A 72,089-nucleotide genomic window follows, 5' to 3' on the forward strand; every position below is an offset into this window, starting at 1 on the left:
GCTCAACATTTCATGCATGGTTTCACTGAAATGCTTATTACAGTACAATAAGCACTTTAGAATATCATAATCTCAACTTCAACAAACGACTCAACTTTTTGATGCTGGTTTCACTGAAATGCTTATTTGAGTGAGATAAGTACTTCAGAAGACTGACATCTCAAATTGTCAAAACGTGGCAACTTTTAATGTTGGTTTCACTGAAATGCTTATTTCAGTGAGATAAGCAATTCAGAAGACCAAAATCTCAACTTCTCCAAACGACTCAAATCTTGATTCTGCTTTCACTGAAAAGCTTATTTCAGTAAGATAAGCACTTCAGAAGACCAAAATCTCACCCTCTCCAAACGACTCAAATCTTGGTCCTGGTTTCACTGGAAAGCTTGTTTCACTCAGATAAGCACTTCAGAATATAAAAATCTCAACTTCACCAATCGACTAAACTTTTGATTTTGCTTTGACTGAACTGCTTATTTCAGTGAGATAAGCACTTCAGAAGACAAAAATCTCAACTTCTCCAAACGACTCAATTCTTGTTCCTGGTTTCACTGAAATGCTTATTTCAGTGAGATAAGCACTTCAGAATATCAAAATCTCAATGTCACCAACTGACTCAACATTTCATGCTGGTTACACTGAAATGCTTATTTCAGTGAGATAAGCACTTCAGAAGACCAAAATCTCAACCTCTCCAAACGACTCAAATCTTGTTCCTGGTTTCACTGGAAAGCTTGTTTCACTCAGATAAGCACTTCAGCATATCAAAATCTCAACTTCACCAACTGACTCAACATTTCATGCTGGTTTCACTGAAATGCTTATTGCAGTGAGATAAGCACTTCATAATATCACAATCTCACCTTCACCAAACGACTCAATTTTTAATGCTGGTTTCGCTGAAATGGTTATTTCAATTCTACCGGCACTTCAGAAGACAAAAATCTCGACTTCACCAAACGAGGCAACTTTTGACGCTGGTTTCACTGAAATGCTTATTTAGGTGAGATAAGCATTTCAGAAGACTGATATCTCAAATTGTCAAAACGTGGCAACTTTTAATGTTGGTTTCACTGAAATGCTTATTTCAGTGCGATGCACACTTCAGAAGAGCAAAATCTCAACTTCTCCAAACGACTCAACTCTTGATTCTGCTTTCACTGAAAAGCTTACTTCAGTGAGATAAGCACTTCAGAAGAGCAAAATCTCAACTTCACCAACTGACTCAACATTTCATGCTGGTTTCACTGAAATGCTTATTACAGTACAATAAGCACTTCAGAATATCATAATCTCAACTTCAACAAACGACTCAACTTTTTGTTGCTGGTTTCACTGAAATGCTTATTTGAGTGAGATAAGCACTACGGAAGACTGATATCTCAAATTGTCAAAACGTGGCAACTTTTAATGTTGGTTTCACTGAAATGCTTCTTTCAGTGAGATACACACTTCAGAAGAGCAAAATCTGAACTTCAGCAAACGACTGAACTCTTGATTCTGCATTCACTGAAATGCTATTTCAAGGAGATAAGCACTTCAGAGTATCAAAATCTCATCTTCACCAAACGACTCAACTTTTGATTCTGGTTTCACTGAAATGCTTATTTCAGTGAGATAAGCACTTCAGAAGAGCTAAGTCTCAACTTCATCAATCGACTCAACTTTTGATGGTGGTTTCATTGAACTGCTTATTTCAGTGCGATGCACACTTCAGAAGAGCAAAATCTCAACTTCACCAAACGACTCAACTCTTGATTCTGCTTTCACTGAAAAGCTTACTTCAGTGAGATAAGCACTTCAGAAGAGCAAAATGTGAACTTCAGCAACTGACTCAACATTTCATGCTGGTTTCACTGAAATGCTTATTACAGTACAATAAGCACTTCAGAATATCATAATCTCAACTTCAACAAACGACTCAACTTTTTGTTGCTGGTTTCACTGAAATGCTTATTTGAGTGAGATAAGCACTACGGAAGACTGATATCTCAAATTGTCAAAACGTGGCAACTTTTAATGTTGGTTTCACTGAAATGCTTCTTTCAGTGAGATACACACTTCAGAAGAGCAAAATCTCAACTTCACCAAACGACTCAACTCTTGATTCTGCATTCACTGAAATGCTATTTCAGTGAGATAAGCACTTCAGAGTATCAAAATCTCATCTTCACCAAACGACTCAACTTTTGATTCTGGTTTCACTGAAATGCTTATTTCAGTGAGATAAGCACTTCAGAAGAGCTAAATCTCAACTTCATCAATCGACTCAACTTTTGATGGTGGTTTCATTGAACTGCTTATTTCAGTGAGATAAGCACTTCAGAAGAGCAAAATCTCAACTTCACCAAACGACTCAACTCTTCATTCTGGTTACACTGAATAGCTTACTTCAGTGAGATAAGCACTTCAGAAGAGCAAAATGTGAACTTCAGCAACTGACTCAACATTTCATGCTGGTTTCACTGGAAAGCTTGTTTCACTCAGATAAGCACCTCAGAATATCAAAATCTCAACTTCACCAACTGACTCAACATTTCATGCTGGTTTCACTGAAATGCTTATTTCAGTGAGATAAGCACTTCATAATATCATAATCTCAACTTCACCAAACGGCTCAATTTTTAATGCTCGTTTCACTCAAATGCTTATTTCAATGAGACTAGCACATCAGAAGACAAAAATATCGACTTCACCAAACGAGGCAACTTTTGACGCTGGTTTCACTGAAATGCTTATTTGAGCTCACTCAAATAAGCACTACAGAAGACTGATATCTCAAATTGTCAAAACGTGGCAACTTTTAATGTTGGTTTCACTGAAATGCTTATTTCAGTGAGATACACACTTCAGAAGAGCAAAATCTCAACTTCACCAAACGAATCAACTCTTGATTCTGCTTTCACTGAAAAGCATACTTCAGTGAGATAAGCACTTGAGAATATCAAAATCTCAATTTCACCAACTGGCTCAACATTTCATGTATGGTTTCACTGAAATGCTTATTTAAGTGAGATAAGCACTTCAGAAGAACAAAATCTCAACTTCACCAAACGAATCAACTCTTGATTCTGCTTTCACTGAAGAGCTTACTTCAGTGAGATAAGCACTTGAGAATATCAAAATCTCAATTTCACCAACTGGCTCAACATTTCATGCATGGTTTCACTGAAATGCTTATTACAGTACAATAAGCACTTTAGAATATCATAATCTCAACTTCAACAAACGACTCAACTTTTTGATGCTGGTTTCACTGAAATGCTTATTTGAGTGAGATAAGCACTTCGGAAGACTGATATATCAAATTTTCAAAACGTGGCAACTTTTAATGTTGGTTTCACTGAAATCCTTATTTCAGTGAGATAAGCACTTGAGAGTATCATATTCTCATCTTCACCAAACGACTCAACTTTTGATTCTGGTTTCATGAAATGCTTATTTCAGTGAGATAAGCACTTCAGCAGTGCTAAATCTCATCTTCACCAATCGACTCAACTTTTGATGGTGGTTTCACCGATCTGCTTACTTCTTTGAGATAAGCACTTCAGAAGAGCAAAATCTCAACTTCACCAAACGACTCAACTCTTGATTCTGCTTTCACTGAAAAGCTTACTTCAGTGAGATAAGCACTTCAGAATATCAAAATCTCAATTTCACCAACTGACTCAACATTTCATGCTGGTTTCACTGAAAAGCTTATTTCAATGAGACTAGAACTTCAGAAGACAAAAATCTCGACTTCACCAAACGAGGCAACTTTTGACGCTGGTTTCACGGAAATGCTTATTTGAGTGAGATAAGTACTTCAGAAGACTGACATCTCAAATTGTCAAAACGTGGCAACTTTTAATGTTGGTTTCACTGAAATGCTCATTTCAGTGAGATAAGCAATTCAGAAGACCAAAATCTCAACTTCTCCAAACGACTCAAATCTTGATTCTGCTTTCACTGAAAAGCTTATTTCAGTAAGATAAGCACTTCAGAAGACCAAAATCTCACCCTCTCCAAACGACTCAAATCTTGGTCCTGGTTTCACTGGAAAGCTTGTTTCACTCAGATAAGCACTTCAGAATATAAAAATCTCAACTTCACCAATCGACTAAACTTTTGATTTTGCTTTGACTGAACTGCTTATTTCAGTGAGATAAGCACTTCAGAAGACAAAAATCTCAACTTCTCCAAACGACTCAATTCTTGTTCCTGGTTTCACTGAAATGCTTATTTCAGTGAGATAAGCACTTCAGAATATCAAAATCTCAATGTCACCAACTGACTCAACATTTCATGCTGGTTACACTGAAATGCTTATTTCAGTGAGATAAGCACTTCAGAAGACCAAAATCTCAACCTCTCCAAACGACTCAAATCTTGTTCCTGGTTTCACTGGAAAGCTTGTTTCACTCAGATAAGCACTTCAGCATATCAAAATCTCAACTTCACCAACTGACTCAACATTTCATGCTGGTTTCACTGAAATGCTTATTGCAGTGAGATAAGCACTTCATAATATCACAATCTCACCTTCACCAAACGACTCAATTTTTAATGCTGGTTTCGCTGAAATGGTTATTTCAATTCTACCGGCACTTCAGAAGACAAAAATCTCGACTTCACCAAACGAGGCAACTTTTGACGCTGGTTTCACTGAAATGCTTATTTAGGTGAGATAAGCATTTCAGAAGACTGATATCTCAAATTGTCAAAACGTGGCAACTTTTAATGTTGGTTTCACTGAAATGCTTATTTCAGTGCGATGCACACTTCAGAAGAGCAAAATCTCAACTTCACCAAACGACTCAACTCTTGATTCTGCTTTCACTGAAAAGCTTACTTCAGTGAGATAAGCACTTCAGAATATCAAAATCTCAATTTCACCAACTGACTCAACATTTCATGCATGGTTTCACTGAAATGCTTATTTCAGTGAGATAAGCACTTCAGAAGAGCAAAATCTCAACTTCACCAACTGACTCAACATTTCATGCTGGTTTCACTGGAAAGCTTGTTTCACTCAGATAAGCACCTCAGAATATCAAAATCTCAACTTCACCAACTGACTCAACATTTCATGCTGGTTTCACTGAAATGCTTATTACAGTACAATAAGCACTTCAGAATATCATAATCTCAACTTCAACAAACGACTCAACTTTTTGTTGCTGGTTTCACTGAAATGCTTATTTGAGTGAGATAAGCACTACGGAAGACTGATATCTCAAATTGTCAAAACGTGGCAACTTTTAATGTTGGTTTCACTGAAATGCTTATTTCAGTGAGATACACACTTCAGAAGAGCAAAATCTCAACTTCACCAAACGAATCAACTCTTGATTCTGCTTTCACTGAAGAGCTTACTTCAGTGAGATAAGCACTTGAGAATATCAAAATCTCAATTTCACCAACTGGCTCAACATTTCATGCATGGTTTCACTGAAATGCTTATTACAGTACAATAAGCACTTCAGAATATCATAATCTCAACTTCAACAAACGACTCAACTTTTTGATGCTGGTTTCACTGAAATGCTTATTTGAGTGAGATAAGCACTTCGGAAGACTGATATATCAAATTTTCAAAACGTGGCAACTTTTAATGTTGGTTTCACTGAAATCCTTATTTCAGTGAGATAAGCACTTGAGAGTATCATATTCTCATCTTCACCAAACGACTCAACTTTTGATTCTGGTTTCATGAAATGCTTATTTCAGTGAGATAAGCACTTCAGCAGTGCTTAATCTCATCTTCACCAATCGACTCAACTTTTGATGGTGGTTTCACTGAAATGCTTATTTCAGTGAGATAAGGACTTCAGTTGAGCAAAATCTCAACTTCACCAAACGACTCAACTCTTGATTCTGGTTTCACTGAAAAGCTTACTTCAGTGAGATAAGCACTTCAGAATATCAAAATCTGCATTTCAGTAACTGACTCAACATTTCATGCTGGTTTCACTGAAATGCTTATTACAGTGAGATAAGCACTTCAGAAGACCAAAATCTCAACCTCTCCAAACGACTCAAATCTTGTTCCTGGTATCACTGGAAAGCTTGTTTCACTCAGATAAGCACTTTAGAATATCAAAATCTCAACTTCACCAACTGACTCAACATTTCATGCTGGTTTCACTGAAATGCTTATTACAGTGAGATAAGCACTTCATAATATCATAATCTCACCTTCACCAAACGACTCAATTTTTAATGCTCGTTTCACTCAAATGGTTATTTCAATTCTACTGGCACTTCAGAAGACAAAAATCTCGACTTCACCAAACGAGGCAACTTTTGACGCTGGTTTCACTGAAATGCTTATTTGAGTGAGATAAGCACTTCAGAAGACTGATATCTCAAATTGTCAAAGCGTGGCAACTTTTAATGTTGGTTTCACTGAAATGCTTCTTTCAGTGAGATACACACTTCAGAAGAGCAAAATCTCAACTTCACCAAACGACTGAACTCTTGATTCTGCATTCACTGAAATGCTATTTCAAGGAGATAAGCACTTCAGAGTATCAAAATCTCATCTTCACCAAACGACTCAACTTTTGATTCTGGTTTCACTGAAATGCTTATTTCAGTGAGATAAGCACTTCAGAAGAGCTAAGTCTCAACTTCATCAATCGACTCAACTTTTGATGGTGGTTTCATTGAACTGCTTATTTCAGTGCGATGCACACTTCAGAAGAGCAAAATCTCAACTTCACCAAACGACTCAACTCTTGATTCTGCTTTCACTGAAAAGCTTACTTCAGTGAGATAAGCACTTCAGAAGAGCAAAATCTCAACTTCACCAACTGACTCAACATTTCATGCTGGTTTCACTGAAATGCTTATTACAGTACAATAAGCACTTCAGAATATCATAATCTCAACTTCAACAAACGACTCAACTTTTTGTTGCTGGTTTCACTGAAATGCTTATTTGAGTGAGATAAGCACTACGGAAGACTGATATCTCAAATTGTCAAAACGTGGCAACTTTTAATGTTGGTTTCACTGAAATGCTTCTTTCAGTGAGATACACACTTCAGAAGAGCAAAATCTCAACTTCACCAAACGACTCAACTCTTGATTCTGCATTCACTGAAATGCTATTTCAGTGAGATAAGCACTTCAGAGTATCAAAATCTCATCTTCACCAAACGACTCAACTTTTGATTCTGGTTTCACTGAAATGCTTATTTCAGTGAGATAAGCACTTCAGAAGAGCTAAATCTCAACTTCATCAATCGAATCAACTTTTGATGGTGGTTTCATTGAACTGCTTATTTCAGTGAGATAAGCACTTCAGAAGAGCAAAATCTCAACTTCACCAAACGACTCAACTCTTCATTCTGGTTACACTGAATAGCTTACTTCAGTGAGATAAGCACTTCAGAAGAGCAAAATGTGAACTTCAGCAACTGACTCAACATTTCATGCTGGTTTCACTGGAAAGCTTGTTTCACTCAGATAAGCACCTCAGAATATCAAAATCTCAACTTCACCAACTGACTCAACATTTCATGCTGGTTTCACTGAAATGCTTATTTCAGTGAGATAAGCACTTCATAATATCATAATCTCAACTTCACCAAACGGCTCAATTTTTAATGCTCGTTTCACTCAAATGCTTATTTCAATGAGACTAGCACATCAGAAGACAAAAATATCGACTTCACCAAACGAGGCAACTTTTGACGCTGGTTTCACTGAAATGCTTATTTGAGCTCACTCAAATAAGCACTACAGAAGACTGATATCTCAAATTGTCAAAACGTGGCAACTTTTAATGTTGGTTTCACTGAAATGCTTATTTCAGTGAGATACACACTTCAGAAGAGCAAAATCTCAACTTCACCAAACGAATCAACTCTTGATTCTGCTTTCACTGAAAAGCATACTTCAGTGAGATAAGCACTTGAGAATATCAAAATCTCAATTTCACCAACTGGCTCAACATTTCATGTATGGTTTCACTGAAATGCTTATTTAAGTGAGATAAGCACTTCAGAAGAACAAAATCTCAACTTCACCAAACGAATCAACTCTTGATTCTGCTTTCACTGAAGAGCTTACTTCAGTGAGATAAGCACTTGAGAATATCAAAATCTCAATTTCACCAACTGGCTCAACATTTCATGCATGGTTTCACTGAAATGCTTATTACAGTACAATAAGCACTTTAGAATATCATAATCTCAACTTCAACAAACGACTCAACTTTTTGATGCTGGTTTCACTGAAATGCTTATTTGAGTGAGATAAGCACTTCGGAAGACTGATATATCAAATTTTCAAAACGTGGCAACTTTTAATGTTGGTTTCACTGAAATCCTTATTTCAGTGAGATAAGCACTTGAGAGTATCATATTCTCATCTTCACCAAACGACTCAACTTTTGATGGTGGTTTCATTGAACTGCTTATTTCAGTGAGATAAGCACTTCAGAAGAGCAAAATCTCAACTTCACCAAACGACTCAACTCTTCATTCTGGTTACACTGAATAGCTTACTTCAGTGAGATAAGCACTTCAGAAGAGCAAAATGTGAACTTCAGCAACTGACTCAACATTTCATGCTGGTTTCACTGGAAAGCTTGTTTCACTCAGATAAGCACCTCAGAATATCAAAATCTCAACTTCACCAACTGACTCAACATTTCATGCTGGTTTCACTGAAATGCTTATTTCAGTGAGATAAGCACTTCATAATATCATAATCTCAACTTCACCAAACGGCTCAATTTTTAATGCTCGTTTCACTCAAATGCTTATTTCAATGAGACTAGCACATCAGAAGACAAAAATATCGACTTCACCAAACGAGGCAACTTTTGATGCTGGTTTCACTGAAATGCTTATTTGAGCTCACTCAAATAAGCACTACAGAAGACTGATATCTCAAATTGTCAAAACGTGGCAACTTTTAATGTTGGTTTCACTGAAATGCTTATTTCAGTGAGATACACACTTCAGAAGAGCAAAATCTCAACTTCACCAAACGAATCAACTCTTGATTCTGCTTTCACTGAAAAGCATACTTCAGTGAGATAAGCACTTGAGAATATCAAAATCTCAATTTCACCAACTGGCTCAACATTTCATGCATGGTTTCACTGAAATGCTTATTACAGTACAATAAGCACTTTAGAATATCATAATCTCAACTTCAACAAACGACTCAACTTTTTGATGCTGGTTTCACTGAAATGCTTATTTGAGTGAGATGAGCACTTCGGAAGACTGATATATCAAATTTTCAAAACGTGGCAACTTTTAATGTTGGTTTCACTGAAATCCTTATTTCAGTGAGATAAGCACTTGAGAGTATCATATTCTCATCTTCACCAAACGACTCAACTTTTGATTCTGGTTTCATGAAATGCTTATTTCAGTGAGATAAGCACTTCAGCAGTGCTAAATCTCATCTTCACCAATCGACTCAACTTTTGATGGTGGTTTCACTGATCTGCTTACTTCTTTGAGATAAGCACTTCAGAAGAGCAAAATCTCAACTTCACCAAACGACTCAACTCTTGATTCTGCTTTCACTGAAAAGCTTACTTCAGTGAGATAAGCACTTCAGAATATCAAAATCTCAATTTCACCAACTGACTCAACATTTCATGCTGGTTTCACTGAAAAGCTTATTTCAATGAGACTAGAACTTCAGAAGACAAAAATCTCGACTTCACCAAACGAGGCAACTTTTGACGCTGGTTTCACGGAAATGCTTATTTGAGTGAGATAAGTTTTTCAGAAGACTGACATCTCAAATTGTCAAAACGTGGCAACTTTTAATGTTGGTTTCACTGAAATGCTTATTTCAGTGAGATAAGCAATTCAGAAGACCAAAATCTCAACTTCTCCAAACGACTCAAATCTTGATTCTGCTTTCACTGAAAAGCTTATTTCAGCAAGATAAGCACTTCAGAAGACCAAAATCTCACCCTCTCCAAACGACTCAAATCTTGGTCCTGGTTTCACTGGAAAGCTTGTTTCACTCAGATAAGCACTTCAGAATATAAAAATCTCAACTTCACCAATCGACTAAACTTTTGATTTTGCTTTGACTGAACTGCTTATTTCAGTGAGATAAGCACTTCAGAAGACAAAATTCTCAACCTCTCCAAACGACTCAATTCTTGTTCCTGGTTTCACTGAAATGCTTATTTCAGTGAGATAAGCACTTCAGAATATCAAAATCTCAATGTCACCAACTGACTCAACATTTCATGCTGGTTACACTGAAATGCTTATTTCAGTGAGATAAGCACTTCAGAAGACCAAAATCTCAACCTCTCCAAACGACTCAAATCTTGTTCCTGGTTTCACTGGAAAGCTTGTTTCACTCAAATAAGCACTTCAGCATATCAAAATCTCAACTTCACCAACTGACTCAACATTTCATGCTGGTTTCACTGAAATGCTTATTGCAGTGAGATAAGCACTTCATAATATCACAATCTCACCTTCACCAAACGACTCAATTTTTAATGCTGGTTTCGCTGAAATGGTTATTTCAATTCTACCGGCACTTCAGAAGACAAAAATCTCGACTTCACCAAACGAGGCAACTTTTGACGCTGGTTTCACTGAAATGCTTATTTAGGTGAGATAAGCATTTCAGAAGACTGATATCTCAAATTGTCAAAACGTGGCAACTTTTAATGTTGGTTTCACTGAAATGCTTATTTCAGTGCGATGCACACTTCAGAAGAGCAAAATCTCAACTTCACCAAACGACTCAACTCTTGATTCTGCTTTCACTGAAAAGCTTACTTCAGTGAGATAAGCACTTCAGAATATCAAAATCTCAATTTCACCAACTGACTCAACATTTCATGCATGGTTTCACTGAAATGCTTATTTCAGTGAGATAAGCACTTCAGAAGAGCAAAATCTCAACTTCACCAACTGACTCAACATTTCATGCTGGTTTCACTGAAATGCTTATTACAGTACAATAAGCACTTCAGAATATCATAATCTCAACTTCAACAAACGACTCAACTTTTTGTTGCTGGTTTCACTGAAATGCTTATTTGAGTGAGATAAGCACTACGGAAGACCGATATCTCAAATTGTCAAAACGTGGCAACTTTTAATGTTGGTTTCACTGAAATGCTTCTTTCAGTGAGATACACACTTCAGAAGAGCAAAATCTCAACTTCACCAAACGACTCAACTCTTGATTCTGCATTCACTGAAATGCTATTTCAAGGAGATAAGCACTTCAGAGTATCAAAATCTCATCTTCACCAAACGACTCAACTTTTGATTCTGGTTTCACTGAAATGCTTATTTCAGTGAGATAAGCACTTCAGAAGAGCTAAATCTCAACTTCATCAATCGACTCAACTTTTGATGGTGGTTTCATTGAACTGCTTATTTCAGTGAGATAAGCACTTCAGAAGAGCAAAATCTCAACTTCACCAAACGACTCAACTCTTCATTCTGGTTACACTGAATAGCTTACTTCAGTGAGATAAGCACTTCAGAAGAGCAAAATGTGAACTTCAGCAACTGACTCAACATTTCATGCTGGTTTCACTGGAAAGCTTGTTTCACTCAGATAAGCACCTCAGAATATCAAAATCTCAACTTCACCAACTGACTCAACATTTCATGCTGGTTTCACTGAAATGCTTATTTCAGTGAGATAAGCACTTCATAATATCATAATCTCAACTTCACCAAACGACTCAACATTTCATGCTGGTTTCACTGAAATGCTTATTACAGTACAATAAGCACTTCAGAATATCATAATCTCAACTTCAACAAACGACTCAACTTTTTGTTGCTGGTTTCACTGAAATGCTTATTTGAGTGAGATAAGCACTACGGAAGACTGATATCTCAAATTGTCAAAACGTGGCAACTTTTAATGTTGGTTTCACTGAAATGCTTCTTTCAGTGAGATACACACTTCAGAAGAGCAAAATCTCAACTTCACCAAACGACTCAACTCTTGATTCTGCATTCACTGAAATGCTATTTCAGTGAGATAAGCACTTCAGAGTATCAAAATCTCATCTTCACCAAACGCCTCAACTTTTGATTCTGGTTTCACTGAAATGCTTATTTCAGTGAGATAAGCACTTCAGAAGAGCTAAATCTCAACTTCATCAATCGAATCAACTTTTGATGGTGGTTTCATTGAACTGCTTATTTCAGTGAGATAAGCACTTCAGAAGAGCAAAATCTCAACTTCACCAAACGACTCAACTCTTCATTCTGGTTACACTGAATAGCTTACTTCAGTGAGATAAGCACTTCAGAAGAGCAAAATGTGAACTTCAGCAACTGACTCAACATTTCATGCTGGTTTCACTGGAAAGCTTGTTTCACTCAGATAAGCACCTCAGAATATCAAAATCTCAACTTCACCAACTGACTCAACATTTCATGCTGGTTTCACTGAAATGCTTATTTCAGTGAGATAAGCACTTCATAATATCATAATCTCAACTTCACCAAACGGCTCAATTTTTAATGCTCGTTTCACTCAAATGCTTATTTCAATGAGACTAGCACATCAGAAGACAAAAATATCGACTTCACCAAACGAGGCAACTTTTGACGCTGGTTTCACTGAAATGCTTATTTGAGCTCACTCAAATAAGCACTACAGAAGACTGATATCTCAAATTGTCAAAACGTGGCAACTTTTAATGTTGGTTTCACTGAAATGCTTATTTCAGTGAGATACACACTTCAGAAGAGCAAAATCTCAACTTCACCAAACGAATCAACTCTTGATTCTGCTTTCACTGAAAAGCATACTTCAGTGAGATAAGCACTTGAGAATATCAAAATCTCAATTTCACCAACTGGCTCAACATTTCATGTATGGTTTCACTGAAATGCTTATTTAAGTGAGATAAGCACTTCAGAAGAACAAAATCTCAACTTCACCAAACGAATCAACTCTTGATTCTGCTTTCACTGAAAAGCTTACTTCAGTGAGATAAGCACTTCAGAATATCAAAATCTCAATTTCACCAACTGGCTCAACATTTCATGCATGGTTTCACTGAAATGCTTATTACAGTACAATAAGCACTTTAGAATATCATAATCTCAACTTCAACAAACGACTCAACTTTTTGATGCTGGTTTCACTGAAATGCTTATTTGAGTGAGATAAGTACTTCAGAAGACTGACATCTCAAATTGTCAAAACGTGGCAACTTTTAATGTTGGTTTCACTGAAATGCTTATTTCAGTGAGATAAGCAATTCAGAAGACCAAAATCTCAACTTCTCCAAACGACTCAAATCTTGATTCTGCTTTCACTGAAAAGCTTATTTCAGTAAGATAAGCACTTCAGAAGACCAAAATCTCACCCTCTCCAAACGACTCAAATCTTGGTCCTGGTTTCACTGGAAAGCTTGTTTCACTCAGATAAGCACTTCAGAATATAAAAATCTCAACTTCACCAATCGACTAAACTTTTGATTTTGCTTTGACTGAACTGCTTATTTCAGTGAGATAAGCACTTCAGAAGACAAAAATCTCAACTTCTCCAAACGACTCAATTCTTGTTCCTGGTTTCACTGAAATGCTTATTTCAGTGAGATAAGCACTTCAGAATATCAAAATCTCAATGTCACCAACTGACTCAACATTTCATGCTGGTTACACTGAAATGCTTATTTCAGTGAGATAAGCACTTCAGAAGACCAAAATCTCAACCTCTCCAAACGACTCAAATCTTGTTCCTGGTTTCACTGGAAAGCTTGTTTCACTCAGATAAGCACTTCAGCATATCAAAATCTCAACTTCACCAACTGACTCAACATTTCATGCTGGTTTCACTGAAATGCTTATTGCAGTGAGATAAGCACTTCATAATATCACAATCTCACCTTCACCAAACGACTCAATTTTTAATGCTGGTTTCGCTGAAATGGTTATTTCAATTCTACCGGCACTTCAGAAGACAAAAATCTCGACTTCACCAAACGAGGCAACTTTTGACGCTGGTTTCACTGAAATGCTTATTTAGGTGAGATAAGCATTTCAGAAGACTGATATCTCAAATTGTCAAAACGTGGCAACTTTTAATGTTGGTTTCACTGAAATGCTTATTTCAGTGCGATGCACACTTCAGAAGAGCAAAATCTCAACTTCTCCAAACGACTCAACTCTTGATTCTGCTTTCACTGAAAAGCTTACTTCAGTGAGATAAGCACTTCAGAATATCAAAATCTCAATTTCACCAACTGACTCAACATTTCATGCATGGTTTCACTGAAATGCTTATTTCAGTGAGATAAGCACTTCAGAAGAGCAAAATCTCAACTTCACCAACTGACTCAACATTTCATGCTGGTTTCACTGAAATGCTTATTACAGTACAATAAGCACTTCAGAATATCATAATCTCAACTTCAACAAACGACTCAACTTTTTGTTGCTGGTTTCACTGAAATGCTTATTTGAGTGAGATAAGCACTACGGAAGACTGATATCTCAAATTGTCAAAACGTGGCAACTTTTAATGTTGGTTTCACTGAAATGCTTCTTTCAGTGAGATACACACTTCAGAAGAGCAAAATCTGAACTTCAGCAAACGACTGAACTCTTGATTCTGCATTCACTGAAATGCTATTTCAAGGAGATAAGCACTTCAGAGTATCAAAATCTCATCTTCACCAAACGACTCAACTTTTGATTCTGGTTTCACTGAAATGCTTATTTCAGTGAGATAAGCACTTCAGAAGAGCTAAGTCTCAACTTCATCAATCGACTCAACTTTTGATGGTGGTTTCATTGAACTGCTTATTTCAGTGCGATGCACACTTCAGAAGAGCAAAATCTCAACTTCACCAAACGACTCAACTCTTGATTCTGCTTTCACTGAAAAGCTTACTTCAGTGAGATAAGCACTTCAGAAGAGCAAAATGTGAACTTCAGCAACTGACTCAACATTTCATGCTGGTTTCACTGAAATGCTTATTACAGTACAATAAGCACTTCAGAATATCATAATCTCAACTTCAACAAACGACTCAACTTTTTGTTGCTGGTTTCACTGAAATGCTTATTTGAGTGAGATAAGCACTACGGAAGACTGATATCTCAAATTGTCAAAACGTGGCAACTTTTAATGTTGGTTTCACTGAAATGCTTCTTTCAGTGAGATACACACTTCAGAAGAGCAAAATCTCAACTTCACCAAACGACTCAACTCTTGATTCTGCATTCACTGAAATGCTATTTCAGTGAGATAAGCACTTCAGAGTATCAAAATCTCATCTTCACCAAACGACTCAACTTTTGATTCTGGTTTCACTGAAATGCTTATTTCAGTGAGATAAGCACTTCAGAAGAGCTAAATCTCAACTTCATCAATCGACTCAACTTTTGATGGTGGTTTCATTGAACTGCTTATTTCAGTGAGATAAGCACTTCAGAAGAGCAAAATCTCAACTTCACCAAACGACTCAACTCTTCATTCTGGTTACACTGAATAGCTTACTTCAGTGAGATAAGCACTTCAGAAGAGCAAAATGTGAACTTCAGCAACTGACTCAACATTTCATGCTGGTTTCACTGGAAAGCTTGTTTCACTCAGATAAGCACCTCAGAATATCAAAATCTCAACTTCACCAACTGACTCAACATTTCATGCTGGTTTCACTGAAATGCTTATTTCAGTGAGATAAGCACTTCATAATATCATAATCTCAACTTCACCAAACGGCTCAATTTTTAATGCTCGTTTCACTCAAATGCTTATTTCAATGAGACTAGCACATCAGAAGACAAAAATATCGACTTCACCAAACGAGGCAACTTTTGACGCTGGTTTCACTGAAATGCTTATTTGAGCTCACTCAAATAAGCACTACAGAAGACTGATATCTCAAATTGTCAAAACGTGGCAACTTTTAATGTTGGTTTCACTGAAATGCTTATTTCAGTGAGATACACACTTCAGAAGAGCAAAATCTCAACTTCACCAAACGAATCAACTCTTGATTCTGCTTTCACTGAAAAGCATACTTCAGTGAGATAAGCACTTGAGAATATCAAAATCTCAATTTCACCAACTGGCTCAACATTTCATGTATGGTTTCACTGAAATGCTTATTTAAGTGAGATAAGCACTTCAGAAGAACAAAATCTCAACTTCACCAAACGAATCAACTCTTGATTCTGCTTTCACTGAAGAGCTTACTTCAGTGAGATAAGCACTTGAGAATATCAAAATCTCAATTTCACCAACTGGCTCAACATTTCATGCATGGTTTCACTGAAATGCTTATTACAGTACAATAAGCACTTTAGAATATCATAATCTCAACTTCAACAAACGACTCAACTTTTTGATGCTGGTTTCACTGAAATGCTTATTTGAGTGAGATAAGCACTTCGGAAGACTGATATATCAAATTTTCAAAACGTGGCAACTTTTAATGTTGGTTTCACTGAAATCCTTATTTCAGTGAGATAAGCACTTGAGAGTATCATATTCTCATCTTCACCAAACGACTCAACTTTTGATTCTGGTTTCATGAAATGCTTATTTCAGTGAGATAAGCACTTCAGCAGTGCTAAATCTCATCTTCACCAATCGACTCAACTTTTGATGGTGGTTTCACCGATCTGCTTACTTCTTTGAGATAAGCACTTCAGAAGAGCAAAATCTCAACTTCACCAAACGACTCAACTCTTGATTCTGCTTTCACTGAAAAGCTTACTTCAGTGAGATAAGCACTTCAGAATATCAAAATCTCAATTTCACCAACTGACTCAACATTTCATGCTGGTTTCACTGAAAAGCTTATTTCAATGAGACTAGAACTTCAGAAGACAAAAATCTCGACTTCACCAAACGAGGCAACTTTTGACGCTGGTTTCACGGAAATGCTTATTTGAGTGAGATAAGTACTTCAGAAGACTGACATCTCAAATTGTCAAAACGTGGCAACTTTTAATGTTGGTTTCACTGAAATGCTCATTTCAGTGAGATAAGCAATTCAGAAGACCAAAATCTCAACTTCTCCAAACGACTCAAATCTTGATTCTGCTTTCACTGAAAAGCTTATTTCAGTAAGATAAGCACTTCAGAAGACCAAAATCTCACCCTCTCCAAACGACTCAAATCTTGGTCCTGGTTTCACTGGAAAGCTTGTTTCACTCAGATAAGCACTTCAGAATATAAAAATCTCAACTTCACCAATCGACTAAACTTTTGATTTTGCTTTGACTGAACTGCTTATTTCAGTGAGATAAGCACTTCAGAAGACAAAAATCTCAACTTCTCCAAACGACTCAATTCTTGTTCCTGGTTTCACTGAAATGCTTATTTCAGTGAGATAAGCACTTCAGAATATCAAAATCTCAATGTCACCAACTGACTCAACATTTCATGCTGGTTACACTGAAATGCTTATTTCAGTGAGATAAGCACTTCAGAAGACCAAAATCTCAACCTCTCCAAACGACTCAAATCTTGTTCCTGGTTTCACTGGAAAGCTTGTTTCACTCAGATAAGCACTTCAGCATATCAAAATCTCAACTTCACCAACTGACTCAACATTTCATGCTGGTTTCACTGAAATGCTTATTGCAGTGAGATAAGCACTTCATAATATCACAATCTCACCTTCACCAAACGACTCAATTTTTAATGCTGGTTTCGCTGAAATGGTTATTTCAATTCTACCGGCACTTCAGAAGACAAAAATCTCGACTTCACCAAACGAGGCAACTTTTGACGCTGGTTTCACTGAAATGCTTATTTAGGTGAGATAAGCATTTCAGAAGACTGATATCTCAAATTGTCAAAACGTGGCAACTTTTAATGTTGGTTTCACTGAAATGCTTATTTCAGTGCGATGCACACTTCAGAAGAGCAAAATCTCAACTTCACCAAACGACTCAACTCTTGATTCTGCTTTCACTGAAAAGCTTACTTCAGTGAGATAAGCACTTCAGAATATCAAAATCTCAATTTCACCAACTGACTCAACATTTCATGCATGGTTTCACTGAAATGCTTATTTCAGTGAGATAAGCACTTCAGAAGAGCAAAATCTCAACTTCACCAACTGACTCAACATTTCATGCTGGTTTCACTGGAAAGCTTGTTTCACTCAGATAAGCACCTCAGAATATCAAAATCTCAACTTCACCAACTGACTCAACATTTCATGCTGGTTTCACTGAAATGCTTATTACAGTACAATAAGCACTTCAGAATATCATAATCTCAACTTCAACAAACGACTCAACTTTTTGTTGCTGGTTTCACTGAAATGCTTATTTGAGTGAGATAAGCACTACGGAAGACTGATATCTCAAATTGTCAAAACGTGGCAACTTTTAATGTTGGTTTCACTGAAATGCTTATTTCAGTGAGATACACACTTCAGAAGAGCAAAATCTCAACTTCACCAAACGAATCAACTCTTGATTCTGCTTTCACTGAAGAGCTTACTTCAGTGAGATAAGCACTTGAGAATATCAAAATCTCAATTTCACCAACTGGCTCAACATTTCATGCATGGTTTCACTGAAATGCTTATTACAGTACAATAAGCACTTCAGAATATCATAATCTCAACTTCAACAAACGACTCAACTTTTTGATGCTGGTTTCACTGAAATGCTTATTTGAGTGAGATAAGCACTTCGGAAGACTGATATATCAAATTTTCAAAACGTGGCAACTTTTAATGTTGGTTTCACTGAAATCCTTATTTCAGTGAGATAAGCACTTGAGAGTATCATATTCTCATCTTCACCAAACGACTCAACTTTTGATTCTGGTTTCATGAAATGCTTATTTCAGTGAGATAAGCACTTCAGCAGTGCTTAATCTCATCTTCACCAATCGACTCAACTTTTGATGGTGGTTTCACTGAAATGCTTATTTCAGTGAGATAAGGACTTCAGTTGAGCAAAATCTCAACTTCACCAAACGACTCAACTCTTGATTCTGGTTTCACTGAAAAGCTTACTTCAGTGAGATAAGCACTTCAGAATATCAAAATCTGCATTTCAGTAACTGACTCAACATTTCATGCTGGTTTCACTGAAATGCTTATTACAGTGAGATAAGCACTTCAGAAGACCAAAATCTCAACCTCTCCAAACGACTCAAATCTTGTTCCTGGTATCACTGGAAAGCTTGTTTCACTCAGATAAGCACTTTAGAATATCAAAATCTCAACTTCACCAACTGACTCAACATTTCATGCTGGTTTCACTGAAATGCTTATTACAGTGAGATAAGCACTTCATAATATCATAATCTCACCTTCACCAAACGACTCAATTTTTAATGCTCGTTTCACTCAAATGGTTATTTCAATTCTACTGGCACTTCAGAAGACAAAAATCTCGACTTCACCAAACGAGGCAACTTTTGACGCTGGTTTCACTGAAATGCTTATTTGAGTGAGATAAGCACTTCAGAAGACTGATATCTCAAATTGTCAAAGCGTGGCAACTTTTAATGTTGGTTTCACTGAAATGCTTCTTTCAGTGAGATACACACTTCAGAAGAGCAAAATCTCAACTTCACCAAACGACTGAACTCTTGATTCTGCATTCACTGAAATGCTATTTCAAGGAGATAAGCACTTCAGAGTATCAAAATCTCATCTTCACCAAACGACTCAACTTTTGATTCTGGTTTCACTGAAATGCTTATTTCAGTGAGATAAGCACTTCAGAAGAGCTAAGTCTCAACTTCATCAATCGACTCAACTTTTGATGGTGGTTTCATTGAACTGCTTATTTCAGTGCGATGCACACTTCAGAAGAGCAAAATCTCAACTTCACCAAACGACTCAACTCTTGATTCTGCTTTCACTGAAAAGCTTACTTCAGTGAGATAAGCACTTCAGAAGAGCAAAATCTCAACTTCACCAACTGACTCAACATTTCATGCTGGTTTCACTGAAATGCTTATTACAGTACAATAAGCACTTCAGAATATCATAATCTCAACTTCAACAAACGACTCAACTTTTTGTTGCTGGTTTCACTGAAATGCTTATTTGAGTGAGATAAGCACTACGGAAGACTGATATCTCAAATTGTCAAAACGTGGCAACTTTTAATGTTGGTTTCACTGAAATGCTTCTTTCAGTGAGATACACACTTCAGAAGAGCAAAATCTCAACTTCACCAAACGACTCAACTCTTGATTCTGCATTCACTGAAATGCTATTTCAGTGAGATAAGCACTTCAGAGTATCAAAATCTCATCTTCACCAAACGACTCAACTTTTGATTCTGGTTTCACTGAAATGCTTATTTCAGTGAGATAAGCACTTCAGAAGAGCTAAATCTCAACTTCATCAATCGACTCAACTTTTGATGGTGGTTTCATTGAACTGCTTATTTCAGTGAGATAAGCACTTCAGAAGAGCAAAATCTCAACTTCACCAAACGACTCAACTCTTCATTCTGGTTACACTGAATAGCTTACTTCAGTGAGATAAGCACTTCAGAAGAGCAAAATGTGAACTTCAGCAACTGACTCAACATTTCATGCTGGTTTCACTGGAAAGCTTGTTTCACTCAGATAAGCACCTCAGAATATCAAAATCTCAACTTCACCAACTGACTCAACATTTCATGCTGGTTTCACTGAAATGCTTATTTCAGTGAGATAAGCACTTCATAATATCATAATCTCAACTTCACCAAACGGCTCAATTTTTAATGCTCGTTTCACTCAAATGCTTATTTCAATGAGACTAGCACATCAGAAGACAAAAATATCGACTTCACCAAACGAGGCAACTTTTGACGCTGGTTTCACTGAAATGCTTATTTGAGCTCACTCAAATAAGCACTACAGAAGACTGATATCTCAAATTGTCAAAACGTGGCAACTTTTAATGTTGGTTTCACTGAAATGCTTATTTCAGTGAGATACACACTTCAGAAGAGCAAAATCTCAACTTCACCAAACGAATCAACTCTTGATTCTGCTTTCACTGAAAAGCATACTTCAGTGAGATAAGCACTTGAGAATATCAAAATCTCAATTTCACCAACTGGCTCAACATTTCATGCATGGTTTCACTGAAATGCTTATTACAGTACAATAAGCACTTTAGAATATCATAATCTCAACTTCAACAAACGACTCAACTTTTTGATGCTGGTTTCACTGAAATGCTTATTTGAGTGAGATGAGCACTTCGGAAGACTGATATATCAAATTTTCAAAACGTGGCAACTTTTAATGTTGGTTTCACTGAAATCCTTATTTCAGTGAGATAAGCACTTGAGAGTATCATATTCTCATCTTCACCAAACGACTCAACTTTTGATTCTGGTTTCATGAAATGCTTATTTCAGTGAGATAAGCACTTCAGCAGTGCTAAATCTCATCTTCACCAATCGACTCAACTTTTGATGGTGGTTTCACTGATCTGCTTACTTCTTTGAGATAAGCACTTCAGAAGAGCAAAATCTCAACTTCACCAAACGACTCAACTCTTGATTCTGCTTTCACTGAAAAGCTTACTTCAGTGAGATAAGCACTTCAGAATATCAAAATCTCAATTTCACCAACTGACTCAACATTTCATGCTGGTTTCACTGAAAAGCTTATTTCAATGAGACTAGAACTTCAGAAGACAAAAATCTCGACTTCACCAAACGAGGCAACTTTTGACGCTGGTTTCACGGAAATGCTTATTTGAGTGAGATAAGTACTTCAGAAGACTGACATCTCAAATTGTCAAAACGTGGCAACTTTTAATGTTGGTTTCACTGAAATGCTTATTTCAGTGAGATAAGCAATTCAGAAGACCAAAATCTCAACTTCTCCAAACGACTCAAATCTTGATTCTGCTTTCACTGAAAAGCTTATTTCAGTAAGATAAGCACTTCAGAAGACCAAAATCTCACCCTCTCCAAACGACTCAAATCTTGGTCCTGGTTTCACTGGAAAGCTTGTTTCACTCAGATAAGCACTTCAGAATATAAAAATCTCAACTTCACCAATCGACTAAACTTTTGATTTTGCTTTGACTGAACTGCTTATTTCAGTGAGATAAGCACTTCAGAAGACAAAAATCTCAACTTCTCCAAACGACTCAATTCTTGTTCCTGGTTTCACTGAAATGCTTATTTCAGTGAGATAAGCACTTCAGAATATCAAAATCTCAATGTCACCAACTGACTCAACATTTCATGCTGGTTACACTGAAATGCTTATTTCAGTGAGATAAGCACTTCAGAAGACCAAAATCTCAACCTCTCCAAACGACTCAAATCTTGTTCCTGGTTTCACTGGAAAGCTTGTTTCACTCAGATAAGCACTTCAGCATATCAAAATCTCAACTTCACCAACTGACTCAACATTTCATGCTGGTTTCACTGAAATGCTTATTGCAGTGAGATAAGCACTTCATAATATCACAATCTCACCTTCACCAAACGACTCAATTTTTAATGCTGGTTTCGCTGAAATGGTTATTTCAATTCTACCGGCACTTCAGAAGACAAAAATCTCGACTTCACCAAACGAGGCAACTTTTGACGCTGGTTTCACTGAAATGCTTATTTAGGTGAGATAAGCATTTCAGAAGACTGATATCTCAAATTGTCAAAACGTGGCAACTTTTAATGTTGGTTTCACTGAAATGCTTATTTCAGTGCGATGCACACTTCAGAAGAGCAAAATCTCAACTTCACCAAACGACTCAACTCTTGATTCTGCTTTCACTGAAAAGCTTACTTCAGTGAGATAAGCACTTCAGAATATCAAAATCTCAATTTCACCAACTGACTCAACATTTCATGCATGGTTTCACTGAAATGCTTATTTCAGTGAGATAAGCACTTCAGAAGAGCAAAATCTCAACTTCACCAACTGACTCAACATTTCATGCTGGTTTCACTGGAAAGCTTGTTTCACTCAGATAAGCACCTCAGAATATCAAAATCTCAACTTCACCAACTGACTCAACATTTCATGCTGGTTTCACTGAAATGCTTATTACAGTACAATAAGCACTTCAGAATATCATAATCTCAACTTCAACAAACGACTCAACTTTTTGTTGCTGGTTTCACTGAAATGCTTATTTGAGTGAGATAAGCACTACGGAAGACTGATATCTCAAATTGTCAAAACGTGGCAACTTTTAATGTTGGTTTCACTGAAATGCTTATTTCAGTGAGATACACACTTCAGAAGAGCAAAATCTCAACTTCACCAAACGAATCAACTCTTGATTCTGCTTTCACTGAAGAGCTTACTTCAGTGAGATAAGCACTTCAGAATATCAAAATCTGCATTTCAGTAACTGACTCAACATTTCATGCTGGTTTCACTGAAATGCTTATTACAGTGAGATAAGCACTTCAGAAGACCAAAATCTCAACCTCTCCAAACGACTCAAATCTTGTTCCTGGTATCACTGGAAAGCTTGTTTCACTCAGATAAGCACTTTAGAATATCAAAATCTCAACTTCACCAACTGACTCAACATTTCATGCTGGTTTCACTGAAATGCTTATTACAGTGAGATAAGCACTTCATAATATCATAATCTCACCTTCACCAAACGACTCAATTTTTAATGCTCGTTTCACTCAAATGGTTATTTCAATTCTACTGGCACTTCAGAAGACAAAAATCTCGACTTCACCAAACGAGGCAACTTTTGACGCTGGTTTCACTGAAATGCTTATTTGAGTGAGATAAGCACTTCAGAAGACTGATATCTCAAATTGTCAAAGCGTGGCAACTTTTAATGTTGGTTTCACTGAAATGCTTCTTTCAGTGAGATACACACTTCAGAAGAGCAAAATCTCAACTTCACCAAACGACTGAACTCTTGATTCTGCATTCACTGAAATGCTATTTCAAGGAGATAAGCACTTCAGAGTATCAAAATCTCATCTTCACCAAACGACTCAACTTTTGATTCTGGTTTCACTGAAATGCTTATTTCAGTGAGATAAGCACTTCAGAAGAGCTAAGTCTCAACTTCATCAATCGACTCAACGTTTGATGGTGGTTTCATTGAACTGCTTATTTCAGTGCGATGCACACTTCAGAAGAGCAAAATCTCAACTTCACCAAACGACTCAACTCTTGATTCTGCTTTCACTGAAAAGCTTACTTCAGTGAGATAAGCACTTCAGAAGAGCAAAATCTCAACTTCACCAACTGACTCAACATTTCATGCTTGTTTCACTGAAATGCTTATTACAGTACAATAAGCACTTCAGAATATCATAATCTCAACTTCAACAAACGACTCAACTTTTTGTTGCTGGTTTCACTGAAATGCTTATTTGAGTGAGATAAGCACTACGGAAGACTGATATCTCAAATTGTCAAAACGTGGCAACTTTTAATGTTGGTTTCACTGAAATGCTTCTTTCAGTGAGATACACACTTCAGAAGAGCAAAATCTCAACTTCACCAAACGACTCAACTCTTGATTCTGCATTCACTGAAATGCTATTTCAGTGAGATAAGCACTTCAGAGTATCAAAATCTCATCTTCACCAAACGACTCAACTTTTGATTCTGGTTTCACTGAAATGCTTATTTCAGTGAGATAAGCACTTCAGAAGAGCTAAATCTCAACTTCATCAATCGACTCAACTTTTGATGGTGGTTTCATTGAACTGCTTATTTCAGTGAGATAAGCACTTCAGAAGAGCAAAATCTCAACTTCACCAAACGACTCAACTCTTCATTCTGGTTACACTGAATAGCTTACTTCAGTGAGATAAGCACTTCAGAAGAGCAAAATGTGAACTTCAGCAACTGACTCAACATTTCATGCTGGTTTCACTGGAAAGCTTGTTTCACTCAGATAAGCACCTCAGAATATCAAAATCTCAACTTCACCAACTGACTCAACATTTCATGCTGGTTTCACTGAAATGCTTATTTCAGTGAGATAAGCACTTCATAATATCATAATCTCAACTTCACCAAACGGCTCAATTTTTAATGCTCGTTTCACTCAAATGCTTATTTCAATGAGACTAGCACATCAGAAGACAAAAATATCGACTTCACCAAACGAGGCAACTTTTGACGCTGGTTTCACTGAAATGCTTATTTGAGCTCACTCAAATAAGCACTACAGAAGACTGATATCTCAAATTGTCAAAACGTGGCAACTTTTAATGTTGGTTTCACTGAAATGCTTATTTCAGTGAGATACACACTTCAGAAGAGCAAAATCTCAACTTCACCAAACGAATCAACTCTTTATTCTGCTTTCTCTGAAAAGCATACTTCAGTGAGATAAGCACTTGAGAATATCAAAATCTCAATTTCACCAACTGGCTCAACATTTCATGTATGGTTTCACTGAAATGCTTATTTAAGTGAGATAAGCACTTCAGAAGAACAAAATCTCAACTTCACCAAACGAATCAACTCTTGATTCTGCTTTCACTGAAGAGCTTACTTCAGTGAGATAAGCACTTGAGAATATCAAAATCTCAATTTCACCAACTGGCTCAACATTTCATGCATGGTTTCACTGAAATGCTTATTACAGTACAATAAGCACTTTAGAATATCATAATCTCAACTTCAACAAACGACTCAACTTTTTGATGCTGGTTTCACTGAAATGCTTATTTGAGTGAGATGAGCACTTCGGAAGACTGATATATCAAATTTTCAAAACGTGGCAACTTTTAATGTTGGTTTCACTGAAATCCTTATTTCAGTGAGATAAGCACTTGAGAGTATCATATTCTCATCTTCACCAAACGACTCAACTTTTGATTCTGGTTTCATGAAATGCTTATTTCAGTGAGATAAGCACTTCAGCAGTGCTAAATCTCATCTTCACCAATCGACTCAACTTTTGATGGTGGTTTCACTGATCTGCTTACTTCTTTGAGATAAGCACTTCAGAAGAGCAAAATCTCAACTTCACCAAACGACTCAACTCTTGATTCTGCTTTCACTGAAAAGCTTACTTCAGTGAGATAAGCACTTCAGAATATCAAAATCTCAATTTCACCAACTGACTCAACATTTCATGCTGGTTTCACTGAAAAGCTTATTTCAATGAGACTAGAACTTCAGAAGACAAAAATCTCGACTTCACCAAACGAGGCAACTTTTGACGCTGGTTTCACGGAAATGCTTATTTGAGTGAGATAAGTACTTCAGAAGACTGACATCTCAAATTGTCAAAACGTGGCAACTTTTAATGTTGGTTTCACTGAAATGCTTATTTCAGTGAGATAAGCAATTCAGAAGACCAAAATCTCAACTTCTCCAAACGACTCAAATCTTGATTCTGCTTTCACTGAAAAGCTTATTTCAGTAAGATAAGCACTTCAGAAGACCAAAATCTCACCCTCTCCAAACGACTCAAATCTTGGTCCTGGTTTCACTGGAAAGCTTGTTTCACTCAGATAAGCACTTCAGAATATAAAAATCTCAACTTCACCAATCGACTAAACTTTTGATTTTGCTTTGACTGAACTGCTTATTTCAGTGAGATAAGCACTTCAGAAGACAAAAATCTCAACTTCTCCAAACGACTCAATTCTTGTTCCTGGTTTCACTGAAATGCTTATTTCAGTGAGATAAGCACTTCAGAATATCAAAATCTCAATGTCACCAACTGACTCAACATTTCATGCTGGTTACACTGAAATGCTTATTTCAGTGAGATAAGCACTTCAGAAGACCAAAATCTCAACCTCTCCAAACGACTCAAATCTTGTTCCTGGTTTCACTGGAAAGCTTGTTTCACTCAGATAAGCACTTCAGCATATCAAAATCTCAACTTCACCAACTGACTCAACATTTCATGCTGGTTTCACTGAAATGCTTATTGCAGTGAGATAAGCACTTCATAATATCACAATCTCACCTTCACCAAACGACTCAATTTTTAATGCTGGTTTCGCTGAAATGGTTATTTCAATTCTACCGGCACTTCAGAAGACAAAAATCTCGACTTCACCAAACGAGGCAACTTTTGACGCTGGTTTCACTGAAATGCTTATTTAGGTGAGATAAGCATTTCAGAAGACTGATATCTCAAATTGTCAAAACGTGGCAACTTTTAATGTTGGTTTCACTGAAATGCTTATTTCAGTGCGATGCACACTTCAGAAGAGCAAAATCTCAACTTCACCAAACGACTCAACTCTTGATTCTGCTTTCACTGAAAAGCTTACTTCAGTGAGATAAGCACTTCAGAATATCAAAATCTCAATTTCACCAACTGACTCAACATTTCATGCATGGTTTCACTGAAATGCTTATTTCAGTGAGATAAGCACTTCAGAAGAGCAAAATCTCAACTTCACCAACTGACTCAACATTTCATGCTGGTTTCACTGAAATGCTTATTACAGTACAATAAGCACTTCAGAATATCATAATCTCAACTTCAACAAACGACTCAACTTTTTGTTGCTGGTTTCACTGAAATGCTTATTTGAGTGAGATAAGCACTACGGAAGACTGATATCTCAAATTGTCAAAACGTGGCAACTTTTAATGTTGGTTTCACTGAAATGCTTCTTTCAGTGAGATACACACTTCAGAAGAGCAAAATCTGAACTTCAGCAAACGACTGAACTCTTGATTCTGCATTCACTGAAATGCTATTTCAAGGAGATAAGCACTTCAGAGTATCAAAATCTCATCTTCACCAAACGACTCAACTTTTGATTCTGGTTTCACTGAAATGCTTATTTCAGTGAGATAAGCACTTCAGAAGAGCTAAATCTCAACTTCATCAATCGACTCAACTTTTGATGGTGGTTTCATTGAACTGCTTATTTCAGTGAGATAAGCACTTCAGAAGAGCAAAATCTCAACTTCACCAAACGACTCAACTCTTCATTCTGGTTACACTGAATAGCTTACTTCAGTGAGATAAGCACTTCAGAAGAGCAAAATGTGAACTTCAGCAACTGACTCAACATTTCATGCTGGTTTCACTGGAAAGCTTGTTTCACTCAGATAAGCACCTCAGAATATCAAAATCTCAACTTCACCAACTGACTCAACATTTCATGCTGGTTTCACTGAAATGCTTATTTCAGTGAGATAAGCACTTCATAATATCATAATCTCAACTTCACCAAACGACTCAACATTTCATGCTGGTTTCACTGAAATGCTTATTACAGTACAATAAGCACTTCAGAATATCATAATCTCAACTTCAACAAACGACTCAACTTTTTGTTGCTGGTTTCACTGAAATGCTTATTTGAGTGAGATAAGCACTACGGAAGACTGATATCTCAAATTGTCAAAACGTGGCAACTTTTAATGTTGGTTTCACTGAAATGCTTCTTTCAGTGAGATACACACTTCAGAAGAGCAAAATCTCAACTTCACCAAACGACTCAACTCTTGATTCTGCATTCACTGAAATGCTATTTCAGTGAGATAAGCACTTCAGAGTATCAAAATCTCATCTTCACCAAACGACTCAACTTTTGATTCTGGTTTCACTGAAATGCTCATTTCAGTGAGATAAGCACTTCAGAAGAGCTAAATCTCAACTTCATCAATCGACTCAACTTTTGATGGTGGTTTCATTGAACTGCTTATTTCAGTGAGATAAGCACTTCAGAAGAGCAAAATCTCAACTTCACCAAACGACTCAACTCTTCATTCTGGTTACACTGAATAGCTTACTTCAGTGAGATAAGCACTTCAGAAGAGCAATATGTGAACTTCAGCAACTGACTCAACATTTCATGCTGGTTTCACTGGAAAGCTTGTTTCACTCAGATAAGCACCTCAGAATATCAAAATCTCAACTTCACCAACTGACTCAACATTTCATGCTGGTTTCACTGAAATGCTTATTTCAGTGAGATAAGCACTTCATAATATCATAATCTCAACTTCACCAAACGGCTCAATTTTTAATGCTCGTTTCACTCAAATGCTTATTTCAATGAGACTAGCACATCAGAAGACAAAAATATCGACTTCACCAAACGAGGCAACTTTTGACGCTGGTTTCACTGAAATGCTTATTTGAGCTCACTCAAATAAGCACTACAGAAGACTGATATCTCAAATTGTCAAACGTGGCAACTTCTAATGTTGGTTTCACTGAAATGCTTATTTCAGTGAGATACACACTTCAGAAGAGCAAAATCTCAACTTCACCAAACGAATCAACTCTTGATTCTGCTTTCACTGAAAAGCATACTTCAGTGAGATAAGCACTTGAGAATATCAAAATCTCAATTTCACCAACTGGCTCAACATTTCATGCATGGTTTCACTGAAATGCTTATTACAGTACAATAAGCACTTTAGAATATCATAATCTCAACTTCAACAAACGACTCAACTTTTTGATGCTGGTTTCACTGAAATGCTTATTTGAGTGAGATAAGCACTTCGGAAGACTGATATATCAAATTTTCAAAACGTGGCAACTTTTAATGTTGGTTTCACTGAAATCCTTATTTCAGTGAGATAAGCACTTGAGAGTATCATATTCTCATCTTCACCAAACGACTCAACTTTTGATTCTGGTTTCATGAAATGCTTATTTCAGTGAGATAAGCACTTCAGCAGTGCTAAATCTCATCTTCACCAATCGACTCAACTTTTGATGGTGGTTTCACTGATCTGCTTACTTCTTTGAGATAAGCACTTCAGAAGAGCAAAATCTCAACTTCACCAAACGACTCAACTCTTGATTCTGCTTTCACTGAAAAGCTTACTTCAGTGAGATAAGCACTTCAGAATATCAAAATCTCAATTTCACCAACTGACTCAACATTTCATGCTGGTTTCACTGAAAAGCTTATTTCAATGAGACTAGAACTTCAGAAGACAAAAATCTCGACTTCACCAAACGAGGCAACTTTTGACGCTGGTTTCACGGAAATGCTTATTTGAGTGAGATAAGTACTTCAGAAGACTGACATCTCAAATTGTCAAAACGTGGCAACTTTTAATGTTGGTTTCACTGAAATGCTTATTTCAGTGAGATAAGCAATTCAGAAGACCAAAATCTCAACTTCTCCAAACGACTCAAATCTTGATTCTGCTTTCACTGAAAAGCTTATTTCAGTAAGATAAGCACTTCAGAAGACCAAAATCTCACCCTCTCCAAACGACTCAAATCTTGGTCCTGGTTTCACTGGAAAGCTTGTTTCACTCAGATAAGCACTTCAGAATATAAAAATCTCAACTTCACCAATCGACTAAACTTTTGATTTTGCTTTGACTGAACTGCTTATTTCAGTGAGATAAGCACTTCAGAAGACAAAAATCTCAACCTCTCCAAACGACTCAATTCTTGTTCCTGGTTTCACTGAAATGCTTATTTCAGTGAGATAAGCACTTCAGAATATCAAAATCTCAATGTCACCAACTGACTCAACATTTCATGCTGGTTACACTGAAATGCTTATTTCAGTGAGATAAGCACTTCAGAAGACCAAAATCTCAACCTCTCCAAACGACTCAAATCTTGTTCCTGGTTTCACTGGAAAGCTTGTTTCACTCAGATAAGCACTTCAGCATATCAAAATCTCAACTTCACCAACTGACTCAACATTTCATGCTGGTTTCACTGAAATGCTTATTGCAGTGAGATAAGCACTTCATAATATCACAATCTCACCTTCACCAAACGACTCAATTTTTAATGCTGGTTTCGCTGAAATGGTTATTTCAATTCTACCGGCACTTCAGAAGACAAAAATCTCGACTTCACCAAACGAGGCAACTTTTGACGCTGGTTTCACTGAAATGCTTATTTAGGTGAGATAAGCATTTCAGAAGACTGATATCTCAAATTGTCAAAACGTGGCAACTTTTAATGTTGGTTTCACTGAAATGCTTATTTCAGTGCGATGCACACTTCAGAAGAGCAAAATCTCAACTTCACCAAACGACTCAACTCTTGATTCTGCTTTCACTGAAAAGCTTACTTCAGTGAGATAAGCACTTCAGAATATCAAAATCACAATTTCACCAACTGACTCAACATTTCATGCATGGTTTCACTGAAATGCTTATTTCAGTGAGATAAGCACTTCAGAAGAGCAAAATCTCAACTTCACCAACTGACTCAACATTTCATGCTGGTTTCACTGAAATGCTTATTACAGTACAATAAGCACTTCAGAATATCATAATCTCAACTTCAACAAACGACTCAACTTTTTGTTGCTGGTTTCACTGAAATGCTTATTTGAGTGAGATAAGCACTACGGAAGACTGATATCTCAAATTGTCAAAACGTGGCAACTTTTAATGTTGGTTTCACTGAAATGCTTCTTTCAGTGAGATACACACTTCAGAAGAGCAAAATCTGAACTTCAGCAAACGACTGAACTCTTGATTCTGCATTCACTGAAATGCTATTTCAAGGAGATAAGCACTTCAGAGTATCAAAATCTCATCTTCACCAAACGACTCAACTTTTGATTCTGGTTTCACTGAAATGCTTATTTCAGTGAGATAAGCACTTCAGAAGAGCTAAATCTCAACTTCATCAATCGACTCAACTTTTGATGGTGGTTTCATTGAACTGCTTATTTCAGTGAGATAAGCACTTCAGAAGAGCAAAATCTCAACTTCACCAAACGACTCAACTCTTCATTCTGGTTACACTGAATAGCTTACTTCAGTGAGATAAGCACTTCAGAAGAGCAAAATGTGAACTTCAGCAACTGACTCAACATTTCATGCTGGTTTCACTGGAAAGCTTGTTTCACTCAGATAAGCACCTCAGAATATCAAAATCTCAACTTCACCAACTGACTCAACATTTCATGCTGGTTTCACTGAAATGCTTATTTCAGTGAGATAAGCACTTCATAATATCATAATCTCAACTTCACCAAACGACTCAATTTTTAATGCTCGTTTCACTCAAATGCTTATTTCAATGAGACTAGCACATCAGAAGACAAAAATATCGACTTCACCAAACGAGGCAACTTTTGACGCTGGTTTCACTGAAATGCTTATTTGAGTGAGATAAGCACTATAGAAGACTGATATCTCAAATTGTCAAAACGTGGCAACTTTTAATGTTGGTTTCACTGAAATGCTTATTTCAGTGAGATACACACTTCAGAAGAGCAAAATCTCAACTTCACCAAACGACTCAACTCTTGATTCTGCATTCACTGAAATGCTATTTCAGTGAGATAAGCACTTCAGAGTATCAAAATCTCATCTTCACCAAACGACTCAACTTTTGATTCTGGTTTCACTGAAATGCTTATTTCAGTGAGATAAGCACTTCAGAAGAGCTAAATCTCAACTTCATCAATCGACTCAACTTTTGATGGTGGTTTCATTGAACTGCTTATTTCAGTGAGATAAGCACTTCAGAAGAGCAAAATCTCAACTTCACCAAACGACTCAACTCTTCATTCTGGTTACACTGAATAGCTTACTTCAGTGAGATAAGCACTTCAGAAGAGCAAAATGTGAACTTCAGCAACTGACTCAACATTTCATGCTGGTTTCACTGGAAAGCTTGTTTCACTCAGATAAGCACCTCAGAATATCAAAATCTCAACTTCACCAACTGACTCAACATTTCATGCTGGTTTCACTGAAATGCTTATTTCAGTGAGATAAGCACTTCATAATATCATAATCTCAACTTCACCAAACGACTCAACATTTCATGCTGGTTTCACTGAAATGCTTATTACAGTACAATAAGCACTTCAGAATATCATAATCTCAACTTCAACAAACGACTCAACTTTTTGTTGCTGGTTTCACTGAAATGCTTATTTGAGTGAGATAAGCACTACGGAAGACTGATATCTCAAATTGTCAAAACGTGGCAACTTTTAATGTTGGTTTCACTGAAATGCTTCTTTCAGTGAGATACACACTTCAGAAGAGCAAAATCTCAACTTCACCAAACGACTCAACTCTTGATTCTGCATTCACTGAAATGCTATTTCAGTGAGATAAGCACTTCAGAGTATCAAAATCTCATCTTCACCAAACGACTCAACTTTTGATTCTGGTTTCACTGAAATGCTCATTTCAGTGAGATAAGCACTTCAGAAGAGCTAAATCTCAACTTCATCAATCGACTCAACTTTTGATGGTGGTTTCATTGAACTGCTTATTTCAGTGAGATAAGCACTTCAGAAGAGCAAAATCTCAACTTCACCAAACGACTCAACTCTTCATTCTGGTTACACTGAATAGCTTACTTCAGTGAGATAAGCACTTCAGAAGAGCAATATGTGAACTTCAGCAACTGACTCAACATTTCATGCTGGTTTCACTGGAAAGCTTGTTTCACTCAGATAAGCACCTCAGAATATCAAAATCTCAACTTCACCAACTGACTCAACATTTCATGCTGGTTTCACTGAAATGCTTATTTCAGTGAGATAAGCACTTCATAATATCATAATCTCAACTTCACCAAACGGCTCAATTTTTAATGCTCGTTTCACTCAAATGCTTATTTCAATGAGACTAGCACATCAGAAGACAAAAATATCGACTTCACCAAACGAGGCAACTTTTGACGCTGGTTTCACTGAAATGCTTATTTGAGCTCACTCAAATAAGCACTACAGAAGACTGATATCTCAAATTGTCAAACGTGGCAACTTCTAATGTTGGTTTCACTGAAATGCTTATTTCAGTGAGATACACACTTCAGAAGAGCAAAATCTCAACTTCACCAAACGAATCAACTCTTGATTCTGCTTTCACTGAAAAGCATACTTCAGTGAGATAAGCACTTGAGAATATCAAAATCTCAATTTCACCAACTGGCTCAACATTTCATGCATGGTTTCACTGAAATGCTTATTACAGTACAATAAGCACTTTAGAATATCATAATCTCAACTTCAACAAACGACTCAACTTTTTGATGCTGGTTTCACTGAAATGCTTATTTGAGTGAGATAAGCACTTCGGAAGACTGATATATCAAATTTTCAAAACGTGGCAACTTTTAATGTTGGTTTCACTGAAATCCTTATTTCAGTGAGATAAGCACTTGAGAGTATCATATTCTCATCTTCACCAAACGACTCAACTTTTGATTCTGGTTTCATGAAATGCTTATTTCAGTGAGATAAGCACTTCAGCAGTGCTAAATCTCATCTTCACCAATCGACTCAACTTTTGATGGTGGTTTCACTGATCTGCTTACTTCTTTGAGATAAGCACTTCAGAAGAGCAAAATCTCAACTTCACCAAACGACTCAACTCTTGATTCTGCTTTCACTGAAAAGCTTACTTCAGTGAGATAAGCACTTCAGAATATCAAAATCTCAATTTCACCAACTGACTCAACATTTCATGCTGGTTTCACTGAAAAGCTTATTTCAATGAGACTAGAACTTCAGAAGACAAAAATCTCGACTTCACCAAACGAGGCAACTTTTGACGCTGGTTTCACGGAAATGCTTATTTGAGTGAGATAAGTACTTCAGAAGACTGACATCTCAAATTGTCAAAACGTGGCAACTTTTAATGTTGGTTTCACTGAAATGCTTATTTCAGTGAGATAAGCAATTCAGAAGACCAAAATCTCAACTTCTCCAAACGACTCAAATCTTGATTCTGCTTTCACTGAAAAGCTTATTTCAGTAAGATAAGCACTTCAGAAGACCAAAATCTCACCCTCTCCAAACGACTCAAATCTTGGTCCTGGTTTCACTGGAAAGCTTGTTTCACTCAGATAAGCACTTCAGAATATAAAAATCTCAACTTCACCAATCGACTAAACTTTTGATTTTGCTTTGACTGAACTGCTTATTTCAGTGAGATAAGCACTTCAGAAGACAAAAATCTCAACCTCTCCAAACGACTCAATTCTTGTTCCTGGTTTCACTGAAATGCTTATTTCAGTGAGATAAGCACTTCAGAATATCAAAATCTCAATGTCACCAACTGACTCAACATTTCATGCTGGTTACACTGAAATGCTTATTTCAGTGAGATAAGCACTTCAGAAGACCAAAATCTCAACCTCTCCAAACGACTCAAATCTTGTTCCTGGTTTCACTGGAAAGCTTGTTTCACTCAGATAAGCACTTCAGCATATCAAAATCTCAACTTCACCAACTGACTCAACATTTCATGCTGGTTTCACTGAAATGCTTATTGCAGTGAGATAAGCACTTCATAATATCACAATCTCACCTTCACCAAACGACTCAATTTTTAATGCTGGTTTCGCTGAAATGGTTATTTCAATTCTACCGGCACTTCAGAAGACAAAAATCTCGACTTCACCAAACGAGGCAACTTTTGACGCTGGTTTCACTGAAATGCTTATTTAGGTGAGATAAGCATTTCAGAAGACTGATATCTCAAATTGTCAAAACGTGGCAACTTTTAATGTTGGTTTCACTGAAATGCTTATTTCAGTGCGATGCACACTTCAGAAGAGCAAAATCTCAACTTCACCAAACGACTCAACTCTTGATTCTGCTTTCACTGAAAAGCTTACTTCAGTGAGATAAGCACTTCAGAATATCAAAATCACAATTTCACCAACTGACTCAACATTTCATGCATGGTTTCACTGAAATGCTTATTTCAGTGAGATAAGCACTTCAGAAGAGCAAAATCTCAACTTCACCAACTGACTCAACATTTCATGCTGGTTTCACTGAAATGCTTATTACAGTACAATAAGCACTTCAGAATATCATAATCTCAACTTCAACAAACGACTCAACTTTTTGTTGCTGGTTTCACTGAAATGCTTATTTGAGTGAGATAAGCACTACGGAAGACTGATATCTCAAATTGTCAAAACGTGGCAACTTTTAATGTTGGTTTCACTGAAATGCTTCTTTCAGTGAGATACACACTTCAGAAGAGCAAAATCTGAACTTCAGCAAACGACTGAACTCTTGATTCTGCATTCACTGAAATGCTATTTCAAGGAGATAAGCACTTCAGAGTATCAAAATCTCATCTTCACCAAACGACTCAACTTTTGATTCTGGTTTCACTGAAATGCTTATTTCAGTGAGATAAGCACTTCAGAAGAGCTAAATCTCAACTTCATCAATCGACTCAACTTTTGATGGTGGTTTCATTGAACTGCTTATTTCAGTGAGATAAGCACTTCAGAAGAGCAAAATCTCAACTTCACCAAACGACTCAACTCTTCATTCTGGTTACACTGAATAGCTTACTTCAGTGAGATAAGCACTTCAGAAGAGCAAAATGTGAACTTCAGCAACTGACTCAACATTTCATGCTGGTTTCACTGGAAAGCTTGTTTCACTCAGATAAGCACCTCAGAATATCAAAATCTCAACTTCACCAACTGACTCAACATTTCATGCTGGTTTCACTGAAATGCTTATTTCAGTGAGATAAGCACTTCATAATATCATAATCTCAACTTCACCAAACGACTCAATTTTTAATGCTCGTTTCACTCAAATGCTTATTTCAATGAGACTAGCACATCAGAAGACAAAAATATCGACTTCACCAAACGAGGCAACTTTTGACGCTGGTTTCACTGAAATGCTTATTTGAGTGAGATAAGCACTATAGAAGACTGATATCTCAAATTGTCAAAACGTGGCAACTTTTAATGTTGGTTTCACTGAAATGCTTATTTCAGTGAGATACACACTTCAGAAGAGCAAAATCTCAACTTCACCAAACGACTCAACTCTTGATTCTGCATTCACTGAAATGCTATTTCAGTGAGATAAGCACTTCAGAGTATCAAAATCTCATCTTCACCAAACGACTCAACTTTTGATTCTGGTTTCACTGAAATGCTTATTTCAGTGAGATAAGCACTTCAGAAGAGCAAAATGTGAACTTCAGCAACTGACTCAACATTTCATGCTGGTTTCACTGGAAAGCTTGTTTCACTCAGATAAGCACCTCAGAATATCAAAATCTCAACTTCACCAACTGACTCAACATTTCATGCTGGTTTCACTGAAATGGTTATTTCAGTGAGATAAGCACTTCATAATATCATAATCTCAACTTCACCAAACGACTCAATTTTTAATGCTCGTTTCACTCAAATGCTTATTTCAATGAGACTAGCACTTCAGAAGACAAAAATATCGACTTCACCAAACGAGGCAACTTTTGACGCTGGTTTCACTGAAATGCTTATTTGAGTGAGATAAGCACTATAGAAGACTGATATCTCAAATTGTCAAAACGTGGCAACTTTTAATGTTGGTTTCACTGAAATGCTTATTTCAGTGAGATACACACTTCAGAAGAGCAAAATCTCAACTTCACCAAACGAATCAACTCTTGATTCTGCTTTCACTGAAGAGCTTACTTCAGTGAGATAAGCACTTGAGAATATCAAAATCTCAATTTCACCAACTGGCTCAACATTTCATGCATGGTTTCACTGAAATGCTTATTACAGTACAATAAGCACTTCAGAATATCATAATCTCAACTTCAACAAACGACTCAACTTTTTGATGCTGGTTTCACTGAAATGCTTATTTGAGTGAGATAAGCACTTCGGAAGACTGATATATCAAATTTTCAAAACGTGGCAACTTTTAATGTTGGTTTCACTGAAATGCTTATTTCAGTGAGATAAGCACTTGAGAGTATCATATTCTCATCTTCACCAATCGACTCAACTTTTGATGGTGGTTTCACTGAAATGCTTATTTCAGTGAGATAAGGACTTCAGTTGAGCAAAATCTCAACTTCACCAAACGACTCAACTCTTGATTCTGGTTTCACTGAAAAGCTTACTTCAGTGAGATAAGCACTTCAGAATATCAAAATCTCAATTTCACCAACTGACGCAACATTTCATGCATGGTTTCACTGAAATGCTTCTTTCAGTGAGATAAGCACTTCAGAAGAGCAAAATCTCAACTTCACCAACTGACTCAACATTTCATGCTGGTTTCACTGAAATGCTTATTACAGTACAATAAGCACTTCAGAATATCATCATCTCAACTTCAACAAACGACTCAACTTTTTGTTGCTGGTTTCACTGAAATGCTTATTTGAGTGAGATAAGCACTACGGAAGACTGATATCTCAAATTGTCAAAACGTGGCAACTTTTAATGTTGGTTTCACTGAAATGCTTCTTTCAGTGAGATACACACTTCAGAAGAGCAAAATCTCAACTTCACCAAACGACTCAACTCTTGATTCTGCATTCACTGAAATGCTATTTCAAGGAGATAAGCACTTCAGAGTATCAAAATCTCATCTTCACCAAACGACTCAACTTTTGATTCTGGTTTCACTGAAATGCTTATTTCAGTGAGATAAGCACTTCAGAAGAGCTAAGTCTCAACTTCATCAATCGACTCAACTTTTGATGGTGGTTTCATTGAACTGCTTATTTCAGTGCGATGCACACTTCAGAAGAGCAAAATCTCAACTTCACCAAACAACTCAACTCTTGATTCTGCTTTCACTGAAAAGCTTACTTCAGTGAGATAAGCACTTCAGAAGAGCAAAATCTCAACTTCACCAACTGACTCAACATTTCATGCTGGTTTCACTGAAATGCTTATTACAGTACAATAAGCACTTCAGAATATCATAATCTCAACTTCAACAAACGAATCAACTTTTTGTTGCTGGTTTCACTGAAATGCTTATTTGAGTGAGATAAGCACTACGGAAGACTGATATCTCAAATTGTCAAAACGTGGCAACTTTTAATGTTGGTTTCACTGAAATGCTTCTTTCAGTGAGATACACACTTCAGAAGAGCAAAATCTCAACTTCACCAAACGACTCAACTCTTGATTCTGCATTCACTGAAATGCTATTTCAGTGAGATAAGCACTTCAGAGTATCAAAATCTCATCTTCACCAAACGACTCAACTTTTGATTCTGGTTTCACTGAAATGCTTATTTCAGTGAGATAAGCACTTCAGAAGAACTAAATCTCAACTTCATCAATCGACTCAACTTTTGATGGTGGTTTCATTGAACTGCTTATTTCAGTGAGATAAGCACTTCAGAAGAGCAAAATCTCAACTTCAGCAAACGACTCAACTCTTCATTCTGGTTACACTGAATAGCTTACTTCAGTGAGATAAGCACTTCAGAAGAGCAAAATGTGAACTTCAGCAACTGACTCAACATTTCATGCTGGTTTCACTGGAAAGCTTGTTTCACTCAGATAAGCACCTCAGAATATCAAAATCTCAACTTCACCAACTGACTCAACATTTCATGCTGGTTTCACTGAAATGCTTATTTCAGTGAGATAAGCACTTCATAATATCATAATCTCAACTTCACCAAACGACTCAACATTTCATGCTGGTTACACTGAAATGCTTATTTGAACTCACTCAAATAAGCACTACAGAAGACTGATATCTCAAATTGTCAAAACGTGGCAACTTTTAATGTTGGTTTCACTGAAATGCTTATTTCAGTGAGATACACACTTCAGAAGAGCAAAATCTCAACTTCACCAAACGAATCAACTCTTGATTCTGCTTTCACTGAAAAGCATACTTCAGTGAGATAAGCACTTGAGAATATCAAAATCTCAATTTCACCAACTGGCTCAACATTTCATGTATGGTTTCACTGAAATGCTTATTTAAGTGAGATAAGCACTTCAGAAGAACAAAATCTCAACTTCACCAAACGAATCAACTCTTGATTCTGCTTTCACTGAAGAGCTTACTTCAGTGAGATAAGCACTTGAGAATATCAAAATCTCAATTTCACCAACTGGCTCAACATTTCATGCATGGTTTCACTGAGATGCTTATTACAGTACAATAAGCACTTTAGAATATCATAATCTCAACTTCAACAAACGACTCAACTTTTTGATGCTGGTTTCACTGAAATGCTTATTTGAGTGAGATAAGCACTTCGGAAGACTGATATATCAAATTTTCAAAACGTGGCAACTTTTAATGTTGGTTTCACTGAAATCCTTATTTCAGTGAGATAAGCACTTGAGAGTATCATATTCTCATCTTCACCAAACGACTCAACTTTTGATTCTGGTTTCATGAAATGCTTATTTCAGTGAGATAAGCACTTCAGCAGTGCTAAATCTCATCTTCACCAATCGACTCAACTTTTGATGGTGGTTTCACTGATCTGCTTACTTCTTTGAGATAAGCACTTCAGAAGAGCAAAATCTCAACTTCACCAAACGACTCAACTCTTGATTCTGCTTTCACTGAAAAGCTTACTTCAGTGAGATAAGCACTTCAGAATATCAAAATCTCAATTTCACCAACTGACTCAACATTTCATGCTGGTTTCACTGAAAAGCTTATTTCAATGAGACTAGAACTTCAGAAGACAAAAATCTCGACTTCACCAAACGAGGCAACTTTTGACGCTGGTTTCACGGAAATGCTTATTTGAGTGAGATAAGTACTTCAGAAGACTGACATCTCAAATTGTCAAAACGTGGCAACTTTTAATGTTGGTTTCACTGAAATGCTTATTTCAGTGAGATAAGCAATTCAGAAGACCAAAATCTCAACTTCTCCAAACGACTCAAATCTTGATTCTGCTTTCACTGAAAAGCTTATTTCAGTAAGATAAGCACTTCAGAAGACCAAAATCTCACCCTCTCCAAACGACTCAAATCTTGGTCCTGGTTTCACTGGAAAGCTTGTTTCACTCAGATAAGCACTTCAGAATATAAAAATCTCAACTTCACCAATCGACTAAACTTTTGATTTTGCTTTGACTGAACTGCTTATTTCAGTGAGATAAGCACTTCAGAAGACAAAAATCTCAACTTCTCCAAACGACTCAATTCTTGTTCCTGGTTTCACTGAAATGCTTATTTCAGTGAGATAAGCACTTCAGAATATCAAAATCTCAATGTCACCAACTGACTCAACATTTCATGCTGGTTACACTGAAATGCTTATTTCAGTGAGATAAGCACTTCAGAAGACCAAAATCTCAACCTCTCCAAACGACTCAAATCTTGTTCCTGGTTTCACTGGAAAGCTTGTTTCACTCAGATAAGCACTTCAGCATATCAAAATCTCAACTTCACCAACTGACTCAACATTTCATGCTGGTTTCACTGAAATGCTTATTGCAGTGAGATAAGCACTTCATAATATCACAATCTCACCTCCACCAAACGACTCAATTTTTGTTGCTGGTTTCGCTGAAATGGTTATTTCAATTCTACCGGCACTTCAGAAGACAAAAATCTCGACTTCACCAAACGAGGCAACTTTTGACGCTGGTTTCACTGAAATGCTTATTTAGGTGAGATAAGCATTTCAGAAGACTGATATCTCAAATTGTCAAAACGTGGCAACTTTTAATGTTGGTTTCACTGAAATGCTTATTTCAGTGCGATGCACACTTCAGAAGAGCAAATTCTCAACTTCACCAAACGACTCAACTCTTGATTCTGCTTTCACTGAAAAGCTTACTTCAGTGAGACAAGCACTTCAGAATATGAAAATCTCAATTTCACCAACTGACTCAACATTTCATGCATGGTTTCACTGAAATGCTTATTTCAGTGAGATAAGCACTTCAGAAGAGCAAAATCTCAACTTCACCAACTGACTCAACATTTCATGCTGGTTTCACTGAAATGCTTATTACAGTACAATAAGCACTTCAGAATATCATAATCTCAACTTCAACAAACGACTCAACATTTTGTTGCTGGTTTCACTGAAATGCTTATTTGAGTGAGATAAGCACTACGGAAGACCGATATCTCAAATTGTCAAAACGTGGCAACTTTTAATGTTGGTTTCACTGAAATGCTTCTTTCAGTGAGATACACACTTCAGAAGAGCAAAATCTCAACCTCAGCAAACGACTGAACTCTTGATTCTGCATTCACTGAAATGCTATTTCAAGGAGATAAGCACTTCAGAGTATCAAAATCTCATCTTCACCAAACGACTCAACTTTTGATTCTGGTTTCACTGAAATGCTTATTTCAGTGAGATAAGCACTTCAGAAGAGCTAAATCTCAACTTCATCAATCGACTCAACTTTTGATGGTGGTTTCATTGAACTGCTTATTTCAGTGAGATAAGCACTTCAGAAGAGCAAAATCTCAACTTCACCAAACGACTCAACTCTTCATTCTGGTTACACTGAATAGCTTACTTCAGTGAGATAAGCACTTCAGAAGAGCAAAATGTGAACTTCAGCAACTGACTCAACATTTCATGCTGGTTTCACTGGAAAGCTTGTTTCACTCAGATAAGCACCTCAGAATATCAAAATCTCAACTTCACCAACTGACTCAACATTTCATGCTGGTTTCACTGAAATGCTTATTTCAGTGAGATAAGCACTTCATAATATCATAATCTCAACTTCACCAAACGACTCAATTTTTAATGCTCGTTTCACTCAAATGCTTATTTCAATGAGACTAGCACATCAGAAGACAAAAATATCGACTTCACCAAACGAGGCAACTTTTGACGCTGGTTTCACTGAAATGCTTATTTGAGTGAGATAAGCACTATAGAAGACTGATATCTCAAATTGTCAAAACGTGGCAACTTTTAATGTTGGTTTCACTGAAATGCTTCTTTCAGTGAGATACACACTTCAGAAGAGCAAAATCTCAACTTCACCAAACGACTCAACTCTTGAATCTGCATTCACTGAAATGCTATTTCAGTGAGATAAGCACTTCAGAGTATCAAAATCTCATCTTCACCAAACGACTCAACTTTTGATTCTGGTTTCACTGAAATGCTTATTTCAGTGAGATAAGCACTTCAGAAGAGCAAAATGTGAACTTCAGCAACTGACTCAACATTTCATGCTGGTTTCACTGGAAAGCTTGTTTCACTCAGATAAGCACCTCAGAATATCAAAATCTCAACTTTACCAACTGACTCAACATTTCATGCTGGTTTCACTGAAATGCTTATTTCAGTGAGATAAGCACTTCATAATATCATAATCTCAACTTCACCAAACGACTCAATTTTTAATGCTCGTTTCACTCAAATGCTTATTTCAATGAGACTAGCACTTCAGAAGACAAAAATATCGACTTCACCAAACGAGGCAACTTTTGACGCTGGTTTCACTGAAATGCTTATTTGAGTGAGATCAGCACTATAGAAGACTGATATCTCAAATTGTCAAAACGTGGCAACTTTTAATGTTGGTTTCACTGAAATGCTTATTTCAGTGAGATACACACTTCAGAAGAGCAAAATCTCAACTTCACCAAACGAATCAACTCTTGATTCTGCTTTCACTGAAGAGCTTACTTCAGTGAGATAAGCACTTGAGAATATCAAAATCTCAATTTCACCAACTGGCTCAACATTTCATGCATGGTTTCACTGAAATGCTTATTACAGTACAATAAGCACTTCAGAATATCATAATCTCAACTTCAACAAACGACTCAACTTTTTGATGCTGGTTTCACTGAAATGCTTATTTGAGTGAGATAAGCACTTCGGAAGACTGATATATCAAATTTTCAAAACGTGGCAACTTTTAATGTTGGTTTCACTGAAATCCTTATTTCAGTGAGATAAGCACTTGAGAGTATCATATTCTCATCTTCACCAATCGACTCAACTTTTGATGGTGGTTTCACTGAAATGCTTATTTCAGTGAGATAAGGACTTCAGTTGAGCAAAATCTCAACTTCACCAAACGACTCAACTCTTGATTCTGGTTTCACTGAAAAGCTTACTTCAGTGAGATAAGCACTTCAGAATATCAAAATCTGCATTTCAGCAACTGACTCAACATTTCATGCTGGTTTCACTGAAATGCTTCTTTCAGTGAGATACACACTTCAGAAGAGCAAAATCTCAACTTCAGCAAACGACTGAACTCTTGATTCTGCATTCACTGAAATGCTATTTCAAGGAGATAAGCACTTCAGAGTATCAAAATCTCATCTTCACCAAACGACTCAACTTTTGATTCTGGTTTCACTGAAATGCTTATTTCAGTGAGATAAGCACTTCAGAAGAGCTAAATCTCAACTTCATCAATCGACTCAACTTTTGATGGTGGTTTCATTGAACTGCTTATTTCAGTGCGATGCACACTTCAGAAGAGCAAAATCTCAACTTCACCAAACGACTCAACTCTTGATTCTGCTTTCACTGAAAAGCTTACTTCAGTGAGATAAGCACTTCAGAAGAGCAAAATCTCAACTTCACCAACTGACTCAACATTTCATGCTGGTTTCACTGAAATGCTTATTACAGTACAATAAGCACTTCAGAATATCATAATCTCAACTTCAACAAACGACTCAACTTTTTGTTGCTGGTTTCACTGAAATGCTTATTTGAGTGAGATAAGCACTACGGAAGACTGATATCTCAAATTGTCAAAACGTGGCAACTTTTAATGTTGGTTTCACTGAAATGCTTCTTTCAGTGAGATACACACTTCAGAAGAGCAAAATCTCAACTTCACCAAACGACTCAACTCTTGATTCTGCATTCACTGAAATGCTATTTCAGTGAGATAAGCACTTCAGAGTATCAAAATCTCATCTTCACCAAACGACTCAACTTTTGATGGTGGTTTCACTGAAATGCTTCTTTCAGTGAGATACACACTTCAGAAGAGCAAAATCTCAACTTCACCAAACGACTCAACTCTTGATTCTGCATTCACTGAAATGCTATTTCAGTGAGATAAGCACTTCAGAGTATCAAAATCTCATCTTCACCAAACGACTCAACTTTTGATTCTGGTTTCACTGAAATGCTTATTTCAGTGAGATAAGCACTTCAGAAGAGCTAAATCTCAACTTCATCAATCGACTCAACTTTTGATGGTGGTTTCATTGAACTGCTTATTTCAGTGAGATAAGCACTTCAGAAGAGCAAAATCTCAACTTCACCAAACGACTCAACTCTTCATTCTGGTTACACTGAATAGCTTACTTCAGTGAGATAAGCACTTCAGAAGACCAAAATGTGAACTTCAGCAACTGACTCAACATTTCATGCTGGTTTCACTGGAAAGCTTGTTTCACTCAGATAAGCACCTCAGAATATCAAAATCTCAACTTCACCAACTGACTCAACATTTCATGCTGGTTTCACTGAAATGCTTATTTCAGTGAGATAAGCACTTCATAATATCATAATCTCAACTTCACCAAACGGCTCAATTTTTAATGCTCGTTTCACTCAAATGCTTATTTCAATGAGACTAGCACATCAGAAGACAAAAATATCGACTTCACCAAACGAGGCAACTTTTGACGCTGGTTTCACTGAAATGCTTATTTGAGCTCACTCAAATAAGCACTACAGAAGACTGATATCTCAAATTGTCAAAACGTGGCAACTTTTAATGTTGGTTTCACTGAAATGCTTATTTCAGTGAGATACACACTTCAGAAGAGCAAAATCTCAACTTCACCAAACGAATCAACTCTTTATTCTGCTTTCTCTGAAAAGCATACTTCAGTGAGATAAGCACTTGAGAATATCAAAATCTCAATTTCACCAACTGGCTCAACATTTCATGTATGGTTTCACTGAAATGCTTATTTAAGTGAGATAAGCACTTCAGAAGAACAAAATCTCAACTTCACCAAACGAATCAACTCTTGATTCTGCTTTCACTGAAGAGCTTACTTCAGTGAGATAAGCACTTGAGAATATCAAAATCTCAATTTCACCAACTGGCTCAACATTTCATGCATGGTTTCACTGAAATGCTTATTACAGTACAATAAGCACTTTAGAATATCATAATCTCAACTTCAACAAACGACTCAACTTTTTGATGCTGGTTTCACTGAAATGCTTATTTGAGTGAGATAAGCACTTCGGAAGACTGATATATCAAATTTTCAAAACGTGGCAACTTTTAATGTTGGTTTCACTGAAATCCTTATTTCAGTGAGATAAGCACTTGAGAGTATCATATTCTCATCTTCACCAAACGACTCAACTTTTGATTCTGGTTTCATGAAATGCTTATTTCAGTGAGATAAGCACTTCAGCAGTGCTAAATCTCATCTTCACCAATCGACTCAACTTTTGATGGTGGTTTCACTGATCTGCTTACTTCTTTGAGATAAGCACTTCAGAAGAGCAAAATCTCAACTTCACCAAACGACTCAACTCTTGATTCTGCTTTCACTGAAAAGCTTACTTCAGTGAGATAAGCACTTCAGAATATCAAAATCTCAATTTCACCAACTGACTCAACATTTCATGCTGGTTTCACTGAAAAGCTTATTTCAATGAGACTAGAACTTCAGAAGACAAAAATCTCGACTTCACCAAACGAGGCAACTTTTGACGCTGGTTTCACTGAAATGCTTATTTAGGTGAGATAAGCATTTCAGAAGACTGATATCTCAAATTGTCAAAACGTGGCAACTTTTAATGTTGGTTTCACTGAAATGCTTATTTCAGTGCGATGCACACTTCAGAAGAGCAAAATCTCAACTTCACCAAACGACTCAACTCTTGATTCTGCTTTCACTGAAAAGCTTACTTCAGTGAGACAAGCACTTCAGAATATCAAAATCTCAATTTCACCAACTGACTCAACATTTCATGCATGGTTTCACTGAAATGCTTATTTCAGTGAGATAAGCACTTCAGAAGAGCAAAATCTCAACTTCACCAACTGACTCAACATTTCATGCTGGTTTCACTGAAATGCTTATTACAGTACAATAAGCACTTCAGAATATCATAATCTCAACTTCAACAAACGACTCAACATTTTGTTGCTGGTTTCACTGAAATGCTTATTTGAGTGAGATAAGCACTACGGAAGACCGATATCTCAAATTGTCAAAACGTGGCAACTTTTAATGTTGGTTTAACTGAAATGCTTCTTTCAGTGAGATACACACTTCAGAAGAGCAAAATCTCAACTTCAGCAAACGACTGAACTCTTGATTCTGCATTCACTGAAATGCTATTTCAAGGAGATAAGCACTTCAGAGTATCAAAATCTCATCTTCACCAAACGACTCAACTTTTGATTCTGGTTTCACTGAAATGCTTATTTCAGTGAGATAAGCACTTCAGAAGAGCTAAATCTCAACTTCATCAATCGACTCAACTTTTGATGGTGGTTTCATTGAACTGCTTATTTCAGTGAGATAAGCACTTCAGAAGAGCAAAATCTCAACTTCACCAAACGACTCAACTCTTCATTCTGGTTACACTGAATAGCTTACTTCAGTGAGATAAGCACTTCAGAAGAGCAAAATGTGAACTTCAGCAACTGACTCAACATTTCATGCTGGTTTCACTGGAAAGCTTGTTTCACTCAGATAAGCACCTCAGAATATCAAAATCTCAACTTCACCAACTGACTCAACATTTCATGCTGGTTTCACTGAAATGCTTATTTCAGTGAGATAAGCACTTCATAATATCATAATCTCAACTTCACCAAACGACTCAATTTTTAATGCTCGTTTCACTCAAATGCTTATTTCAATGAGACTAGCACATCAGAAGACAAAAATATCGACTTCACCAAACGAGGCAACTTTTGACGCTGGTTTCACTGAAATGCTTATTTGAGTGAGGTAAGCACTATAGAAGACTGATATCTCAAATTGTCAAAACGTGGCAACTTTTAATGTTGGTTTCACTGAAATGCTTATTTCAGTGAGATACACACTTCAGAAGAGCAAAATCTCAACTTCACCAAACGACTCAACACTTGATTCTGCATTCACTGAAATGCTATTTCAGTGAGATAAGCACTTCAGAGTATCAAAATCTCATCTTCACCAAACGACTCAACTTTTGATTCTGGTTTCACTGAAATGCTTATTTCAGTGAGATAAGCACTTCAGAAGAGCAAAATGTGAACTTCAGCAACTGACTCAACATTTCATGCTGGTTTCACTGGAAAGCTTGTTTCACTCAGATAAGCACCTCAGAATATCAAAATCTCAACTTCACCAACTGACTCAACATTTCATGCTGGTTTCACTGAAATGCTTATTTCAGTGAGATAAGCACTTCATAATATCATAATCTCAACTTCACCAAACGACTCAATTTTTAATGCTCGTTTCACTCAAATGCTTATTTCAATGAGACTAGCACTTCAGAAGACAAAAATATCGACTTCACCAAACGAGGCAACTTTTGACGCTGGTTTCACTGAAATGCTTATTTGAGTGAGATAAGCACTATAGAAGACTGATATCTCAAATTGTCAAAACGTGGCAACTTTTAATGTTGGTTTCACTGAAATGCTTATTTCAGTGAGATACACACTTCAGAATAGCAAAATCTCAACTTCACCAAACGAATCAACTCTTGATTCTGCTTTCACTGAAGAGCTTACTTCAGTGAGATAAGCACTTGAGAATATCAAAATCTCAATTTCACCAACTGGCTCAACATTTCATGCATGGTTTCACTGAAATGCTTATTACAGTACAATAAGCACTTCAGAATATCATAATCTCAACTTCAACAAACGACTCAACTTTTTGATGCTGGTTTCACTGAAATGCTTATTTGAGTGAGATAAGCACTTCGGAAGACTGATATATCAAATTTTCAAAACGTGGCAACTTTTAATGTTGGTTTCACTGAAATGCTTATTTCAGTGAGATAAGCACTTGAGAGTATCATATTCTCATCTTCACCAATCGACTCAACTTTTGATGGTGGTTTCACTGAAATGCTTATTTCAGTGAGATAAGGACTTCAGTTGAGCAAAATCTCAACTTCACCAAACGACTCAACTCTTGATTCTGGTTTCACTGAAAAGCTTACTTCAGTGAGATAAGCACTTCAGAATATCAAAATCTGCATTTCAGCAACTGACTCAACATTTCATGCTGGTTTCACTGAAATGCTTCTTTCAGTGAGATACACACTTCAGAAGAGCAAAATCTCAACTTCAGCAAACGACTGAACTCTTGATTCTGCATTCACTGAAATGCTATTTCAAGGAGATAAGCACTTCAGAGTATCAAAATCTCATCTTCACCAAACGACTCAACTTTTGATTCTGGTTTCACTGAAATGCTTATTTCAGTGAGATAAGCACTTCAGAAGAGCTAAGTCTCAACTTCATCAATCGACTCAACTTTTGATGGTGGTTTCATTGAACTGCTTATTTCAGTGCGATGCACACTTCAGAAGAGCAAAATCTCAACTTCACAAAACGACTCAACTCTTGATTCTGCTTTCACTGAAAAGCTTACTTCAGTGAGATAAGCACTTCAGAAGAGCAAAATCTCAACTTCACCAACTGACTCAACATTTCATGCTGGTTTCACTGAAATGCTTATTACAGTACAATAAGCACTTCAGAATATCATAATCTCAACTTCAACAAACGACTCAACTTTTTGTTGCTGGTTTCACTGAAATGCTTATTTGAGTGAGATAAGCACTACGGAAGACTGATATCTCAAATTGTCAAAACGTGGCAACTTTTAATGTTGGTTTCACTGAAATGCTTCTTTCAGTGAGATACACACTTCAGAAGAGCAAAATCTCAACTTCACCAAACGACTCAACTCTTGATTCTGCATTCACTGAAATGCTATTTCAGTGAGATAAGCACTTCAGAGTATCAAAATCTCATCTTCACCAAACGACTCAACTTTTGATTCTGGTTTCACTGAAATGCTTATTTCAGTGAGATAAGCACTTCAGAAGAGCTAAATCTCAACTTCATCAATCGACTCAACTTTTGATGGTGGTTTCATTGAACTGCTTATTTCAGTGAGATAAGCACTTCAGAAGAGCAAAATCTCAACTTCACCAAACGACTCAACTCTTCATTCTGGTTACACTGAATAGCTTACTTCAGTGAGATAAGCACTTCAGAAGAGCAAAATGTGAACTTCAGCAACTGACTCAACATTTCATGCTGGTTTCACTGGAAAGCTTGTTTCACTCAGATAAGCACCTCAGAATATCAAAATCTCAACTTCACCAACTGACTCAACATTTCATGCTGGTTTCACTGAAATGCTTATTTCAGTGAGATAAGCACTTCATAATATCATAATCTCAACTTCACCAAACGGCTCAATTTTTAATGCTCGTTTCACTCAAATGCTTATTTCAATGAGACTAGCACATCAGAAGACAAAAATATCGACTTCACCAAACGAGGCAACTTTTGACGCTGGTTTCACTGAAATGCTTATTTGAGCTCACTCAAATAAGCACTACAGAAGACTGATATCTCAAATTGTCAAAACGTGGCAACTTTTAATGTTGGTTTCACTGAAATGCTTATTTCAGTGAGATACACACTTCAGAAGAGCAAAATCTCAACTTCACCAAACGAATCAACTCTTTATTCTGCTTTCTCTGAAAAGCATACTTCAGTGAGATAAGCACTTGAGAATATCAAAATCTCAATTTCACCAACTGGCTCAACATTTCATGTATGGTTTCACTGAAATGCTTATTTAAGTGAGATAAGCACTTCAGAAGAACAAAATCTCAACTTCACCAAACGAATCAACTCTTGATTCTGCTTTCACTGAAGAGCTTACTTCAGTGAGATAAGCACTTGAGAATATCAAAATCTCAATTTCACCAACTGGCTCAACATTTCATGCATGGTTTCACTGAAATGCTTATTACAGTACAATAAGCACTTTAGAATATCATAATCTCAACTTCAACAAACGACTCAACTTTTTGATGCTGGTTTCACTGAAATGCTTATTTGAGTGAGATAAGCACTTCGGAAGACTGATATATCAAATTTTCAAAACGTGGCAACTTTTAATGTTGGTTTCACTGAAATCCTTATTTCAGTGAGATAAGCACTTGAGAGTATCATATTCTCATCTTCACCAAACGACTCAACTTTTGATTCTGGTTTCATGAAATGCTTACTTCTTTGAGATAAGCACTTCAGAAGAGCAAAATCTCAACTTCACCAAACGACTCAACTCTTGATTCTGCTTTCACTGAAAAGCTTACTTCAGTGAGATAAGCACTTCAGAATATCAAAATCTCAATTTCACCAACTGACTCAACATTTCATGCTGGTTTCACTGAAAAGCTTATTTCAATGAGACTAGAACTTCAGAAGACAAAAATCTCGACTTCACCAAACGAGGCAACTTTTGACGCTGGTTTCACGGAAATGCTTATTTGAGTGAGATAAGTACTTCAGAAGACTGACATCTCAAATTGTCAAAACGTGGCAACTTTTAATGTTGGTTTCACTGAAATGCTTATTTCAGTGAGATAAGCAATTCAGAAGACCAAAATCTCAACTTCTCCAAACGACTCAAATCTTGATTCTGATTTCACTGAAAAGCTTATTTCAGTAAGATAAGCACTTCAGAAGACCAAAATCTCACCCTCTCCAAACGACTCAAATCTTGGTCCTGGTTTCACTGGAAAGCTTGTTTCACTCAGATAAGCACTTCAGAATATAAAAATCTCAACTTCACCAATCGACTAAACTTTTGATTTTGCTTTGACTGAACTGCTTATTTCAGTGAGATAAGCACTTCAGAAGACAAAAATCTCAACTTCTCCAAACGACTCAATTCTTGTTCCTGGTTTCACTGAAATGCTTATTTCAGTGAGATAAGCACTTCAGAATATCAAAATCTCAATGTCACCAACTGACTCAACATTTCATGCTGGTTACACTGAAATGCTTATTTCAGTGAGATAAGCACTTCAGAAGACCAAAATCTCAACCTCTCCAAACGACTCAAATCTTGTTCCTGGTTTCACTGGAAAGCTTGTTTCACTCAGATAAGCACTTCAGCATATCAAAATCTCAACTTCACCAACTGACTCAACATTTCATGCTGGTTTCACTGAAATGCTTATTGCAGTGAGATAAGCACTTCATAATATCACAATCTCACCTTCACCAAACGACTCAATTTTTAATGCTGGTTTCGCTGAAATGGTTATTTCAATTCTACCGGCACTTCAGAAGACAAAAATCTCGACTTCACCAAACGAGGCAACTTTTGACGCTGGTTTCACTGAAATGCTTATTTAGGTGAGATAAGCATTTCAGAAGACTGATATCTCAAATTGTCAAAACGTGGCAACTTTTAATGTTGGTTTCACTGAAATGCTTCTTTCAGTGAGATACACACTTCAGAAGAGCAAAATCTCAACTTCACCAAACGACTCAACTCTTGATTCTGCATTCACTGAAATGCTATTTCAGTGAGATAAGCACTTCAGAGTATCAAAATCTCATCTTCACCAAACGACTCAACTTTTGATGGTGGTTTCACTGAAATGCTTCTTTCAGTGAGATACACACTTCAGAAGAGCAAAATCTCAACTTCACCAAACGACTCAACTCTTGATTCTGCATTCACTGAAATGCTATTTCAGTGAGATAAGCACTTCAGAGTATCAAAATCTCATCTTCACCAAACGACTCAACTTTTGATTCTGGTTTCACTGAAATGCTTATTTCAGTGAGATAAGCACTTCAGAAGAGCTAAATCTCAACTTCATCAATCGACTCAACTTTTGATGGTGGTTTCATTGAACTGCTTATTTCAGTGAGATAAGCACTTCAGAAGAGCAAAATCTCAACTTCACCAAACGACTCAACTCTTCATTCTGGTTACACTGAATAGCTTACTTCAGTGAGATAAGCACTTCAGAAGACCAAAATGTGAACTTCAGCAACTGACTCAACATTTCATGCTGGTTTCACTGGAAAGCTTGTTTCACTCAGATAAGCACCTCAGAATATCAAAATCTCAACTTCACCAACTGACTCAACATTTCATGCTGGTTTCACTGAAATGCTTATTTCAGTGAGATAAGCACTTCATAATATCATAATCTCAACTTCACCAAACGGCTCAATTTTTAATGCTCGTTTCACTCAAATGCTTATTTCAATGAGACTAGCACATCAGAAGACAAAAATATCGACTTCACCAAACGAGGCAACTTTTGACGCTGGTTTCACTGAAATGCTTATTTGAGCTCACTCAAATAAGCACTACAGAAGACTGATATCTCAAATTGTCAAAACGTGGCAACTTTTAATGTTGGTTTCACTGAAATGCTTATTTCAGTGAGATACACACTTCAGAAGAGCAAAATCTCAACTTCACCAAACGAATCAACTCTTTATTCTGCTTTCTCTGAAAAGCATACTTCAGTGAGATAAGCACTTGAGAATATCAAAATCTCAATTTCACCAACTGGCTCAACATTTCATGTATGGTTTCACTGAAATGCTTATTTAAGTGAGATAAGCACTTCAGAAGAACAAAATCTCAACTTCACCAAACGAATCAACTCTTGATTCTGCTTTCACTGAAGAGCTTACTTCAGTGAGATAAGCACTTGAGAATATCAAAATCTCAATTTCACCAACTGGCTCAACATTTCATGCATGGTTTCACTGAAATGCTTATTACAGTACAATAAGCACTTTAGAATATCATAATCTCAACTTCAACAAACGACTCAACTTTTTGATGCTGGTTTCACTGAAATGCTTATTTGAGTGAGATAAGCACTTCGGAAGACTGATATATCAAATTTTCAAAACGTGGCAACTTTTAATGTTGGTTTCACTGAAATCCTTATTTCAGTGAGATAAGCACTTGAGAGTATCATATTCTCATCTTCACCAAACGACTCAACTTTTGATTCTGGTTTCATGAAATGCTTATTTCAGTGAGATAAGCACTTCAGCAGTGCTAAATCTCATCTTCACCAATCGACTCAACTTTTGATGGTGGTTTCACTGATCTGCTTACTTCTTTGAGATAAGCACTTCAGAAGAGCAAAATCTCAACTTCACCAAACGACTCAACTCTTGATTCTGCTTTCACTGAAAAGCTTACTTCAGTGAGATAAGCACTTCAGAATATCAAAATCTCAATTTCACCAACTGACTCAACATTTCATGCTGGTTTCACTGAAAAGCTTATTTCAATGAGACTAGAACTTCAGAAGACAAAAATCTCGACTTCACCAAACGAGGCAACTTTTGACGCTGGTTTCACTGAAATGCTTATTTAGGTGAGATAAGCATTTCAGAAGACTGATATCTCAAATTGTCAAAACGTGGCAACTTTTAATGTTGGTTTCACTGAAATGCTTATTTCAGTGCGATGCACACTTCAGAAGAGCAAAATCTCAACTTCACCAAACGACTCAACTCTTGATTCTGCTTTCACTGAAAAGCTTACTTCAGTGAGACAAGCACTTCAGAATATCAAAATCTCAATTTCACCAACTGACTCAACATTTCATGCATGGTTTCACTGAAATGCTTATTTCAGTGAGATAAGCACTTCAGAAGAGCAAAATCTCAACTTCACCAACTGACTCAACATTTCATGCTGGTTTCACTGAAATGCTTATTACAGTACAATAAGCACTTCAGAATATCATAATCTCAACTTCAACAAACGACTCAACATTTTGTTGCTGGTTTCACTGAAATGCTTATTTGAGTGAGATAAGCACTACGGAAGACCGATATCTCAAATTGTCAAAACGTGGCAACTTTTAATGTTGGTTTAACTGAAATGCTTCTTTCAGTGAGATACACACTTCAGAAGAGCAAAATCTCAACTTCAGCAAACGACTGAACTCTTGATTCTGCATTCACTGAAATGCTATTTCAAGGAGATAAGCACTTCAGAGTATCAAAATCTCATCTTCACCAAACGACTCAACTTTTGATTCTGGTTTCACTGAAATGCTTATTTCAGTGAGATAAGCACTTCAGAAGAGCTAAATCTCAACTTCATCAATCGACTCAACTTTTGATGGTGGTTTCATTGAACTGCTTATTTCAGTGAGATAAGCACTTCAGAAGAGCAAAATCTCAACTTCACCAAACGACTCAACTCTTCATTCTGGTTACACTGAATAGCTTACTTCAGTGAGATAAGCACTTCAGAAGAGCAAAATGTGAACTTCAGCAACTGACTCAACATTTCATGCTGGTTTCACTGGAAAGCTTGTTTCACTCAGATAAGCACCTCAGAATATCAAAATCTCAACTTCACCAACTGACTCAACATTTCATGCTGGTTTCACTGAAATGCTTATTTCAGTGAGATAAGCACTTCATAATATCATAATCTCAACTTCACCAAACGACTCAATTTTTAATGCTCGTTTCACTCAAATGCTTATTTCAATGAGACTAGCACATCAGAAGACAAAAATATCGACTTCACCAAACGAGGCAACTTTTGACGCTGGTTTCACTGAAATGCTTATTTGAGTGAGGTAAGCACTATAGAAGACTGATATCTCAAATTGTCAAAACGTGGCAACTTTTAATGTTGGTTTCACTGAAATGCTTATTTCAGTGAGATACACACTTCAGAAGAGCAAAATCTCAACTTCACCAAACGACTCAACACTTGATTCTGCATTCACTGAAATGCTATTTCAGTGAGATAAGCACTTCAGAGTATCAAAATCTCATCTTCACCAAACGACTCAACTTTTGATTCTGGTTTCACTGAAATGCTTATTTCAGTGAGATAAGCACTTCAGAAGAGCAAAATGTGAACTTCAGCAACTGACTCAACATTTCATGCTGGTTTCACTGGAAAGCTTGTTTCACTCAGATAAGCACCTCAGAATATCAAAATCTCAACTTCACCAACTGACTCAACATTTCATGCTGGTTTCACTGAAATGCTTATTTCAGTGAGATAAGCACTTCATAATATCATAATCTCAACTTCACCAAACGACTCAATTTTTAATGCTCGTTTCACTCAAATGCTTATTTCAATGAGACTAGCACTTCAGAAGACAAAAATATCGACTTCACCAAACGAGGCAACTTTTGACGCTGGTTTCACTGAAATGCTTATTTGAGTGAGATAAGCACTATAGAAGACTGATATCTCAAATTGTCAAAACGTGGCAACTTTTAATGTTGGTTTCACTGAAATGCTTATTTCAGTGAGATACACACTTCAGAATAGCAAAATCTCAACTTCACCAAACGAATCAACTCTTGATTCTGCTTTCACTGAAGAGCTTACTTCAGTGAGATAAGCACTTGAGAATATCAAAATCTCAATTTCACCAACTGGCTCAACATTTCATGCATGGTTTCACTGAAATGCTTATTACAGTACAATAAGCACTTCAGAATATCATAATCTCAACTTCAACAAACGACTCAACTTTTTGATGCTGGTTTCACTGAAATGCTTATTTGAGTGAGATAAGCACTTCGGAAGACTGATATATCAAATTTTCAAAACGTGGCAACTTTTAATGTTGGTTTCACTGAAATGCTTATTTCAGTGAGATAAGCACTTGAGAGTATCATATTCTCATCTTCACCAATCGACTCAACTTTTGATGGTGGTTTCACTGAAATGCTTATTTCAGTGAGATAAGGACTTCAGTTGAGCAAAATCTCAACTTCACCAAACGACTCAACTCTTGATTCTGGTTTCACTGAAAAGCTTACTTCAGTGAGATAAGCACTTCAGAATATCAAAATCTGCATTTCAGCAACTGACTCAACATTTCATGCTGGTTTCACTGAAATGCTTCTTTCAGTGAGATACACACTTCAGAAGAGCAAAATCTCAACTTCAGCAAACGACTGAACTCTTGATTCTGCATTCACTGAAATGCTATTTCAAGGAGATAAGCACTTCAGAGTATCAAAATCTCATCTTCACCAAACGACTCAACTTTTGATTCTGGTTTCACTGAAATGCTTATTTCAGTGAGATAAGCACTTCAGAAGAGCTAAGTCTCAACTTCATCAATCGACTCAACTTTTGATGGTGGTTTCATTGAACTGCTTATTTCAGTGCGATGCACACTTCAGAAGAGCAAAATCTCAACTTCACAAAACGACTCAACTCTTGATTCTGCTTTCACTGAAAAGCTTACTTCAGTGAGATAAGCACTTCAGAAGAGCAAAATCTCAACTTCACCAACTGACTCAACATTTCATGCTGGTTTCACTGAAATGCTTATTACAGTACAATAAGCACTTCAGAATATCATAATCTCAACTTCAACAAACGACTCAACTTTTTGTTGCTGGTTTCACTGAAATGCTTATTTGAGTGAGATAAGCACTACGGAAGACTGATATCTCAAATTGTCAAAACGTGGCAACTTTTAATGTTAGTTTCACTGAAATGCTTCTTTCAGTGAGATACACACTTCAGAAGAGCAAAATCTCAACTTCACCAAACGACTCAACTCTTGATTCTGCATTCACTGAAATGCTATTTCAGTGAGATAAGCACTTCAGAGTATCAAAATCTCATCTTCACCAAACGACTCAACTTTTGATTCTGGTTTCACTGAAATGCTTATTTCAGTGAGATAAGCACTTCAGAAGAGCTAAATCTCAACTTCATCAATCGACTCAACTTTTGATGGTGGTTTCATTGAACTGCTTATTTCAGTGAGATAAGCACTTCAGAAGAGCAAAATCTCAACTTCACCAAACGACTCAACTCTTCATTCTGGTTACACTGAATAGCTTACTTCAGTGAGATAAGCACTTCAGAAGAGCAAAATGTGAACTTCAGCAACTGACTCAACATTTCATGCTGGTTTCACTGGAAAGCTTGTTTCACTCAGATAAGCACCTCAGAATATCAAAATCTCAACTTCACCAACTGACTCAACATTTCATGCTGGTTTCACTGAAATGCTTATTTCAGTGAGATAAGCACTTCATAATATCATAATCTCAACTTCACCAAACGGCTCAATTTTTAATGCTCGTTTCACTCAAATGCTTATTTCAATGAGACTAGCACATCAGAAGACAAAAATATCGACTTCACCAAACGAGGCAACTTTTGACGCTGGTTTCACTGAAATGCTTATTTGAGCTCACTCAAATAAGCACTACAGAAGACTGATATCTCAAATTGTCAAAACGTGGCAACTTTTAATGTTGGTTTCACTGAAATGCTTATTTCAGTGAGATACACACTTCAGAAGAGCAAAATCTCAACTTCACCAAACGAATCAACTCTTTATTCTGCTTTCTCTGAAAAGCATACTTCAGTGAGATAAGCACTTGAGAATATCAAAATCTCAATTTCACCAACTGGCTCAACATTTCATGTATGGTTTCACTGAAATGCTTATTTAAGTGAGATAAGCACTTCAGAAGAACAAAATCTCAACTTCACCAAACGAATCAACTCTTGATTCTGCTTTCACTGAAGAGCTTACTTCAGTGAGATAAGCACTTGAGAATATCAAAATCTCAATTTCACCAACTGGCTCAACATTTCATGCATGGTTTCACTGAAATGCTTATTACAGTACAATAAGCACTTTAGAATATCATAATCTCAACTTCAACAAACGACTCAACTTTTTGATGCTGGTTTCACTGAAATGCTTATTTGAGTGAGATAAGCACTTCGGAAGACTGATATATCAAATTTTCAAAACGTGGCAACTTTTAATGTTGGTTTCACTGAAATCCTTATTTCAGTGAGATAAGCACTTGAGAGTATCATATTCTCATCTTCACCAAACGACTCAACTTTTGATTCTGGTTTCATGAAATGCTTACTTCTTTGAGATAAGCACTTCAGAAGAGCAAAATCTCAACTTCACCAAACGACTCAACTCTTGATTCTGCTTTCACTGAAAAGCTTACTTCAGTGAGATAAGCACTTCAGAATATCAAAATCTCAATTTCACCAACTGACTCAACATTTCATGCTGGTTTCACTGAAAAGCTTATTTCAATGAGACTAGAACTTCAGAAGACAAAAATCTCGACTTCACCAAACGAGGCAACTTTTGACGCTGGTTTCACGGAAATGCTTATTTGAGTGAGATAAGTACTTCAGAAGACTGACATCTCAAATTGTCAAAACGTGGCAACTTTTAATGTTGGTTTCACTGAAATGCTTATTTCAGTGAGATAAGCAATTCAGAAGACCAAAATCTCAACTTCTCCAAACGACTCAAATCTTGATTCTGATTTCACTGAAAAGCTTATTTCAGTAAGATAAGCACTTCAGAAGACCAAAATCTCACCCTCTCCAAACGACTCAAATCTTGGTCCTGGTTTCACTGGAAAGCTTGTTTCACTCAGATAAGCACTTCAGAATATAAAAATCTCAACTTCACCAATCGACTAAACTTTTGATTTTGCTTTGACTGAACTGCTTATTTCAGTGAGATAAGCACTTCAGAAGACAAAAATCTCAACTTCTCCAAACGACTCAATTCTTGTTCCTGGTTTCACTGAAATGCTTATTTCAGTGAGATAAGCACTTCAGAATATCAAAATCTCAATGTCACCAACTGACTCAACATTTCATGCTGGTTACACTGAAATGCTTATTTCAGTGAGATAAGCACTTCAGAAGACCAAAATCTCAACCTCTCCAAACGACTCAAATCTTGTTCCTGGTTTCACTGGAAAGCTTGTTTCACTCAGATAAGCACTTCAGCATATCAAAATCTCAACTTCACCAACTGACTCAACATTTCATGCTGGTTTCACTGAAATGCTTATTGCAGTGAGATAAGCACTTCATAATATCACAATCTCACCTTCACCAAACGACTCAATTTTTAATGCTGGTTTCGCTGAAATGGTTATTTCAATTCTACCGGCACTTCAGAAGACAAAAATCTCGACTTCACCAAACGAGGCAACTTTTGACGCTGGTTTCACTGAAATGCTTATTTAGGTGAGATAAGCATTTCAGAAGACTGATATCTCAAATTGTCAAAACGTGGCAACTTTTAATGTTGGTTTCACTGAAATGCTTCTTTCAGTGAGATACACACTTCAGAAGAGCAAAATCTCAACTTCACCAAACGACTCAACTCTTGATTCTGCATTCACTGAAATGCTATTTCAGTGAGATAAGCACTTCAGAGTATCAAAATCTCATCTTCACCAAACGACTCAACTTTTGATGGTGGTTTCACTGAAATGCTTCTTTCAGTGAGATACACACTTCAGAAGAGCAAAATCTCAACTTCACCAAACGACTCAACTCTTGATTCTGCATTCACTGAAATGCTATTTCAGTGAGATAAGCACTTCAGAGTATCAAAATCTCATCTTCACCAAACGACTCAACTTTTGATTCTGGTTTCACTGAAATGCTTATTTCAGTGAGATAAGCACTTCAGAAGAGCTAAATCTCAACTTCATCAATCGACTCAACTTTTGATGGTGGTTTCATTGAACTGCTTATTTCAGTGAGATAAGCACTTCAGAAGAGCAAAATCTCAACTTCACCAAACGACTCAACTCTTCATTCTGGTTACACTGAATAGCTTACTTCAGTGAGATAAGCACTTCAGAAGACCAAAATGTGAACTTCAGCAACTGACTCAACATTTCATGCTGGTTTCACTGGAAAGCTTGTTTCACTCAGATAAGCACCTCAGAATATCAAAATCTCAACTTCACCAACTGACTCAACATTTCATGCTGGTTTCACTGAAATGCTTATTTCAGTGAGATAAGCACTTCATAATATCATAATCTCAACTTCACCAAACGGCTCAATTTTTAATGCTCGTTTCACTCAAATGCTTATTTCAATGAGACTAGCACATCAGAAGACAAAAATATCGACTTCACCAAACGAGGCAACTTTTGACGCTGGTTTCACTGAAATGCTTATTTGAGCTCACTCAAATAAGCACTACAGAAGACTGATATCTCAAATTGTCAAAACGTGGCAACTTTTAATGTTGGTTTCACTGAAATGCTTATTTCAGTGAGATACACACTTCAGAAGAGCAAAATCTCAACTTCACCAAACGAATCAACTCTTTATTCTGCTTTCTCTGAAAAGCATACTTCAGTGAGATAAGCACTTGAGAATATCAAAATCTCAATTTCACCAACTGGCTCAACATTTCATGTATGGTTTCACTGAAATGCTTATTTAAGTGAGATAAGCACTTCAGAAGAACAAAATCTCAACTTCACCAAACGAATCAACTCTTGATTCTGCTTTCACTGAAGAGCTTACTTCAGTGAGATAAGCACTTGAGAATATCAAAATCTCAATTTCACCAACTGGCTCAACATTTCATGCATGGTTTCACTGAAATGCTTATTACAGTACAATAAGCACTTTAGAATATCATAATCTCAACTTCAACAAACGACTCAACTTTTTGATGCTGGTTTCACTGAAATGCTTATTTGAGTGAGATAAGCACTTCGGAAGACTGATATATCAAATTTTCAAAACGTGGCAACTTTTAATGTTGGTTTCACTGAAATCCTTATTTCAGTGAGATAAGCACTTGAGAGTATCATATTCTCATCTTCACCAAACGACTCAACTTTTGATTCTGGTTTCATGAAATGCTTATTTCAGTGAGATAAGCACTTCAGCAGTGCTAAATCTCATCTTCACCAATCGACTCAACTTTTGATGGTGGTTTCACTGATCTGCTTACTTCTTTGAGATAAGCACTTCAGAAGAGCAAAATCTCAACTTCACCAAACGACTCAACTCTTGATTCTGCTTTCACTGAAAAGCTTACTTCAGTGAGATAAGCACTTCAGAATATCAAAATCTCAATTTCACCAACTGACTCAACATTTCATGCTGGTTTCACTGAAAAGCTTATTTCAATGAGACTAGAACTTCAGAAGACAAAAATCTCGACTTCACCAAACGAGGCAACTTTTGACGCTGGTTTCACTGAAATGCTTATTTAGGTGAGATAAGCATTTCAGAAGACTGATATCTCAAATTGTCAAAACGTGGCAACTTTTAATGTTGGTTTCACTGAAATGCTTATTTCAGTGCGATGCACACTTCAGAAGAGCAAAATCTCAACTTCACCAAACGACTCAACTCTTGATTCTGCTTTCACTGAAAAGCTTACTTCAGTGAGACAAGCACTTCAGAATATCAAAATCTCAATTTCACCAACTGACTCAACATTTCATGCATGGTTTCACTGAAATGCTTATTTCAGTGAGATAAGCACTTCAGAAGAGCAAAATCTCAACTTCACCAACTGACTCAACATTTCATGCTGGTTTCACTGAAATGCTTATTACAGTACAATAAGCACTTCAGAATATCATAATCTCAACTTCAACAAACGACTCAACATTTTGTTGCTGGTTTCACTGAAATGCTTATTTGAGTGAGATAAGCACTACGGAAGACCGATATCTCAAATTGTCAAAACGTGGCAACTTTTAATGTTGGTTTAACTGAAATGCTTCTTTCAGTGAGATACACACTTCAGAAGAGCAAAATCTCAACTTCAGCAAACGACTGAACTCTTGATTCTGCATTCACTGAAATGCTATTTCAAGGAGATAAGCACTTCAGAGTATCAAAATCTCATCTTCACCAAACGACTCAACTTTTGATTCTGGTTTCACTGAAATGCTTATTTCAGTGAGATAAGCACTTCAGAAGAGCTAAATCTCAACTTCATCAATCGACTCAACTTTTGATGGTGGTTTCATTGAACTGCTTATTTCAGTGAGATAAGCACTTCAGAAGAGCAAAATCTCAACTTCACCAAACGACTCAACTCTTCATTCTGGTTACACTGAATAGCTTACTTCAGTGAGATAAGCACTTCAGAAGAGCAAAATGTGAACTTCAGCAACTGACTCAACATTTCATGCTGGTTTCACTGGAAAGCTTGTTTCACTCAGATAAGCACCTCAGAATATCAAAATCTCAACTTCACCAACTGACTCAACATTTCATGCTGGTTTCACTGAAATGCTTATTTCAGTGAGATAAGCACTTCATAATATCATAATCTCAACTTCACCAAACGACTCAATTTTTAATGCTCGTTTCACTCAAATGCTTATTTCAATGAGACTAGCACATCAGAAGACAAAAATATCGACTTCACCAAACGAGGCAACTTTTGACGCTGGTTTCACTGAAATGCTTATTTGAGTGAGGTAAGCACTATAGAAGACTGATATCTCAAATTGTCAAAACGTGGCAACTTTTAATGTTGGTTTCACTGAAATGCTTATTTCAGTGAGATACACACTTCAGAAGAGCAAAATCTCAACTTCACCAAACGACTCAACACTTGATTCTGCATTCACTGAAATGCTATTTCAGTGAGATAAGCACTTCAGAGTATCAAAATCTCATCTTCACCAAACGACTCAACTTTTGATTCTGGTTTCACTGAAATGCTTATTTCAGTGAGATAAGCACTTCAGAAGAGCAAAATGTGAACTTCAGCAACTGACTCAACATTTCATGCTGGTTTCACTGGAAAGCTTGTTTCACTCAGATAAGCACCTCAGAATATCAAAATCTCAACTTCACCAACTGACTCAACATTTCATGCTGGTTTCACTGAAATGCTTATTTCAGTGAGATAAGCACTTCATAATATCATAATCTCAACTTCACCAAACGACTCAATTTTTAATGCTCGTTTCACTCAAATGCTTATTTCAATGAGACTAGCACTTCAGAAGACAAAAATATCGACTTCACCAAACGAGGCAACTTTTGACGCTGGTTTCACTGAAATGCTTATTTGAGTGAGATAAGCACTATAGAAGACTGATATCTCAAATTGTCAAAACGTGGCAACTTTTAATGTTGGTTTCACTGAAATGCTTATTTCAGTGAGATACACACTTCAGAATAGCAAAATCTCAACTTCACCAAACGAATCAACTCTTGATTCTGCTTTCACTGAAGAGCTTACTTCAGTGAGATAAGCACTTGAGAATATCAAAATCTCAATTTCACCAACTGGCTCAACATTTCATGCATGGTTTCACTGAAATGCTTATTACAGTACAATAAGCACTTCAGAATATCATAATCTCAACTTCAACAAACGACTCAACTTTTTGATGCTGGTTTCACTGAAATGCTTATTTGAGTGAGATAAGCACTTCGGAAGACTGATATATCAAATTTTCAAAACGTGGCAACTTTTAATGTTGGTTTCACTGAAATGCTTATTTCAGTGAGATAAGCACTTGAGAGTATCATATTCTCATCTTCACCAATCGACTCAACTTTTGATGGTGGTTTCACTGAAATGCTTATTTCAGTGAGATAAGGACTTCAGTTGAGCAAAATCTCAACTTCACCAAACGACTCAACTCTTGATTCTGGTTTCACTGAAAAGCTTACTTCAGTGAGATAAGCACTTCAGAATATCAAAATCTGCATTTCAGCAACTGACTCAACATTTCATGCTGGTTTCACTGAAATGCTTCTTTCAGTGAGATACACACTTCAGAAGAGCAAAATCTCAACTTCAGCAAACGACTGAACTCTTGATTCTGCATTCACTGAAATGCTATTTCAAGGAGATAAGCACTTCAGAGTATCAAAATCTCATCTTCACCAAACGACTCAACTTTTGATTCTGGTTTCACTGAAATGCTTATTTCAGTGAGATAAGCACTTCAGAAGAGCTAAGTCTCAACTTCATCAATCGACTCAACTTTTGATGGTGGTTTCATTGAACTGCTTATTTCAGTGCGATGCACACTTCAGAAGAGCAAAATCTCAACTTCACAAAACGACTCAACTCTTGATTCTGCTTTCACTGAAAAGCTTACTTCAGTGAGATAAGCACTTCAGAAGAGCAAAATCTCAACTTCACCAACTGACTCAACATTTCATGCTGGTTTCACTGAAATGCTTATTACAGTACAATAAGCACTTCAGAATATCATAATCTCAACTTCAACAAACGACTCAACTTTTTGTTGCTGGTTTCACTGAAATGCTTATTTGAGTGAGATAAGCACTACGGAAGACTGATATCTCAAATTGTCAAAACGTGGCAACTTTTAATGTTAGTTTCACTGAAATGCTTCTTTCAGTGAGATACACACTTCAGAAGAGCAAAATCTCAACTTCACCAAACGACTCAACTCTTGATTCTGCATTCACTGAAATGCTATTTCAGTGAGATAAGCACTTCAGAGTATCAAAATCTCATCTTCACCAAACGACTCAACTTTTGATTCTGGTTTCACTGAAATGCTTATTTCAGTGAGATAAGCACTTCAGAAGAGCTAAATCTCAACTTCATCAATCGACTCAACTTTTGATGGTGGTTTCATTGAACTGCTTATTTCAGTGAGATAAGCACTTCAGAAGAGCAAAATCTCAACTTCACCAAACGACTCAACTCTTCATTCTGGTTACACTGAATAGCTTACTTCAGTGAGATAAGCACTTCAGAAGAGCAAAATGTGAACTTCAGCAACTGACTCAACATTTCATGCTGGTTTCACTGGAAAGCTTGTTTCACTCAGATAAGCACCTCAGAATATCAAAATCTCAACTTCACCAACTGACTCAACATTTCATGCTGGTTTCACTGAAATGCTTATTTCAGTGAGATAAGCACTTCATAATATCATAATCTCAACTTCACCAAACGGCTCAATTTTTAATGCTCGTTTCACTCAAATGCTTATTTCAATGAGACTAGCACATCAGAAGACAAAAATATCGACTTCACCAAACGAGGCAACTTTTGACGCTGGTTTCACTGAAATGCTTATTTGAGCTCACTCAAATAAGCACTACAGAAGACTGATATCTCAAATTGTCAAAACGTGGCAACTTTTAATGTTGGTTTCACTGAAATGCTTATTTCAGTGAGATACACACTTCAGAAGAGCAAAATCTCAACTTCACCAAACGAATCAACTCTTTATTCTGCTTTCTCTGAAAAGCATACTTCAGTGAGATAAGCACTTGAGAATATCAAAATCTCAATTTCACCAACTGGCTCAACATTTCATGTATGGTTTCACTGAAATGCTTATTTAAGTGAGATAAGCACTTCAGAAGAACAAAATCTCAACTTCACCAAACGAATCAACTCTTGATTCTGCTTTCACTGAAGAGCTTACTTCAGTGAGATAAGCACTTGAGAATATCAAAATCTCAATTTCACCAACTGGCTCAACATTTCATGCATGGTTTCACTGAAATGCTTATTACAGTACAATAAGCACTTTAGAATATCATAATCTCAACTTCAACAAACGACTCAACTTTTTGATGCTGGTTTCACTGAAATGCTTATTTGAGTGAGATAAGCACTTCGGAAGACTGATATATCAAATTTTCAAAACGTGGCAACTTTTAATGTTGGTTTCACTGAAATCCTTATTTCAGTGAGATAAGCACTTGAGAGTATCATATTCTCATCTTCACCAAACGACTCAACTTTTGATTCTGGTTTCATGAAATGCTTACTTCTTTGAGATAAGCACTTCAGAAGAGCAAAATCTCAACTTCACCAAACGACTCAACTCTTGATTCTGCTTTCACTGAAAAGCTTACTTCAGTGAGATAAGCACTTCAGAATATCAAAATCTCAATTTCACCAACTGACTCAACATTTCATGCTGGTTTCACTGAAAAGCTTATTTCAATGAGACTAGAACTTCAGAAGACAAAAATCTCGACTTCACCAAACGAGGCAACTTTTGACGCTGGTTTCACGGAAATGCTTATTTGAGTGAGATAAGTACTTCAGAAGACTGACATCTCAAATTGTCAAAACGTGGCAACTTTTAATGTTGGTTTCACTGAAATGCTTATTTCAGTGAGATAAGCAATTCAGAAGACCAAAATCTCAACTTCTCCAAACGACTCAAATCTTGATTCTGATTTCACTGAAAAGCTTATTTCAGTAAGATAAGCACTTCAGAAGACCAAAATCTCACCCTCTCCAAACGACTCAAATCTTGGTCCTGGTTTCACTGGAAAGCTTGTTTCACTCAGATAAGCACTTCAGAATATAAAAATCTCAACTTCACCAATCGACTAAACTTTTGATTTTGCTTTGACTGAACTGCTTATTTCAGTGAGATAAGCACTTCAGAAGACAAAAATCTCAACTTCTCCAAACGACTCAATTCTTGTTCCTGGTTTCACTGAAATGCTTATTTCAGTGAGATAAGCACTTCAGAATATCAAAATCTCAATGTCACCAACTGACTCAACATTTCATGCTGGTTACACTGAAATGCTTATTTCAGTGAGATAAGCACTTCAGAAGACCAAAATCTCAACCTCTCCAAACGACTCAAATCTTGTTCCTGGTTTCACTGGAAAGCTTGTTTCACTCAGATAAGCACTTCAGCATATCAAAATCTCAACTTCACCAACTGACTCAACATTTCATGCTGGTTTCACTGAAATGCTTATTGCAGTGAGATAAGCACTTCATAATATCACAATCTCACCTTCACCAAACGACTCAATTTTTAATGCTGGTTTCGCTGAAATGGTTATTTCAATTCTACCGGCACTTCAGAAGACAAAAATCTCGACTTCACCAAACGAGGCAACTTTTGACGCTGGTTTCACTGAAATGCTTATTTAGGTGAGATAAGCATTTCAGAAGACTGATATCTCAAATTGTCAAAACGTGGCAACTTTTAATGTTGGTTTCACTGAAATGCTTCTTTCAGTGAGATACACACTTCAGAAGAGCAAAATCTCAACTTCACCAAACGACTCAACTCTTGATTCTGCATTCACTGAAATGCTATTTCAGTGAGATAAGCACTTCAGAGTATCAAAATCTCATCTTCACCAAACGACTCAACTTTTGATTCTGGTTTCACTGAAATGCTTATTTCAGTGAGATAAGCACTTCAGAAGAGCTAAATCTCAACTTCATCAATCGACTCAACTTTTGATGGTGGTTTCATTGAACTGCTTATTTCAGTGAGATAAGCACTTCAGAAGAGCAAAATCTCAACTTCACCAAACGACTCAACTCTTCATTCTGGTTACACTGAATAGCTTACTTCAGTGAGATAAGCACTTCAGAAGAGCAAAATGTGAACTTCAGCAACTGACTCAACATTTCATGCTGGTTTCACTGGAAAGCTTGTTTCACTCAGATAAGCACCTCAGAATATCAAAATCTCAACTTCACCAACTGACTCAACATTTCATGCTGGTTTCACTGAAATGCTTATTTCAGTGAGATAAGCACTTCATAATATCATAATCTCAACTTCACCAAACGGCTCAATTTTTAATGCTCGTTTCACTCAAATGCTTATTTCAATGAGACTAGCACATCAGAAGACAAAAATATCGACTTCACCAAACGAGGCAACTTTTGACGCTGGTTTCACTGAAATGCTTATTTGAGCTCACTCAAATAAGCACTACAGAAGACTGATATCTCAAATTGTCAAAACGTGGCAACTTTTAATGTTGGTTTCACTGAAATGCTTATTTCAGTGAGATACACACTTCAGAAGAGCAAAATCTCAACTTCACCAAACGAATCAACTCTTTATTCTGCTTTCTCTGAAAAGCATACTTCAGTGAGATAAGCACTTGAGAATATCAAAATCTCAATTTCACCAACTGGCTCAACATTTCATGTATGGTTTCACTGAAATGCTTATTTAAGTGAGATAAGCACTTCAGAAGAACAAAATCTCAACTTCACCAAACGAATCAACTCTTGATTCTGCTTTCACTGAAGAGCTTACTTCAGTGAGATAAGCACTTGAGAATATCAAAATCTCAATTTCACCAACTGGCTCAACATTTCATGCATGGTTTCACTGAAATGCTTATTACAGTACAATAAGCACTTTAGAATATCATAATCTCAACTTCAACAAACGACTCAACTTTTTGATGCTGGTTTCACTGAAATGCTTATTTGAGTGAGATAAGCACTTCGGAAGACTGATATATCAAATTTTCAAAACGTGGCAACTTTTAATGTTGGTTTCACTGAAATCCTTATTTCAGTGAGATAAGCACTTGAGAGTATCATATTCTCATCTTCACCAAACGACTCAACTTTTGATTCTGGTTTCATGAAATGCTTACTTCTTTGAGATAAGCACTTCAGAAGAGCAAAATCTCAACTTCACCAAACGACTCAACTCTTGATTCTGCTTTCACTGAAAAGCTTACTTCAGTGAGATAAGCACTTCAGAATATCAAAATCTCAATTTCACCAACTGACTCAACATTTCATGCTGGTTTCACTGAAAAGCTTATTTCAATGAGACTAGAACTTCAGAAGACAAAAATCTCGACTTCACCAAACGAGGCAACTTTTGACGCTGGTTTCACGGAAATGCTTATTTGAGTGAGATAAGTACTTCAGAAGACTGACATCTCAAATTGTCAAAACGTGGCAACTTTTAATGTTGGTTTCACTGAAATGCTTATTTCAGTGAGATAAGCAATTCAGAAGACCAAAATCTCAACTTCTCCAAACGACTCAAATCTTGATTCTGATTTCACTGAAAAGCTTATTTCAGTAAGATAAGCACTTCAGAAGACCAAAATCTCACCCTCTCCAAACGACTCAAATCTTGGTCCTGGTTTCACTGGAAAGCTTGTTTCACTCAGATAAGCACTTCAGAATATAAAAATCTCAACTTCACCAATCGACTAAACTTTTGATTTTGCTTTGACTGAACTGCTTATTTCAGTGAGATAAGCACTTCAGAAGACAAAAATCTCAACTTCTCCAAACGACTCAATTCTTGTTCCTGGTTTCACTGAAATGCTTATTTCAGTGAGATAAGCACTTCAGAATATCAAAATCTCAATGTCACCAACTGACTCAACATTTCATGCTGGTTACACTGAAATGCTTATTTCAGTGAGATAAGCACTTCAGAAGACCAAAATCTCAACCTCTCCAAACGACTCAAATCTTGTTCCTGGTTTCACTGGAAAGCTTGTTTCACTCAGATAAGCACTTCAGCATATCAAAATCTCAACTTCACCAACTGACTCAACATTTCATGCTGGTTTCACTGAAATGCTTATTGCAGTGAGATAAGCACTTCATAATATCACAATCTCACCTTCACCAAACGACTCAATTTTTAATGCTGGTTTCGCTGAAATGGTTATTTCAATTCTACCGGCACTTCAGAAGACAAAAATCTCGACTTCACCAAACGAGGCAACTTTTGACGCTGGTTTCACTGAAATGCTTATTTAGGTGAGATAAGCATTTCAGAAGACTGATATCTCAAATTGTCAAAACGTGGCAACTTTTAATGTTGGTTTCACTGAAATGCTTATTTCAGTGCGATGCACACTTCAGAAGAGCAAAATCTCAACTTCACCAAACGACTCAACTCTTGATTCTGCTTTCACTGAAAAGCTTACTTCAGTGAGACAAGCACTTCAGAATATCAAAATCTCAATTTCACCAACTGACTCAACATTTCATGCATGGTTTCACTGAAATGCTTATTTCAGTGAGATAAGCACTTCAGAAGAGCAAAATCTCAACTTCACCAACTGACTCAACATTTCATGCTGGTTTCACTGAAATGCTTATTACAGTACAATAAGCACTTCAGAATATCATAATCTCAACTTCAACAAACGACTCAACATTTTGTTGCTGGTTTCACTGAAATGCTTATTTGAGTGAGATAAGCACTACGGAAGACCGATATCTCAAATTGTCAAAACGTGGCAACTTTTAATGTTGGTTTCACTGAAATGCTTCTTTCAGTGAGATACACACTTCAGAAGAGCAAAATCTCAACTTCAGCAAACGACTGAACTCTTGATTCTGCATTCACTGAAATGCTATTTCAAGGAGATAAGCACTTCAGAGTATCAAAATCTCATCTTCACCAAACGACTCAACTTTTGATTCTGGTTTCACTGAAATGCTTATTTCAGTGAGATAAGCACTTCAGAAGAGCTAAATCTCAACTTCATCAATCGACTCAACTTTTGATGGTGGTTTCATTGAACTGCTTATTTCAGTGAGATAAGCACTTCAGAAGAGCAAAATCTCAACTTCACCAAACGACTCAACTCTTCATTCTGGTTACACTGAATAGCTTACTTCAGTGAGATAAGCACTTCAGAAGAGCAAAATGTGAACTTCAGCAACTGACTCAACATTTCATGCTGGTTTCACTGGAAAGCTTGTTTCACTCAGATAAGCACCTCAGAATATCAAAATCTCAACTTCACCAACTGACTCAACATTTCATGCTGGTTTCACTGAAATGCTTATTTCAGTGAGATAAGCACTTCATAATATCATAATCTCAACTTCACCAAACGACTCAATTTTTAATTCTCGTTTCACTCAAATGCTTATTTCAATGAGACTAGCACATCAGAAGACAAAAATATCGACTTCACCAAACGAGGCAACTTTTGACGCTGGTTTCACTGAACTGCTTATTTGAGTGAGATAAGCACTATAGAAGACTGATATCTCAAATTGTCAAAACGTGGCAACTTTTAATGTTGGTTTCACTGAAATGCTTCTTTCAGTGAGATACACACTTCAGAAGAGCAAAATCTCAACTTCACCAAACGACTCAACTCTTGATTCTGCATTCACTGAAATGCTATTTCAGTGAGATAAGCACTTCAGAGTATCAAAATCTCATCTTCACCAAACGACTCAACTTTTGATTCTGGTTTCACTGAAATGCTTATTTCAGTGAGATAAGCACTTCAGAAGAGCAAAATGTGAACTTCAGCAATTGACTCAACATTTCATGCTGGTTTCACTGGAAAGCTTGTTTCACTCAGATAAGCACCTCAGAATATCAAAATCTCAACTTCACCAACTGACTCAACATTTCATGCTGGTTTCACTGAAATGCTTATTTCAGTGAGATAAGCACTTCATAATATCATAATCTCAACTTCACCAAACGACTCAATTTTTAATGCTCGTTTCACTCAAATGCTTATTTCAATGAGACTAGCACTTCAGAAGACAAAAATATCGACTTCACCAAACGAGGCAACTTTTGACGCTGGTTTCACTGAAATGCTTATTTGAGTGAGATAAGCACTATAGAAGACTGATATCTCAAATTGTCAAAACGTGGCAACTTTTAATGTTGGTTTCACTGAAATGCTTATTTCAGTGAGATACACACTTCAGAATAGCAAAATCTCAACTTCACCAAACGAATCAACTCTTGATTCTGCTTTCACTGAAGAGCTTACTTCAGTGAGATAAGCACTTGAGAATATCAAAATCTCAATTTCACCAACTGGCTCAACATTTCATGCATGGTTTCACTGAAATGCTTATTACAGTACAATAAGCACTTCAGAATATCATAATCTCAACTTCAACAAACGACTCAACTTTTTGATGCTGGTTTCACTGAAATGCTTATTTGAGTGAGATAAGCACTTCGGAAGACTGATATATCAAATTTTCAAAACGTGGCAACTTTTA

Source organism: Stegostoma tigrinum, chromosome 4, assembly GCF_030684315.1.
Source record: "Stegostoma tigrinum isolate sSteTig4 chromosome 4, sSteTig4.hap1, whole genome shotgun sequence".
NCBI classification, from domain to species: Eukaryota; Metazoa; Chordata; class Chondrichthyes; order Orectolobiformes; family Stegostomatidae; genus Stegostoma; species Stegostoma tigrinum.